This window comes from Notamacropus eugenii, chromosome 2 (genome assembly GCF_028372415.1).
Source record: "Notamacropus eugenii isolate mMacEug1 chromosome 2, mMacEug1.pri_v2, whole genome shotgun sequence".
Lineage (NCBI taxonomy): Eukaryota > Metazoa > Chordata > Mammalia > Diprotodontia > Macropodidae > Notamacropus > Notamacropus eugenii.
Genome location: NC_092873.1, coordinates 3,997,653 through 4,069,741, shown reverse-complemented (window position 1 = coordinate 4,069,741; position 72,089 = coordinate 3,997,653). Strand labels below are relative to the sequence as shown.

The 72,089-nt window shown below is 37.3% G+C and overlaps 2 protein-coding genes and 1 pseudogene across 2 annotated transcripts; all 3 read left to right on the top strand.

Annotated features, from left to right (window-relative positions):
• The first annotated feature begins 25,991 nt into the window (after positions 1 to 25,991).
• Positions 25,992 to 26,930, top strand: LOC140523337 (olfactory receptor 5B2-like). Its single transcript, XM_072638259.1, has one exon. It carries the CDS (start codon positions 25,992 to 25,994, stop codon positions 26,928 to 26,930), a length of 939 nt encoding a protein of 312 aa, XP_072494360.1.
• A 24,422-nt stretch (positions 26,931 to 51,352) lies between these two features.
• Positions 51,353 to 52,286, top strand: LOC140523336 (olfactory receptor 5B2-like; annotated as a pseudogene).
• Positions 52,287 to 63,559: 11,273 nt separating this feature from the next.
• On the top strand, positions 63,560 to 64,498 carry LOC140523335 (olfactory receptor 5B12-like). The gene has a single exon (XM_072638258.1). It carries the CDS (start codon positions 63,560 to 63,562, stop codon positions 64,496 to 64,498), a length of 939 nt encoding a protein of 312 aa, XP_072494359.1.
• The last annotated feature ends 7,591 nt before the right edge of the window (positions 64,499 to 72,089 follow it).

The window sequence follows — 72,089 nt, the reverse complement described above, 5'->3', positions numbered from 1 at the left end:
CAGGTAGGAAAGACTCGGTAGCCCAATACAGGCCTCTAGGCTTGGCAGTTATGAAAGAAAATTTCATGTTTTTCTCTCATCTCCCTTCTTTTTCCCTTCACTAAAAAGTCTTATGTTTGCCTCTTTTATGAGAGATAATTTGCCCCATTCCATTTCTCCCTTTCTCCTCCCAATATATTTCTCTCTTATCGTTTAATTTCATTTTTTAAAGATATGATCCCATCCTATTCAATTCACTCTGTGCTCTCTGTCTTTGTGTGTGTGCGTGCGTGTGTGTATGTGTGTGTGTGCATGTGCATGTGCATGTGTGTGTGTGTAATCCCACCAAGTACCCAGATACTGAAAAGTTTCAAGAGTTACAAATATTGTCTTTCCATGCAGGAATGTAAACAGTTCAACTTTACTAAGTCCTTATGACTTCTCTTTGCTGTTTGCCTTTACATGCTTCTCTTCATTCTTGTGTTTGAAAGTCAAATTTTCTTTTCAGCTCTGGTCTTTTCATCAAGAATGCTTGAAAGTCCTCTACTTCATCGAAAATCCATTTTTTCCTCTGAAATATTATACTCAGTTTTGCTGGGTAGGTGATTCTTGGTTTAAGTCCTAGTTCCTTTGACTTTTGGAATATCATATCCCACGCCCTTCAATCCCTTAATGTGGAAGCTGGTAGATCTTGTGTTATTCTGACTGTATTTCCACAATACTTGAATTGTTTTTTTCTAGCTGCTTGCAATATTTTCTCCTTGACCAGGGAACTCTGGAATTTGTCCACAATGTTCCTAGGAGCTTCTCTTTTTGGATCTCTTTCAGGTGGTGATTGGTGGATTTCTTGAATACTTATTTTGCCCTCTGGTTCTAAAATATCAGGGCACTTTTCCTTGATAATTTCATGAAAGATGATGTCTAGGCTCTTTTTTTGATCATGGCTTTCACGTAGTCCCATAATTTTTAAATTGTCTCTCCTGGATCTATTTTCCAGGTCAGTTGTTTTTCCAATGAAATATTTCACACTATCTTCCATTTTTTCATTCTTTTGGTTTTGTTTTGTGGTTTCTTGGTTTCTCATAAAGTCATTAGCCTCCATCTGTTCCATTCTAATTTTGAAAGAATTATTTTCTTCAGTGAGCTTTTGAACCTCCTTTTCCATTTGGCTAATTCTGCTTTTGAAAGCATTCTTCTCCTCATTGGCTTTTTTGAACCTCTTTTGCCAGTTGAGTTAGCCTATTTTTCAAGGTGTTATTTTCTTCAGCATTTTTTTGGGTCTCCTTTAGCAAGGTGTTGACCTGCTTTTCATGCTTTTCTTGCATGTCTCTCATTTCTCTTCCCACTTTTTCCTCCACCTCTCTAACTTGATTTTCAAAATCCTTTTTGAGCTTTTCCATGGCCTGAGCCCATTGAATATTTCTTTTGGATGTTTGGGATACAGAAGCCTTGACTTCTAAGTCTTTCCCTGATAGTAAGCATTGTTCTTCCTCATCTGAAAGGATGGGAGGAGATATCTGTTCCCCAAGAAAGCAACCTTCTATGGTCTTATTTTTTTCCCCTTTTCTGGGCATTTTCCCAACCAGTTACTTGACTTCTGAGTTTCCTCTCCACACTCACCTCGCCTCCAGATCTGCCCAGCTAGTGCTTGGAGGCTGAGATTCAAAAGCTGCTTCCCAGCCTCAGGGCTTTAGGCGGGGGCAGGGCTGCTATTCAATGTGAGATTAAGTTCAGGTGCTCAGGTAGGGGCAGGGCTGCCACACAAGGCTCCCTCAGGGGGTTTATGTGGAGACCTTCAACAATGGATCAGAGCTCCTGCCAGCTTTCGGAGCCCCTGTCTGCTGCTGCCTCCACTGCTGCCTCCCGAGGAGGCCTGAGATATGGAGACACCCAGCTCCCGTCTCAGCGAGCTGAAAAGACCCTCTCACTGACCTTCAGCACCTGTGGGTGGGGGGACCTGCGCTGATGCTGGAGATTCTGCCCCTGAAGCCTGCTTGAATCTGCTCTTCTCAGTGCCGCAGGACCAAGGCAGGGCTGAGCTCTGCTCCAGTCCAGTGTGTGATGGACCTTTTGTGTCAGTTTTTCAGGTCTCTCTGGAACAGAAATCTCCTCCACTCCATTGTTCTGTGGCTTCTGCTGCTCCAGAATTTGTTGGGAGTTCTTCTTTACAGGTATTTTATGGGCTTTGGGTTTGAAGCTAGCATATGTGTATCTTTCTGCTTCATCATCTTGGCTCCTCCCCCCCTTAACACTTTTTAATATAGCCTCAGACCTTATCCTTCCATAAAAACTTGTCCTTTTTTTTCTTGGGGTTCTTTTTGTCTGTGTTTTCTTTCACAAGATGACTAATATGGAAATGTTTTACCTGATTGCACATGTATAACCTGTATCAAACTGCATTCCTTGAAGAGTAGGAGTGATAGAGAGAAGAAGGGAGAGAATTTAGAACTCAAAGTTTAAAAAAAACAATGTTAAAATTTTTTCAGAAGTAATTGGGAAAAATAAAATACTAAACAAAAAAAGATCTGGTTCTTTTAGAGTTCCACAAGCTGGGTATAAATAAGTAGTGTGAAATGGCAAATGTCTAATATTAATGACTAGGATTTATTGAGGGACACATAGTGTTCAAAATGAGGGAAGTAATAAAAGTAATACATTCGTAAAGCAATTGTGAGCATTTTATTTTGACCTACTTTCTTGAATTAGTTGCCTCAGTGAAATCCATGACCATTTGAAAAAATAAAGGATGAAAATTGAATATTGATCAAATTGAGCTAAGTATGATGCAGATGGATGAGTCCAGGCCATCACTGGGGAGGAAAATTGAAGTTTTGAGGACTGCATCTGGGAGATTTTGCACCCCCTTCTGAGTTTCAACTGCTCCTTAACACAGCCATACACACAGAAGCATTTTTGGAAGTACCAATATTCTTCTGGCAACGTTCTAAGAGTGTGAACCAATAACATTGCAACCTCTAATGAATAAAACCTGTAAGAAACACAGAAATGAATAGAGAGATGAAAGACAAAAGTTCAATCTCTAATATCCCCTTCTATTCATTCTGACATAGGTCACCACTCTTGCTTGGGCCACCATTGCATCTAAGGCAGAATATTAAATTTGCTTAATTCAACTGTGTCTCAATTCTACCTTCAATCTATCCTCTCCATATAATTGCAAGGTATTTCTCAGGAAAATGTTTCATCATATCACTTCCATCTTCAAAGATCTCTAGAGTCATAAAAAACTGCAATGTTGACTACATGATTACATGCTAAAGTTAGAGAAGAAAAGTAATATTGGAGTTTCTGGAGAAACATAAGGTCAAGAAACTCAGAGGCAATGATGCAGAAATACTGAGGGAAAAGATGCATGACAGAACCAAATCTCAAATTTTAAATAGTAAAAATCACCCAAATAATTGGATTTTCATTTGAAAATAGAGAGATTGATCAGTGGCACTGATTTGTTGAACAAAATAGTAAAGTAAATGAACATAATAGCATAGTGTCAGATAGACTCAAAGATCTTGATATCAGGACACTCCCTCTTCGATTAAAAGGTTTTGGAAAAACCAGAAAGCAGTCTGTCAGAAATGTTGTATGGATCAATAATTCATATAGTGTTCCAAGATAAACTTCGATTGGATACGTCTTACACAAAAGAGATCATATGTAAATTAGAGAAGCAGGGAAAAACTTACTTTCAGAACTGTGGAAAGCACAAAAGTTCATAGTGAATGAAGGGATAAAGAGTTTTAATTATGTTAAATCAAAGAAGAGTCATAAACTATTAATAGGGAAATCATTGACATGAAAAATCTTTGTGAGTCTCTCTGATAAAGGTCTCATATATATGTACGTACATACATGTGTACAAATATACATGTACATACATGTGTGTGTATCCATATGGACCTGTACAACAACCAAATTGAAAACCTGACAAGCATACATTACTTATGTATCTGCCTACTGAAAGAGAACCCTTCCCTACGGAATCTAAGTGGAATGACATGGTTGTTCAAACCAGTACCTGACAAATTGCCTCAGTAAAACAATGGATCCATGCCTAAACTAGCCAGGAAAATGAATGTATTATGCAGTATTGGACCTACCAAAGAAGTTTCCACCTCACATAAGAGGAGGCCATGAAAGTGAAGGTTAGTTATACATTCTGCCAACTCCATCACCATATGCAAAGGAGACCCAAGGGAAGTTTCTCAGTGCATACATCTGGGCATACACTGTATGGACCTTGAAGGCAGGGACTCTCATTTGCCTCTTTTTGCATCTGCAGTCTTAATACAGTTCCTGGGGCATAGTAGGAGCGCAATAAATGCTTATTGAATTGAATTTAACAAGTAAAACGTAGGCCCTCCTCCATGATAATGGGGCCTATGTCCTATTTTGACAGCAGCAGATACCTATACAGGGTTTAGGGTGGCTTAACTTCTTGCTCATAGTGAAGCAAAGGTTACCACAATAGCCCTTGGGAAGGGAAACATTTTTTAAGCCTCCCTTTATGTTGGCTATCCTGACTACATTTCTAATAAGAGTTGAATTCTATTTACCTAAGTCTTGACTCAACAATGTACTCCCAATCCAGCTGTAAGATTGATTTTCCTCACCCTCTTACTCCTTATAAGCAGTAGACATTGTGGAGCAATAAAAACAAATACTTGAAATAAATACTATACTCATACTTTCCTGTTAGACAGACTGTCTGGTTTAAGCAGATAGATGGTACAGTGGATAGAGTACTGGGCCTTACATCAGAAAAACTTGTTTTCTTGAATTTAAATCTGGCTTCAGACACTTACTAGCTGTATGAACCTGGGCAATTCACTTAACCCTGTTTGACTCAGTTTCCTCATCTGTAAAATGGACTAGAGAAGGAAATGGTAAATGACTTCCTTTTCTGAGAATACACAAAATGGGATCACAGAGATTTAGACACAACTGAATGGACTCAACAACAAAAAAATATTTTTCCTCACCTACTATTACATTGGTTCATACAACACCCCATAAAGATATATGCACCTACTATGGTAGAGCATTCTGAGCTTGTATTGGTCTGATCAGCCACAGTGGAACACATTAATTTACAAAAGAAGAAAATGAATCTCAGAGTGTTTAGAGGCTTGCCAAAGCCAGTTTCAAATTTTCCTAGTTTTTCTCACATATATTTCCTGCTCTTCACCAAAATAATCAACACCCTGTGCAGACTCTGAATGTGTTAATCCAGAATTATTGCAATAACCTTCTTTCTGTTCCCTATCAGCATCTTTCCAAACTCCAATTCATCCTCCACTCATCTGCCAAAGTGATTTTACTGAACTGATGCTCTCACCATGTCATTCCCCTACTGCAAAGGTTTCCTACAACTCTGAGGATCAAAGGATTTGCCTGAGGACACATAGCCCATAACAGAGGCAGGGTTTAAATATTCCCAGTAGTTTGTTACCTTATTTATACCTCTGTTCTCACCTCAGTGTGGATATTCAACCTTCTCTGTCCCCCCTTTAATCTTCTGATTTTTTTCATAAGAAATACTTATTAATGTCTATGTGTCAAGCACTGTTCTAAGCACTTTACAAACATTGTCTCATTTGATCCTCACAACAAGCCCGGTAAGTTGGTCCTATTATTATTTCCATTTTACAGATGAGGAAACTGAGGAGGAAAGAGACAAAGTGAGTTGCCCAGGGCCACAAACTAATAAATGCCTGAGGTCAGATTTGAATTCAGTTCTCCATAACTTTGTAAGGGCTCGATTCAATGTTCTACCTCTAGGCAGCATATTTTTGTGCAAGTTTTCCATTAACACTTATCCATAGTACATAAGTCCATCCATATACCAGAAGAATGCATCTTGTCCCTTTAACTGTTTAGAGGCACCTCCAGGGCTGTTCCTCCCTCATTTTCCAGGCATGGGTTTTCTTGTTTGTATTGGGTGGGCTCTAAGCCCAGAAAGGATTTTCTGATGAATAAACATATGAAAATCCAGTAATATCTCTAGGTTGGAGGGAAACAATGGACTTGACGCTGGGCTAGGTTTTCTTCCATTCTGTTTCCTCTACCAGCTTTTCTGAATAAGAGAAAAAAGAGCTTTAGAACTGAGAAATGAGACACCATAAACCTTGAGATCCTGTGGTAGTTCATGAAAGTACAAGATCAAAATCAAAGCCATTTGATGCCTTAATGAAGAAGCTGCCAAATCCTGTGTTTCCCTGATAGTATTTACACATTACTCGAATTGTTTCTTTCTAGCTGCTTGCAATATTTTCTCCTTGACCTGGGAATTCTGAAATTTGGCTGCAATATTCCTAGGAGTTTCCTTTCTTGGATCTCTTTCCAGAGGTGATAGAAGGATTCTTTCAATATTTGTTTTACTGCCTGGTTCTAGAATATCAGAGGCAGTTTTCTTTGATAATTTCATGTAAGATCATGTCTAGGATCTTTTTTCTAATCATGGCTTTCAGGCAGTACCATAATTTTTAAATTGTCTCTCCTGGATCTATTTTCCAGGTCAGTTGTTTTTGCAATGAGATGTTTCACAGTATCTTCTATTTTTTCATTCTTTTGGTTTTGTTTTGTAATTTCATGGTTTCTCATAAAGTCATTAGCTTCCATCTGCCTCATTCTAATTTTTAAAGAACAATTTTCTTCAGTGAGCCTTTGAACCTCCTTTTCCATCTGACTGATTATGCTTTTTAAAGCATTCTTCCCCTTATTGGCTTTTTGAACCTCTTTTGCAATTTGAGTTAGCCTATTTTTAAAGTTGTTATTTTCTTCAGCATTTTTTGGGTCTCCTTTAGCAAGCTGTTGACTCTCTTTTCATGATTTTCATGCATTGCTCTCATTTCTCTTCTCAACTTTTCCTCCATCTCTCTTACTTGATTTTCAAAATCCTTTTTAAACTCTTCCATGACCTGAGACCATTGCATATTTGTTTTGGAGGTTTTGGATGCAGAAGCGGTGCCTTTATGTCTTCCTCTGATGGTGAGCATTTTTCTTATTCATCAGAAAGGATGGAAGAAAATGCCTGTTTAACAAGAAAGTAACCCTCCATAGTCTATTTTTCCCTATTTTGAACATTTTACCAGCCAGTTACTTGACTTTTGAGTCCTTTGTCAGGAGTGAGGTATACTCTGGGAATCTGTAAGTTCTTAGTTCCTCCAAGGTGGCACAATCAAGAGAGAATAGTTTACTCCTCTCCTGGCCTGTGCTCTGGTCTGGCAGCTACCAAAGCTTTTCTGCCCAGGATCTTCAAGTAGAATTCCCTTTCCAGAGCCTCCACCAATGCCATTACACCAGCCATCACTCTTCTTTACCCCATGGCCACACTCAGGGCTGAGACCAAGATCAGCAGCTCAGTTCCTCCAGGGGTTTTAAGTGGAGGGTTCCAAAAATGGAAGCTGCTGCCACTGCTACTACCACTGGTGCTGCCTTGGGATGGGGATGGGGAAGGACCCTGCAACTTTATCACCCAGGTAAAAAAGGTTTCTCAATGACCTTTGAAACTGTTTTGGACGTTTGCAGATTGAGGGATCTGAGAACCACAGCTGCTGATATGGATTCCGCCTTCTAGACCTGTTTCAATCACATTCCTGCTGATGCTGGGAGGCCAAGGCCTGGCTGGGCTCTGTGGGCTGTGCTTAGCTTTGTGCCCCATTTGATTGACCTTTCTTTTTGGCCTTCCAGGCTACCTTGGCATGGAAATCTCTTTCATTCTGTCATTTTGTGGCTTCTGCTGCTCTAGAATTTGTTTAGAGTCATTTTTGCAGGTGTTTTATGGGCTGTGGGGGAAGAACTAGAGTATGTGCATCTTTGTAATCCACCATGCTCCTGTATGACATTCTTAAAGGAGGTTCTTGGAGCAGAAGTCCATTTGAAAGAAGAGGCTGCAGGGATAAAAGGTACCTGCAATATGTGAATGCCAGGACTGGAGTAAGCTTCCAGAAAGTTCAGAGTGCTTCATGATAAGGAATGGAAATATACCTCATAGATACAAGATATCCCAATATGTGAACTATTGCAAAAAACGTCCATTGCAAAGGTGAAACAATATATTAACCTTTCTGCTGGCCTTAGAAACTGGAACCTGGTAAAAGGGAATAGAGTTAAATCAGAATTTAGTTCATGAATAATTTCAGATAGTTCATTCTTTGAATGAGTGCAAGACCACCAGTACAGGGGAGAGATTTTCAGAAACCTAAGCAAGGCAAGGAAGACCAACGTCTCATATCCATATAAAAAGGCCATGAAATGAGTCTTACTGTCTCCCAAATTTTCTTCTTTAATCACACCCCACTCTTACTACAATCAGGAATAACGTTCATAATTCCCAAAGTGTAGATTTCAAAGAAAAGAGAGTGAATCACATTTCACCTCCTCATGAATAATCTCCCAGGAATCCCTGGACAATGAGGGAATATCTCTTCCACACATCAGAGATTGGATATTTGCTATACCAAAGGCAAATGCTATGCACCCACCTCTGTAGCTTCCCCATTTCCCATCACCACCATATGTAGATACTGCCTTTGAGGACTGCAAAATTTCCCACTCTCCTCATACCAAAGTTGCAGCTGGTAAGGGATACTTCATGAAATACATAGCAACCTGACACTCAAAATCTGATTATGATTCCCCCTATCATTTCCTTTTTCATAGTATGAATACATTTTGTAATTTACGGAGGCCTTTGTTAAGCTGTTTTCACATGTAATTAGGGGAAGTGAAAAAATAAATTAAAAAAAAATCTGGATCTTTTAGAGTTCTACAAGCTGTATGTGAATGAAGACTGTGACATTGCATATGTATAATGTTAATGAGTAGGATTTATTGAGGGGAATATAATATTCAAAATGAGGGAGGTAAAAAAACTAAACTAGTACTAAAGCAAATTTGAGTATTCTATTAAGACCTGGTCTCTTGAATTACTTGTCTCAGTGAAATCTGTGACCATTGGAAAGAAGTTAGTTTGATAATATATACTAGGAAAAATAAGGAATAAAGACTGAATGTTGATAAAACCATGATATGGAATAGGATGGACAATCTAATGAGCTAACTGTGAAAAATAGTGTAGATGGATAAGACCGGGCCATTACTGATGAATAAAATTAAAGTTTGTCGGATTGCATTTGGGAAATTTTGGAACCCTTTCAGTGATCCAAACTGCTCCCTAACACGCACATAGACACAGAATAATTTTTGCAAGCACCGATATTCTTCTCACAATGTTATATTGTTGTGAACCAACAATATTGCAGTCTCTAATGAATAAAAATTGTAAGAGACACAAAGATAAATAGAGAGATGAAAGACAAAAATCTAATCTGTAATTTCCCTTTCTCTTAATTCTCATATAGGGAACCACTCATGCTTGGAGCACCACTACGTCACAGGTAGAATATTAAAATTGTTTAATTGTGCTCTGTTTCAAGTGGACCTCCAATCTAGCCTCTTCAAATAATTGCCAAATATTTCTCAGGAAAATGTTGCATCATGTCTCTTCTGTCTTCAAAAATCTCTAGTGCCATAAATAAGCTATCAGATGATTACATGCTATAGCCAGAGAAGCATAAGGTCCAGAATCTCAGAGGAAACAATGTAGGAAAAATGAGGAAGAAGATGCTTAGGAGCACCGAATCTCAAATTTTAATAAAAAGTAAAAATCATCCAAATAACTGAGCATTAATCTAAAAAGATAGAGTTATCAGTAGCAGTGATTTGATGAACAAAATAATAATGAACATAGTAGAATAGTGTCAGTGAAACCCAAAGATCTTGGTAGCAGGACACTCCCTCTTTGATTAAAAATTCCTTGAAGAAACAAGAAAGCCATTGAAATTCAATTTATCTCCTGAAGTATTATACTCATTTTTGCTGAGTAGGTGTGCTTGGTTTTAATCCTAGCTCCTTTGACCTCTGGAATATTATATTCCAAGTCCTTTGATCCCTTAGGGTAGAAGCTAAAAATTCGTGTGTTATCCTGAATTTATTTCCATAATACTTAAATTGTTTCTTCAAGTCTGCCTGTATTATTTTCTCCTTGACCTGGAAACTCTGGAATTTGACTACAATATTCCTAGGAGTTCTGTTTTGGGATCTCCTTCAGACACTGATCAGTGTATTCTTTCTATCTCTATTTTGTCTTCTGATTCTATAATATCAGGGCAGTATTACCTGATAATTTCTTGAAAGATGATGTCTAGGTTGTTTTTTTGATCATGACTTTATGATAGTCCACTAATTTTTAAATTATCTCTCCTAGATCTATTTTCCAGGTCAGTTGTTTTTCCAATGTGATACTTCACATTGTCTTCTATTTTTTTCATTCCTTTGGTTTTATTGTACAATTTCTCTATTTCTCATTAAGTCATTAGGTTCCATTTCCTCCTTTCTGATTTTTAAAGAATGATTTTCTTCCGTGATCTTTGGGACCTCTTTTTCCATTTGGTTCATTCTCCTTTTTAAGGCAATCTTCTCCTCACTGGCTTTTTGGACGTTGTTTGCTATTTGGATTAATGTAATTTTAAAAGTGTTATTTTCTGCAGCATTTATGGGGAGTTTCCTATAGCAAAATGTTGACTTGTTTTTCATGATTTTCTTGCATCACTATTATTTCTCTTCCCAATTTTTCCTCTACTTCTCTTATGTGATTTTCAGAATTATTTTTGAGCTCTTCCATAGTGTAAATTCATATTTTTAATAGAGGCATATGATGCAAGAGCTTTGGCTTTGTTGTCTTCTTCTGGCTGTATGTTTTGATCTTTATCATCATAGGAACAAGAAGCTGCTGTATTAGAACGTGTTATGTGGATATCATATAAATGTATCCCATTTAATGGAGATTTCCCAGTGGTTCACAACAGGCAATGGACAAACCCCACAGAAACAATTTCTATCCTGAAACAAGAGGCAGTCCTGAGGCAATTATGGTAAGTGACTTTTCCAGCAAAACACCAGCTAGTAAGTGTCCTGTCTGAGATCAGATTAGAACTCAGTGACTCCTGACCCTAGAACCAGTGATCTATCCACTTTACCACCTAGCTGCCCCTTCTCCTATATTTGCTAGTCATATTATGGTATCTTAAAAAAGAACTGTAATTTGAGTCAGGAAATATTAGGAGCATAGACACTATGGTTTTTGCATAGGATCCTTTTAAAAGATCAAAGCCACAGTTTTTGGAGAAGGAAAATAATAATTTACATATTTCTTACTCAAAGATGAAAGCAAGGGAGTTAGAGGGAAAGTAGAAATTGGATGGGAAGAGTTCCTTAGCAGCTCTCCAAATACATTTACTTTCTGAAAGAAGACTAGACCCCAGACTGGTAATATAAGTCCAGAAGGGATTGCCAAAAAATGGTATTGGCAAAAGGCATTTCCCCAAATAACCCCAAATTCAATTTCCATTTAAGGAAGCTGAGGACCTGTTTGAGTACTTCCTGGGATCCTAGATTCACTTTAAAGTTCATTCATTCCAACCACTTCATTTTTCAGACAAGGAAATGGAAATTTAAGTAGACTAAGTGACTTGTCTAAGATTATGCAAATAGTAAGTCAAAGCCAGCATCTAAGTTTTCCTGATTCTAAGTCCAACATTCTATCCATTACATTCTCTGTCCTGGACCCTTATGTCCTTTACATGGTTATATTTTCTTTGGGATGAAGATGCAACAAAGGCTGTCTTGTGAACAATATATATTTAATGATTATATGCCAAAAGGGAGCTCTTACTGAGAAATTAAGACATGAGATTTAGCATAAAAATATTGGATTTTCCTCCATTTAGAAAAGCCTCCCTTAATCTTTCAATCTCCTAACTATTGTCCTCTCCTGCCATTAATGGCTAAACTCTTCACAAAGACTCTCTATGATAGGTACCTCCTCTTTTTCTACTCTCTCTCACTCTCTTCTTAACCCTTTACAGTCTAGCCTCAGACTTTATCTTTCCATAGAAACTTGCCTTTATTTTTCTTGGATTTTTGTGCTTGTGTTTTCTTTCACAACATGACTAATTTGAAAATGTATTGCATGACTATACATTTATAACCTATATCAAATTTTTTACCTCCTCAAGGAGGGTGATGGAGGGAAGGAGAGAGAGAATTTTAACCTCAAAGATTAAAAAAGTGAATGTTAAAATACCTTTACAAGTAATTGGGAAAAATAAAATACTAAACAGAAAAAAATTATCTCAGTCTTTAAGAGTTCTTCAAGATGGGTATGAATGAATAGGGTGAGATGGCATATATCTAATGTTAATGACTAGGAGTCATTGAGGGATACAATGTTCAAAATGAAAGGGGTAATAAAACTAGAGTATTCTGCCATTACCAAACCAAATATAAGTATTCTATTAAGAACAGATCTCTTGAGTTAGTTTCCTCAGTGAAATCCATGAATATTTGAAATAATTAAGGATGAAGATTGAATACTGATCAAATCATTGTATGAAATAGGATGGACAGTCTAACCACAACAGAGCTAATCATGGAAGAACACTGCAAATGGATGAGTACAGTCCATCACTGGAGAGAAAAATTAAAGTTTGAAGGATGGCATCTGGGAAGTTATGCACCTTTTCAGTGATCCAAGCTGCTCCCTAACACACACATGCACACAGAAGCATTTTGGAAGCAGCAATATCTTTTCTGTCAATGTTCTAAGAGTGTGAACCAATAACATTGCAACCTCTAAAGAATAAAAACTGTAAGAAACACAATGATAAATTGAGACATGAAAGACAAAACTTCAGTCTCTAATATCCCCTTCTCTTCATTCTCACATAGGCCACCACCTTTGCTTGAGCCAACCTTTCATCTCAGGTAGAATATTAAAATTGCTTAATTGAACTCTGTTTGAAGTCTATCTTCAGTCTATCCTCTCCTTGCAATTGCAAAATATTTCTCAGGAAAATATTTCATCATATCACTTCCATCTTCAAAAATCTCTAGAGCCATAAATAAACTATCAGATGATTACATTCTAGTGTTAGAAAGAAAAGTTTTATTGGAATTTTTCTGGAGAAACGTGAGGTCAAGAAGCTCAGAGAAAACAATGAAAAAAATTGAGGAATAAAACGTGTAAATGCACCAAATTTCAAATTAGAATAAGTAAAAATCGTCCAACTAATTGGATTTTCCTTTGAGAATATAGAAAGATTGATCAGTGGCACTGATTTGATAAACAAAACTGTAAAGCAAATGAACATAATGGCATAGTGTCTGATAAACTCAAAGATCTTGGTGTCAGTACACTCCCTCTTTGGTTAAAAATTTCAGGAAAAACCAGAAAGCAGTCTGTTGGAATGTTGTATGGACTAAGAACTTACACAACATTCTCAAATAAAGTTCCATTTGATATATAGCAGAGACAAAAGGTATCATAGGTAAATTAGAGGAGCAATAAAAAACTTACTTTCAGCTCTATGGAGAGCACAAAAGTTCATGATGAAGGAGGGGATGATGGGAATCATGGAAGATCAGATGGACAATTTTAATTAGGTTAGGTCAAAGTGGATTTTTTGCATAAACAATAAAAAGGGAAAAAATCAATACGAAAAAATTTTTGTGAGTCTCTTTGATAAAGGTCATATTTCCCATATGTATGTATAGACACATAAATATATACATATATATAAGTATTTATATATATATGTACATATGTGTATGTATATGGTTCCTGTTCTTATAAACTATATATCATATTGGTTAATATCTATGTGTGTCCCTATCTGTGTATATAAATATATATGTATGTGTTTATATATATACACACACAGATGTGATCTGTCATTTGTTCTTGTAAATGTAAATGAGTTAATACTACAGTTTATTCAGATTTATAAGGCCAAAACTTCTATCTCAACAGAAAAATTGTCAAATGATATGATAAAGTAGGTTTCAAAAAATTAAATACAACTAGCAGTACCCACAGGAAAAATATTCCCAATAATTATAAAAATGGTGTAATGAAGTAAATTGTGATGTACATTATCACTGACAATTAGAAAAATGATGTAAATCAAAGCAAGATTGAAGTTCTGCCTCACACCAATCACATTGGTATAGAAAATAAGAAGAAAACAAGTCATTGTTGGAGGGGCTGCAGGAAAATAGGTGACAGTCTGTGAAAATCACTTTGACTTCAAACCCTTTTTTCAGTCTCTCCCTGGAGTGGTACTTTAGGGTTAAATTTCCCACTTCCTTCCTCCTCATTTCTAATTTTCTTCTTCTCATTTTCATTCCTCATTACAGAATATTACTTTCTTTGATAATGAAAGAGGGAGTAGCAGTCAAGGAAGTGCTGGTGGATTCGAATCTTCTCCAGTTGCCAACCTTCTAGGAGACAGATTTAAAAGGCTTTCAGTGGCAGTGAGAGCTTGCTCCTGATCCCCCAAATCCATGAATCTCAAGTAATGAGTGTCTTGGGAAGAGGAAATTAACCTTAAGGGACTCAAGGATTCTAACCTCTCGGCTGCTGAGCAAATGATAAAACTCTGCCTCAGGTGAGAGAGGGCTTGGAAAGGGAAGACTCATGCTCCAAATCACCACAAATGGCCTGACACTGCTCACTAACCACCAGGAACTATTTGGAAAATAAATGACTCAACAGAAGTGCAGATGTATAGGGAAAGTGAACTTGTTAGCTTTTGAGACGGACACCAACTGGGGAATCCTCACAAACAAGAAGAGTTTGCAGTATTGATAGACACACTAGAATGATTCCCATTATGGAAGATGATTGTATTGCTTTAGGGGGCTTATGGCTTGACTAAGTGGATAACTAATTGATACAGTGGCTACTCAATGGCAGAGTAGGACAACAATTTGCTGTATTAGAACTCCTTACGTGACCATCAAACAAATATACCCAATTAAGGGAGATTTCCCAGTGGCTGCCAACAGGCAGTGGACAACCCCCAGAGAAGCAATTTTTTTCCTAAAACAGAAAGCAGTCACATAGTGACTTCATGATAAGTCAGATAGCTATGACTGCCCTGATGATGGGAATATAACCTGTAACTCTGGATACATTAAAAGCTATGGGGTCCCCATGTGAATGACCTCATATATGCTCCTCTTATATCCATATTATAACCACTATTCATCTGGAAATCTATTTAGGAAAGTTCTTTCACCAATTTACTAGGGGAAGGAACAAATGATGTTTTGTTGATAAACAAGAAAAACAAGAAAAAATAGCTAAGGTGAAGGTTGGGGCTCAAACCAGAAATACCTCTGCTTGTGACAATTCTCAAGAAAGGGGATGAGAGAGAGAGAGAGAGAGAGAGAGAGAGAGAGAGAGAGAGAGAGAGAGAGAGAGAGAGAGAGAGAGAGACTTCAATACAGAAAGGTTATACAGTGGTGGCTTCTAGATTACTGAGTATTTTGGGCACATATACATTGAATTCCTAATACCTTCCCACATTTGAAATATACATGTGTAGAGGGAGGGGAAATAGAGAGAGGTTTGGCAGTATCCAAATAGGAGGAAATAGAGAAGGATGATCCCACTGATCAGGTTGGAAAAGTAGTTTGAACAAGGAGCTCACGAAGAGGAGGACCCATAGTGGGGATGGGAGAGGGAGGCCATGTTTAGAAGGTATTACAATGGAACCTCAAACACTTAGGAGGAAGAGGAAAATTGGAAGACATGCAAGGTTTTCGGGTTTCTGCTCCAACAGATCAAAAGTCTCTTCCCCAACACTGCTTTCTCCAAGAAAGAATACACAGTCCAAACATCTGACCACTATATAATTGTCTCAATAATACAATTGACCCATGCCTAAAATAGCCAAGAAAATGAATGTCTTATACAGAACTGGAACTACCAGAGAAGTTTTTCCCTCAAATAAGAGGAAGCCAAGAAAGTGAAGGCTAATTACACATCCTGCCAACTCCATCACCATGTGCAAAAGAGACCCAAGGGAAGGTCTTCCATCTAGCCATACACTGCATGATACATTGTAAGCTCCTTGAGGTCAGGGACTATCATTTTTCCTCTTTTTCTCTATCCAATCTTCTCACAGTGCCTGGCACATAGTAGGTGCTTAATGTTTATTTAATTGAATTTAATAAGTAGAACATAAGCCCTCCTCTGTGATAGTGGGGCTGGTGTTCTATTTTGACAGCAGCACATACTTATACATGGTACAGGGTTGCCAAACTTCTTCCCATCCTAATATAAAGGATACCACATCCGCCCTTGGGAAAGGAAAAAAAAATTTAAACCTCCCTTCATGCTGGGTATCCTGACTACATTTCTAATAAGAATGAAATTTTATTTACCTAAGTGTTGACTCAAGGATGTACCCTAAATCCAGAAATAAGATTGATCTTCCTCACCCTTTAACCACTAACAAGTTGTAGACATTGTGGAGCGATAAAACAAATACTTGAAATAGATACTGTACTCCAAAGATTATTGTCAGTTCTTTTTCTGCTAGACAGATGTCTGACTTAAGCAGAAAGGTGGTACAGTGAATAGACTACTGAGTCTTACATCAGAAAATCTCATTTTCCTGAATTCAAATCCGGCTTCAGACACTTACTAGCTGTATGACCCTGGGCAAATCATTTAACCCTGTTTGACTCATTTCTGCATCTGAAAAATGAGTTGTGGAAGGAAATGGCAAATCTCTCCAATTTCTTTTCCAGGACAACATTAAATGTGGTCACAGGGACTCGGACACAACTGAAAGGACACAACCACAAAAAAAAATTACTTTTTTCCTTTTCTAGTATTTCATTGGATTGATACAACACCCCTTAAATATATAGAGAGAAGTGATTATTATCTGTATTTTACAGATGAGTACACTGAGGTTTGGAGAAGCTGATTTGCCAAAACTGAACAGTTAGTAAGTGGTTGAATCTGAACTAGAAAGCCATTATTTTGATTTTTAATCCATTATTCTATCCCTTTCTTTTTTGAGTGAGTTTTTCCCATTCACATTCAAAGTTATAGTTACTATTTTTGAATTTTTCTCGTCACCATTGCCCTTCTCAGGCCCGTCTTTTTGTTCTGTACTTATTACTTAATTCTCTCACCTTGCCCTCCTATTCTTTTCCCTATCCACCATCAAATGGGTCATTCCCTTATCTTGTCACCTAGTCCTCTTATTTCTTCATAAGTTAAGAAGACTTTTAGTCACATATACATACATACATACATATATACAATCACATGCATGGATATATATACATATATATTTGCATATGTATATATGAGTAGGTATCGGTATTAAATAGGAGCAGATTTAGTGAAGACTTTTCAGGGGTATGACACTCCTCTCTAGAGTAGAAAAGACCTTAGGCCCAGGTTTCATTTCCACCAGGGTCAGGTTATTTCCATATAAGGCTATACAGTTCATTAGGATCAATGATTAGCTATGGTTCACTAACTCCTCAATATCTAATTTGCATATGCACAGGCAGTCTGCAGCCCTCACTCTGGTCCACCTGATTTGCATAAGTTCTCAATGCCCAATTTGCATGAGTCATCAATGCTTCATTTGCATATGCTTCCAATGCCTAATTTGCATACAATGATGCTTTGTAATGTTCAGGAGGGGGAAATTTGAACCGGGTTTCAAAAGGGATTATTTAGATTTCGCTCCTAGACCATGCTTCTCGACCAATGAGAATAATGGTCAGCGGTGGGAGGGGGATTTCCACATCAGGGTCTATATAAATTGCCATTCTGCTTCTGTAAGGTGCATCTCACTCCAGCTTTACTGGTGAAGGGACTGCCTTCTCACGAGAACCGAATAAAGGAGATTTTTCTGTTTTTACTTTGAAAAGCCTCAGAGCAGTCAATTTGAGTAAGGGGCAGGGGTGTCATGCTATCCCACACAGTATATATATATATATATATATAATATATATATATACACACACATACACACACACATATATACATACACACACATATATACATACATACATTCATATATATGTGTATGTATATCTGTATATGTATGTATATACATATGTGTATATATGTATGCATGTATATATGTATATGTGTATATACATGTATATGTATATATGTGTGTGTACATGTGTGTGTATATATATTTCTTTCTTTAATCCAGATCTGATGAAAGCTATATTATGATGACAGTATTAACATTCTGATAACTTTTTCATAACTAAAAAGTAAACATTTAGATCTTAATGAGTCCCTTATAGTTAGTTAGTCTTTAATGTTTTCCTTATATTACTCCTGGATCTTACATATCAAATTTTCCATTTAGTCCTTGTCTTTTGTCACAAATAGCTGAAAGTTTTTCAGTTCATTAAATGTCTTTTTTTTAATTTAGGATTTTATCCTGAATTTACTTTTATTCTTGGTCACTAGGACAGTTTTTATGTTATTCCAGCAGCTTAAGCCTTTTGAAATCCTGATTTCAGCTCCATAGTATTTAAATTGTTTTTTTTTCTTGTTGTCTCCAATAATTTTTCCTTAAGCTGAAAAATTTCAAACTTGGCTGTGACATTCCTGTAAGTTTTCATTTCTTTCAGGTGGTAAATGGTAGATTTTTTTCCACTGTTTCTACTTTACCCTCTTGTTCTAGAATGTCAGGACAATTCTCTTTAATAATTTCTTGAAATATTTATTCCCGAGTTTTTTTGTTTTAACACGTTTCAGAAAGTTCCAGTTCTCATATTATGCCTCTTCCTTCCGTTCTCCACATCAGTTGTTTTTTTAATGAGATGCTTCAGGTTCACTTCTATTTTTTTTTCATATTTCTTTCCAAGGTTCTTACCTTGCTTTGGTTCCTTCCTTACTTACTTTCTGCCTACCTACTCATTTTTATGGTTCTCTTTATGAGTAGGGTGGGATAGGAAATGAGAGGGAGAAAAAATAAATATTGGTTAATTTTGCTTTAAAGACCCTCAACTCCAATCACTACCCCTTGCCTCTTGGATCAACTATTAACTTTTCTATTTATTCTTGAGTTTAAAGTGCATCACACCAGCCTTAATAAATTAAGACTTAATTTAACAATTTATTTTATATGACTCTTCTTCCTTTAAAATATGGTCCAGCAAAGCGATACTTATGTCTCTTTAACTCAACCTTACACATTTCACCTCTCTATCTATCTCAGGCTCACCCCATGCCTGAGTGTAATCTCTCCTCATCTCTGACTCTTAGATCCTTAGTTCTTTCAGATTTTAGATGAAACATTTTCTTCTCTTAAACTAGGATTTTTCTGATTCTCCTAGATGGTGAGTCTCCTATTGATGAAATTACTTCACATTCATTTTATGTATGTTTGGTATCTATTTGTATGTACTCATATCACATCCCTAATAGAATGTCAACTTTGTAAGAGCAGAAATTGTTTTGTTTCCATCTTTGTCACCCTAGATGGGGCCTAGCACAGTACCTTCCACAAGAGACATTTAGTAGCTACTGTTAAATGTCTATTGCTATTGATTGAATAAAACATTAATTGCTTAATATAGTCACCCACTTATACCATTAAATTCTCCTGTAAGGTGAGACTCAGTCCTTTTGAAATTAGTCCATTCCATTTTAAATCTGTCCATTTGTGAATAAATTTTCATCACAAGAAGATTAAATATATTTCTTAGTTCATTATTCATACGTTTTTCCCCCTCTTTTGCCAAACAAAACAGTCTAATCCCTTTTTAACATGACAGACCTTCCATTACTTGAAAATAGCCATCCTGATACTGTTGAGTTTTCTCTTTCTAGGATGTCTGCCAGATTCCTCCAGCTAAGTTGCATATGCCATAATATACAACCCCAACTTATCTGAGATAAACTCGTTTAAAAAATTTCTGGACTATCCCAGATGGAGTACAGAGACCTGAACACAATTATTTAACTGTAGCCTGACTAGCACAGTAGACAATGGGAGTTATTACCCTTTCATTCTCTTCATTACATCTCTGCAAATGCAGTCTAAATTATGGGAAGTTTTATAGACCAAATGTGATTAAGTATAGAATTTACAAATCTTAGAGCACTATATATACACAAGTTATTAACATTACTACTGGTGCATACAACATAGCACATTAATCACATGTTGTTTGCATCCCATAAATTTTTCCGTATTTTTTTCCAGACAAATTGCTACCTACTCAATTCTCCAATGTAATGCACATGTGGATTTCAGAAAAAAGTCCTATAAAATTACGTATCATCATATTTAGACCAACATTCTACTCTATCAAGATCTAACAATAGCTGCTAATAATATATTTATATAGTTCCTTAAGGTTGCAAAGCACTTTAGAAATATTATTTCCTTTTATCTTTCAACCAATCTCAGTAGACAGAGGCTATCATTATTCACATTTTAGAGATAAGGAAACTGAAGCAACCAGAGATTATGTGATACCAGACTTACACACCTAGTAAGTATTTGAGGTTAGGATGGAATTCAAATCTTCCTGAACCCAAGTCCAGTGCTCTAAGCACTGTACCACCTGAATGTCATCCAAATAGGTAGCTTTGCCAACCATATTTGTTCATCTGATGACTTTGCCATCTAGTCATTGATAAAACTATGAAACAACACAACTCTAAGGAAAACTATCTGAGGCAGACTAGATTTTATTTTCTAAGCGTCATCTCTCCATCAGTGACTTGTCATTGATGTTAGCTATTCGGTCATGCAGTCTACATTTCCCCACATCTTTTAGATTTTGGCAAATATTTTGGGAAAAGAAAGATAAATGAAACTTACAAGATTCCCCAGACCTATCACTATAGTGCAGCTCTATGTACATGTGTCCTTCAGGAATAAATCCACTAAGCAGAGGAAAACAGTACAAGATGAATACATGGGACACAGTCCCATTGACTAGACTTCAGGAAAAACTGAAAGATGAATAGTAATGAAAACATAATAGCTTATATATTTATAGCTTTATAAACACATTTCTCACATTATCCAAGAAAGGGAGGGAGGCAGAAAAGAATCATGATTTTTGAAGAGTGAAAAACTGAGATTCAGACTGTCAATGTGACGTCTCTTAGACTGTATCAATAATTACAGGAACCACATGATTTTTTCTCCATCTAGAATGACATTTGATTCTAGCCCTTCAAAGTATACAGAGAATAGATTACTATCCCTATTTTACAGACAAGTAAAATGAGAAATTTACTCATTGGGAACTGAGAAATTGGGAGAGTTGAGTGACTTGCTAAAATAACTCAGGATGTGGTTAATAAACATGAAAAGCTGAGTCTTCTATATTGCCATGTCCAAGGTGTCCTCTACTTCACCACACTAATAATGAGTTAAAGTAGAAAAGGAAAATGAGAGATTGAACTCTCTGAGCAATCAGGTTTTGTCCTCATGGTTAGAGCAAAGTTTAAGGATTCATTATGTTCAAGAGTTGGCTCTGAAGCTGTGCAGGTTTCCCAAGGGAGAATAAATAGTCCTTAGGAGACTGGACTCCAAGGTCTGTATAAAACCCCAAGTGATTACTGCTTTCAGTCACTGACAACCAAATATGACACTCTTAGGCTTCCCTGGCATGTAGGTTGAACCCCTTAGAGTCACTCATTTATTTATTTGATATTTGTTGCTAATCTTAATACTAACATGACTACATCCTTGACTGACCTCTTCTGGAGCACCATCAGTCTTTTTCTTAACACCAGGTTGGTTCTAAAATATCAAATTCTAGATTTTAGAATGCATAGATGGGCGGGATATGTGTGATATGAGATTGAAGGATGTACTTACAGACAGAGACATCTGGGTCCAACTCCTGTCCCTGACACTTAATACCAATGTGACCATGGGTAACTACTTGAAAACTTTCTGAGATTCAGTGACCTCATTAGGAAAATGGAAGTGAATAATGATTGTAGTACTTTCCCATAAATTAAAGTATGCACAGTACCTATTAAATTTTAAGGGTGAATAGATTCTAGTAATTGTTATCTACAATGCTATAGGTTTTCAACATGAGTTTTCTGTATTGATTCAAGAGTTATTTTCAGGTATCGGAGAATGAGTCAAAACTGTGGCTTTAGTGCAGATAAAACCTTACCAAAAAAAATGAATATTTTTAAAAGACGTACAGAGCACCAGGTTAAAGTAGGGAGGAACATTGATGAGAGGGAGGATGATACAAAATGAGATAGGACATGGTTCTTGACCACAGTGATAAATCACATTTTAGGGAGATTTTCATGCATTAACTCAAAAAACCAAACACAGTACATCTTCGAAGTAAATATCGCAATGGGTTTTACTACTATATGTAAATAAGAAGGTTAGGGCTGAGACTTTAAGTGTCTTCCCCAGAGTCCTACAGCTAATAAGTTTCTGAAATGGGATTCAAAACACCTTCCTGACTCCAAGTCTAGAACCTTATTCATTATTCTTTATTGTCTCAAAGACCTTATAGTTTAGGATATATTCTGCCTTTTTCTCCCAGGGACTGTAATCTTCTCAGAACGCTTTTACATCTGTTGTCATATTTAATCCCTACAGCCTATGTAGTTACTAGAAACTCTCATGTTTAAGCACTTTAGGGAGTGCAAAGTTTTTTCTCATTCAAAATAAAACAAAAGACCCTGTGACATAGTTCACATGGGTAATAGAAAATGAGACAGAAATCAAAAAGATTTAATTGTCACTCAGTCAAAAGGCATTTTTAAGCACGTGCTAGGTGTTGCATTGAATTCTTGGGATACAAAATCGTTCAAATGCTCTATGCTTTCAAAGACCTTATTGCAATATAGACAGTCTGCAAGATTGAAATACTAATTCAGAACACTTACTAACTGTGCGACCCTGGTCAAGTCATCTAGCCTTTGTCAACCTTGGGTTTCTCACCTGTAAAATGAGGGTAAAAAAAAGCATCTTCTTTACAAGGTTGTTGTGAGGATCAAATGAGATATGTAATTTTGTTGTTCAGAGTTTTTTCAGTTGTATCTGTCGTTAGTGACCTCATTTGAGGTTTTCTTGGCAAAGATACTGGAGTAACTTGAGATTTCTTCTCCACTTCATGTTATCAATGAGGAATCTGAGGCAGGCAGGGTTAAATGATATGCCCCGCCTAACATAGCTAGTAGTTATCTGGGACCAGATTTGAACTCAGATAGAGGAATGTTCCTGACTCCAGGACCAACACTCCATATAAAGGACTTTGCAAATTTTCAGTGCTATTAAGTGTTAGCTGTGGTAATTATTAAAGCCAAGAATTAGAAAGCAACATTCATAAAGTAAGGTTGCAGGTGACTTTCAGAATGGTGTGGAACAGGCTGGGGATGAGCTAAAGATAATTAGACTAGCAGAAATACATTTAACAATGGACTGACAGAATACCAGTTCTCCTTAATGAAAGATGTGTTTATTACAGGGGGTCATGGCAAAAGCATGTACTTAGAGCCTATAAGTATGGTAGGGTCTCACTTTCTCATGTTTAAAACATTGATAGCAGTCAGTATAGATAGGCATCTTGCCTTCACCTTGTAGTCTTCAAAAGTTGCCTGTGGCACCAAGAGGTTAAATAACTTGCTCAGGGTCATTAAATCAGCATGATCAGAGGCAGGATTATATTAGTCAGTAATAATTAATGAATCTATCAACTATACACGAAAAGAGCTTTGTCTCATTTGACCCTCACAACAAGTCTGGTAAGAAGATGTCATGATTTTCATTTTACATATGAGGAAACTGAGACATTTCTATACCAAAGTGAAATGCTGTGGACCCAGCTCTCGAGCTGTCCCATCTCCTCCAAATGTAGATGTTGCCTTGGAGGCAGAATCCCCTTACCAAAGTTGCAGTTGGTAGTGGATACTTTCATGTAATAAATCACATCAGGATACTCAAAAACCTGAAAATGGTTCCCCTAAATTACCACTTTTATGCTACAGACATTGAAACATCACATATTTTCTGATTTGGCAAGGACTTTGCTAATAAATGCAGAAATTAAAGTCCTTTGGGCAAATAGTCATCTCTCATTTTAAAACTTGAACTCAAACAGGAGCCTCTGATTTAAATTGTTGTGTTGTATACCCCTAATTTAATGGCCACTCCTCCCTTCCTACTTTGAGATTCTGCAATTTTATCTTAAGGAATGTGTCTTTCCAATGTCGAAGTTGTATCTTATAGGCAGCTACGTGGCACAGTGAATGGAGCACAGGCCCAGAGTCAGGAGGACCAGAATTCAAATCTGGCCTCAGACACTTGACCCTGTGATCCTAAGCAAGTCACTCAACCCTGATTGCCTCTCAGAGAAATTGCAATTTAACAAATATGTCAGGCTCCTTCATTTTCTAAACCCTATTCCAATGCCTTTTTAAGATGTGGAGAGAAATATAGGTTCCCTAAAATAAGGGTAGTGAAAGGCAACCTCTGGTAGGACCTTCCCACCTTAAGTCTTCTAGAGCAGCCTGTGAATGAAGTGACCATCGTTCTGATATGCTAACACTAGCATAGCTTTGTGTAGAAAGGCTCACTACTGGAAGTCTGACTGTGAAGGGATGATTTGCTTTAGTTTTGGGAATTCATGAATAGGACTAAAAGAAAAAAAATGGCTCTCAGTCTTCCGGATGACCCATTTTGTATTTCATAGTGGTGATGGTAGGGTACTGACAAGTTTGCCAGATGGTTCTAAGAAGCAACAAATGAGAAATCAGTCCATAAGATAACAGATGTATGAAAAGGATCTAAAAGGCTATTTAGTCAGCCCTCTTATTGAACAGTCAAAGAAATTACTGAAAAGCATAGTGATTAACACAAAGACAGACAAGGAGTAAGCATAGGAGGTAAATCTGGAACCAGGTCTTGTGGCACTAGATCCAGTTCTCTCTTCACTGTGCCATGCTTCCTCTTCCTTTTCATTGATTTTCATAGCTATTAATACTAGATCTGAACATGCCATTTCCATACTCAGAGTTTTCAGTGCTTCTCTACTGTCTCCAGGACAGAATACACATTCCTCAGTGTGCCATTCAATGACTTCACTAATCTGGCCACCATGTGCCATTCATTTAAAAGTCATGTTACTCCCATTCACACGTTCAACATTATGGTCAACCTGAGCTAGCAGACTTTTCCTCATTCAGGATAGTCCAGGCATACATGGATCTTGATATCAAAAACACCCTTCCTCCTCACCTCCATGATTTTTCAAATTAGAGCTTTTGTGTAAAGCCTTTCTGAGGCTAGTCTAATTGGCTTGTTTGTTTCTGTGCCTTTGTGTATGTATACATGTGAGTATATCTCTGTTAATACCCAAAACCAGTTGGTTTGTATTGATATACACAAATATGTGTAGAAACATATATGTTTAAGAATATGTGTGCATTTATAGATCTGTGTTTGTACACATACCCAATTGGTGTATGCATATAATATATACATAATCACATAAAGATAAAGAGAAACATATAGGTAAGCATATATTGGTATACACTACATTCCTATAAGTATATGAATATAGTAATACACATATTTTTATATAATATACCTATGTATTTATTTGTATCTTTTTGTGTATATATGTATGTGAATACATGTGTAGATATATGCACACATTTATATATGTGTTATATTAAGGTTATAAACACTTTAAAAATATCACTTTTTAACCTGAGCAAACCTGTGGAGGAAACGCAATTATTATTCCTGTTTCACAGTTAAGGAAATTGAGGTAGACACAGTTTAAGTGACATGTCCAAGGACATAGAGACAAGTGTCTCAGGACATCGTGAGAGAAGGCCTAGTCCTCCAGCTTCTCTGGTACCTAACTACAGCTACTGAAAAATGATAGGTAAGGATCCCCTTCCCCAAGGGAAGTTGTGATCATCTCATCTGCAGGTTATAAATATTCAGCAAGGCATCATTGAGATGCTTCCAGAAGCTCCCTATCACAGCTCCTGCTACTAGAGAAGTCTTTGACAATGATTACTTGCAGGGAGGTAATTCTAATGGTTTTTCTCTTTTACAGGTCAATGATCTAGCTCCTAAATGACATCTATGGAGAACACAACACGTGTGACAGAGTTCATCCTTTTGGGATTAACAGATGCCCCAGAGCTTCAGGTGCCATTCTTCATTCTGTTCACCCTCATCTACCTCATGACTGTGGTGGGGAACCTGGGGATGGTAACCTTAATCTCCTGGGATTCCCACCTCCACACTCCCATGTACTTTTTCCTCAGTAACCTCTCCCTGGTGCATTTTGGTTACTCCTCAGTTATTACACCCAAAGTCATGGCTGGATTTATCACAGGCAACAAGGGCATCTCTTACAATGGATGTGCTACACAAATGTTCTTTTTTTGTAGCCTTGCACCCATTGAAAATTATCTCCTGGCTGCTATGGCCTATGATCGCCAAGCAGCGATGTGTAGACCCTTCCATTACAACACCACCATGACATGGAATGTGTGTGCTGCTCTGGCAGTTGCTTCCTGTGTCTGTGGCTTTGTGGATTCTACTGTCCACACATTTTTCACCTTCAGCCTGTCCTTTTGTAGGTCCAATGTGATCCATCACTTCTTCTGTGATATTCCTGTCTTTCTGTCTCTCTCCTGCTCTGATACCCACACCACTCAATTGCTGGTCTTTCTGTTAGGAGGATTCAGTGCCTTTTGTGCCATCCTACTCATCTTGAAGTCCTACCTGTTCATCTTTATAGCCATCCTGAGGATGCACTCTGCCAAGGGTCGGCAGAAAGCCATCTCTACCTGTGGCTCCCACCTGTCTGCAGTCTGCCTATTGTATGGGACAGACTGTTTCATTTACTTAAAACCCAGTTCCAGTAATTCCATGGACACAAATAAATTTGTGTCAGTGTTCTACACCATGACCATTCCCATGCTGAACCCTCTGGTCTATAGTTTGAGGAACAAAGATGTCAAGAATGCTTTCAGGAAAGCTACCTGGGGGCAAAGACTTTCTTAGATGTGCACATTTTTAAGGGACAAAACTTAAACTTATCTCAACTTTTTTCTCAATATTGTAGACCCTATTTTTGGAAATGTCACAAAATTCAGAAGTGTTCTCTCCTACTTTTTTTCTTTACTTTCTTTCTTTTATTTTTCCTGAGGCAATTAGGTTAAGTTACTTGCCCAGAAAAAAACTAGTTAGTAAGTGTAGTAAGTAGAGATCAGATTTGAACTCAGGGCCTCTTGACCCCAGAACCAGTGATCTATCCAGTTTGCCACCTAGCTGCCCCTTCTTCTACATTTGCTAGGCATAATATGGTATCATAAAAAAGAACTGGAATTGGAGAAAGGAAATATTAGGAGTATAGACACCATGGCTTTTGCATAGGGTCCTTTTAAAAGATCAAAGTCAGAGCTTCTGGAGAAGGAAAATAGTCATTTTCATATTTCTTACCTGAGCATGAAAGTAAGAAAGATAGAGGAAAAGCACAAATTGGATGGAAAGCGTTGCTCAGCAGCCTTCCAAGTACATTTACCTTCTGGAAGAACACTAGAACACATATTGGGACTACAAATACAGAAGGGATTCCCAGTAAATGGTATAGGCAAAAGGTATTTTCCCAGGAAAAACCCTAAATTCAATTTCCATTTATGGAAGCTGAGGATCTCTTTGAGTCCTTTTGTGGGATCATAGATTCACTTTCAAGTTCATTCTTTCCAACCACCTCATTTTCCAGACAAGGAAATGGAAGTAGACTAAGTGACTTGCCCAAAATTATGATGCAAGTAAATCAAACCCAGTATCTGAACCTAAGTTTTCCTAAGTATAATATTCTATCCACTGCATCTTCTGCCTAGGGCCATTGTATCATCTTCATGGTTATATTTTCTTTGATATGAAGGGAAAACAAAGGTTATTGTGTGCCCAATATGTATTCAATGATTATATGCAAAAGGGGAGCCATTTCTGTGAAATCTTCATATGAGATTTAACACAAGAATATTGAATTTTCCTCCTTTTACAAAATCCTACCTTAATTCTCTTATCTCTCTAACTACTGTCTTCCCCTAACTTTGGCGCCTAAACTCTTCAAAAAGGGTATCTATTATGGGTGCCTCCTCTTTTTTCTATTCTCACTCCCTTCTTAATTCTTTTCAATCTGTCCTCAGAGGTTATACTTCCATAGAAACTTGTCTTCATTTGGGGCAGGGATTGTTTGTGTTTTCTTTCACAGGTAATGAGCAATGTGGAAATGTTTTGCATGACTGCACATATACAATCTATATAAAATTGCTTGCTTTCTCAAGGAGGGTGATGGAGGGAAGGAGGGAGAGAATTTCTTACACAATGTTTTAAAAAAGAATGCTACAATTGTTTTATATGTAATTGGAAAAATAAAATACTAAACACAAAAAAATGATCTGCGTCTTTTAGAGCTCTACAAGCTGGGTATGAATGAGTAGTGTGAGATGACACATGTCTAATGTTAATGACTGGAATTTATTGAGTGGTACATAATGTTCAAAAGGAGGGAAGTAGCAAAATTAAGGTATTCTACCATTAGCAAAGCAAATGTGAGTGTTCTTTAAGACCTGCTGTCTTGAATTAGTTGCTTCAGTAAAATCCATGACATTTGAAAAAATATAGGATGAAGACTGAATATTGATCAAATCATTATAAGGAATATGATTGACAGTCTATTGAAGTAACTATGGAGAAACAATGGAGAGGGATGAATCTAGGCCATAGAATGGATTCAAGCTGCTCCCTAACTCACACGTACACATAGAAGCATTTGGGAAGTGCCAATATTCTTCTAGCAATGCGAAAACAACAACATTACAACCTTTGATGAGTTAAAAACTGTAAGAAACACAAAGATAAATAGAGAGGTGAAAGACAAAAGTACAGTCTCTAATATCCTCTTCTCTTCATTCTCACATAGGCCACCACTCTTGCTTAGGCCACCATTACATCTCAGGCAGAATATTAAAATTACCTAATTGAACTCTGTCTCAGTTCTACCTCGAATCTATCCTTTCCATGTAATTGCAAAGTATTTCTCAGGAAAATGTTTCCTCATATCACTTGCATCTTCAAAAATCTCTAGAGCTACAAATAAACTATGACATGATCACATTCTAGAGTTAGAAAAGTCATGTTGGAATTTTTCTGGAGAAACAAAAGGTCAAGAAGCTAAGAACAAACAATGTAAAAAATTGAGAAAAATGAATGATGCATAGCAGCACCAAGTCTCAAATGTTAATAAGTAAAAATGATTCAAATAATTAGGTTTTCATTTGAAAATATAGAGAGATTGATTAGCGGCATGGATTTGATAAGCAAAATAGTAAAGCAAATGAGCATAGAATCCCGTCACATAAACCCAAAAATCTTAGTATCAAGACACTCCCTCTGAGTAAAACCTTCTAGAAAAACCAGAAAACAGTGTGTCAGAAATGTTGCATGGATCAATAACTTACACAGTATCTGAAATAAACTTCCATTTGATACATGGCTTTCACAAAAGAGATCATATGTAAATTAGAGAAACGAGGAAAAGCTTTCAACTTTATGGAGAGCACAAAAATTCATGAAGAAGGAAGGGATAAAGGGGATCGTGAAGGATCAAATGGACAATTTTAATTATATTAAATCAAAGAATTTTTGCACAAAAAATAAAAAGGGAAAGATAAAATAATCTTTCTGAGTCTCTCAGATTAAAGCTTCATTTCCCAAATGCATGCACACACACACACACACATACACACACACACACACACACACACACACACGTGTGTATAGATTTTGTTCTTATACACTATATATCCGTACCATTAAATACATATGTATGCATGCATGTGTGTATATATACATACATGTGTATGTATCATACATATGTCTCTTGTTCTTATAAATCTAAATGGGTTAATACTATAACTGATTCAGATTTATAAGGCCAAAACCTCTATGTCAATAGAAAAATTGCCAAATATGACAGAGCAGTTTTCAAAAAGTTAAATACAAGCTAGCAGTACCTAGAGTAAAAATGCTGTCAATAATTGGGAAAATGATGTAATGAAGAAATTATGATGTAAATTATCACCAACAATTAGTCAAATGATGTTAATTAAAGTAAGACTGAAGTTTTTCTGCCTCACATCAATCAGATTGGTAAAGATAATACGAAGAAAACCAGACAATGTTGGAGGGGATGCAGGAAAATAGGTGACAGTCTATGAAAATCACTTTGACTTCAAACTTTTTTTCAGCCTCTTACTGGAATTATACTTTAGGGTTAAATTTCCCACTTTCTTTCTCCTCATTTCTACTTTTCTGCTTGTCGTTCTTCATTCCTGGTTAAGTGAATTAGAAAATACTTTTTCTTTACTGGTCCTTTAAGTAACAAGGCAATATCCCAATGGTAACATACGGTTCCTTGTTTGAAACAATATGTTTGCTTGAGCCCCATAAAAGGCTCAGAGTTTTCAACTGGAGCATAGTTTGCACCTCCAAGTTCCTTCCCTCCAGTCCCACCATATGATTCTCACTGATGGAAGAGAGTCCCACCCAGAGACTCTCTGCCCAGACATCTTCTCTGCCACCCTCATGAATAGGAGTCATGCTTTTAAAAGATAACCTGGGGGGGGGGAGCGGGTTGTTACTCTATTTGATTTTCCTTAAAAGGCAATCCGGGGGCCGCTATTGGAGATCCAATGTACTTGACAGAATGCTTTTTTTCTTTTTTTTTAGAATGAATGAGGGAGGAAGAGGAAAGGAAGTGCCAGCACATCTGAATCTTCTCCAGTTGCGAAGCTTTCAGAGACAAGTTAAAAAGGTTTTCAGTAGCAGAGAGAGCTCATTTCTGACCCTCAAATCCATGGATCTCAAGTAATGCATGGCTTGAGAAAAGGAAATTAACCTCAAGGGACCCAAGGATCCTAATATCATGGCTGCTGACAAATGATAAAACTCCACCTCAGAAGGAGGAGGGCTTGGGTAGGAAAGAGTCATGCTTCAGAACAGCACAAATGCCCTGGTACTGCTCACTAACCACCAGGAACTACTTGGAAAATGAATGACTCTCAACAGAAGTGCAGATGTATAGTGAAAGTGAACTTGCTAGCTTTTAAGACAGGCATTAACTAAATCCTGGGGAATCCCTAGAAGCAAGAAGAGTTAGCAACATTGATAGACACACTAGAATGATTCTCATTATGGAAGATAATGACATTGCTTTATGGGGCTTATGGCTTGACTCTTTTACCCAGGAAACCTGAGGGTCTTCCCTCCCAGTTTGATTTTTTTTTTTTTTATTGAAGAGGCCATCCCTTGAGTTAACTAAATAAAGAAGCCTACTTATTCATTGAATAGATGTATATCACTCAAAGTGAGAATGTGATAAGACCTTAGCCTGAAAGGCCAGGATCTCCCATTGCATCCTGGGCCATCTCCAGTTGTCCTGATGGCCACTGGACTCAGATGGCTCAGTAGAAGAAGGTGAGGTTGCACAGCCCTCCCACACTCAAATCAAAGTCAAGTGCAAGTCATGTCACCATCTTGATGTTATGGTCCTCTTTGAGAACAAATGGCAAACACAAGAATAACAAGTGGATAACTAATTAATGCAGTGGCTAATCAGTGGGCAGAGTAGGACAACAACTTGCGGTATTAGAACGGGTTATAAGGCCATCAAACAAATGTATCCCATTTAAGGGAGATTTCGCAGTGACTCCCAAAAGACAGTGGACAACACCCACAGAAACAATTTCTATCCCAAAAAAGAAGGCAGTCATGCAGTGACTTTACGTTAAGACAAATGGCTATGACTCTCCTGAGATAAGGAGGACACCAAAAGTTGCAGAGTTCCCCTATGAATGACCTCATATATGCTCCTCTTATATCCACATTACAACCACTGTCCATCTGGGAATCTATCTATGAGGCTTCTTTCATCAATTTACCATGGTTGAGAACCAGTGATGTTTTGTTAATAAACAAGAGAACCAAACAGAAAATAGTTGAGGTAAGAGGTGGGCTTCATAAGAGAGATAACTCTGCTTATGAGAAGTGGGAGAGTGGGGGAAAGGGATATGAGAGAGAGAGAGAGAGAGGGAGGGAGGGAGATTTCAATACAGACAGGTAATATAGTGCTGGTTTCTAGATTACTGAGTATCCTGGGGACACATATATTAGACTGTTAGCACCTTCCTATAGTCAAAATATGGAGATGTGGAGGTAGGGGAAATAGGGAGCGGTTTGACAGTATCCAAATAGGAGGAACCAGAGGAGAATGATTCCACAGATCAGGCAAGGAAAAGCGTTTGAACCAGAAGCTCATGGCAAGAATGATTCACAGTAGGGGCCAGGGAGAGGGAAGTCATGTTTAGAAGGTATCACAAGGGAACTTCAAACACCTAGGAGGAAGAGGAAGAATGGAAAAGATACTAGGTTTGCAGGGATCTGCTCCAATGGATCAAAACTCTATTCCCCAACACTGCTGTCTCCAGCTTTCTCCGAGGTAGGAAAAGAATACTCAGCCCAGATATCTGGCCATATCTCACAATAATCAAACCAGAAAACCCAGAATGGGGCAGGTTATGATCTCCAGGTAAAAGTTCTATCCCAAGGAATCACAGGTCACATGCCTCATTAAGTATCAAATGGACAAATCAGGAAACTAGTCATTTTGGGGCGTATGGAAGATATTGGAGGAGCAAGAGAAGTCCTTTTAGTCACTTCAACCCAGGTTCCACTTTGTAGGTTACCCAGATGATTGCTACCATGGTAGGAGGACTACTCCAGCCCATCAAATATACTATAATGGCAACTCCCATGGAAAAAGAATGTATCCTAGCCATAGACCTGTGGGTTTGCCTTGCTGGAACAGAATAACATGCCATCTTGCTGTGATCATCCACTCGCGATAGTCTTCTCCTACTAACCCTAGAGTAGGTAGTAGTTTATGACCCCTTGGTTGCTTTCCTCATACAGGGTAGTCTCACTCAAGCAATACATAATTCTAGAAATTGAAAGAGGGTAAGATTACTGCTCTCATACAAAAAACTATTGAGTGTTGAAGTTATTCTGTGCTTTTTGATTAGTTGTTTTTCAGTAATGTCCAACTGTTTGTCACCCTTTTTAGGGGACTTTTTGGTAAAGATATTGGAGGGGTTTTCCACTTCCTTCTCCATCTCAATTTACTAATGAGGAAACTGAGGCAAATAGGGTTAAGTGACTTTCCCTGGATCACAGAGCTAGTAAGTTTTGGAGGTAGGTTTGAACTCAGGAAGATGAATCCCCCTGACTTCCAACCTGATAGACCACCTAACTATTCCCACTGAGTCACCTAGTTGCCTTCACTATACCACCTAACTGCTCTGACATCTACCTTGGACTATCTCACAATTCAATAACATAGTATTGCCAGTAAAGAAGGCAGATACTTTGTAGTTAGGCATTTATAAACTATTGGAGGATAAATGCAGTTGTCGAGAATTTCCTCTCTTTCAGAGGTGACTGTGATTGAAACTCAACTAGCCACACAAAGAATTGAGTGCTTTTATAGTTCTGGCTAGTTCTTTCTATCTATTTCCCTCACAGAGGATAATCAAGTCCAGGATGCTTTCATTGGAAGGGAATAGAGAACATCCTAGGCAGCTAGGTGATGCATTGGATACAGTGTTGGACCTGGAATCAGAAAAATATTTTCCTGAATTCAAATCTGGTCTCAGACACTTACTAACTGTGTGACCCTGAAAAAAATCACAACTCTTTTTGCCTCAGTTTTCTCATTTGTAAAGTGATCTGAAGAAGGAAATGGCAAACCGCTCCAGTTTCTTTGCCAAGAAAACCTCAAATGGGCACATAAAGAGAAGAACATAACCAAAAAGTGACTGATCAAAGGTGATAGCTTTATTGTACTGCCAAAGGATTTATCAATAACCCTACCCATCTGCCACCATTACAAAGAATGAGAGTGGTGAAGCTCCAACCATTCTGACAGTCCAGTCCTCCACTTCATCAGTCATATTGCTGTATTGTAAGATGATGAAAAACTGGTCACTACTCTGACTTCACCAAGGAACCAAATAAAACAAGAACCAGCATATGATACAATGAATGCTGTAACAGATCAAACTCCTGGGGGTCCAAAGTTCAAAAGTTCAGAGAGACATGGCTTCGAAGGTTAGAAATAAACCCTTGGCCCACAATTAAGTAAGAGACTCAGGTCTTGATTGGGCTATTTGGCTAGTGGTGAATGTCTCAAATTTAGAAATTATGATGAGTCCACTCTACATGTCTCAACATCCTGCATAGAGTGGGGGAAAACCACAGCAAGCTGCACTGGAAGCTACCCAGTAGTTTGTCCAACAGTTTCTTCCATTTGGATCTATGTTCCCACCAATACCATAGAACTCCACATAACAACTTCTCCAATAGCCCTAGCTTATGGTAAAAGGATTCAGCTGGGACCTGGAGAACCCTCAGGTTCTAGATCCACATAATTATAGGGGTAATTGCCAATTATATTTCTTTTGAGGAACATTTATTAGCCTATTCCTGGGTCCTGACTGAGACAGAAAAACTGATTGGGAACATTCCTATCATATTGAGACCTGGGCCCCTATGCTCCATTAGGTTCTGACCCAGAAAAAGTTTTTTAAAAACAGGTGGAGAGCTAGAGGCATCACTTGTAAAATGTACCCAGAGGGATTAGTAAGCTTTATAAGTTGGTGATCAAGTCATCCTGAATATATACCTAAAATCAACACATTGACTATGACCCTAATGATTTAGTGCCCTCATGTGTCCAACTTCCCAGATGATTCAGAGCTGTAGTCGATGATTTAAATTCTCACATTAAAAATGGTTAGGTCCAGTGGAATAGAGAAGTTAATAGAGAAGGAACATAGTGGCATCATGAACACATCAAAGTGATGTTCATATCACTCATATCAATAGTTGTCCCAATGGATGATCAATACTCCTCAGTCTCAAATTGGGCACTCAAAAGAAGATATTTACTTATGTTGACTCAAGCTTTAGGCATTGGTGTAGCCATCATATCTTGTCTAAGTACCAAAATTCTAATTGAAAATCAAATCCAACTCAATATGCAGTAGAGTTTATAGAGAGGGATCCCTCTGGGCCTACAGGCCCCGTATGGGTAACACATTTAACAACCAAATTGAAAACCTGATAAGTATATGTTACTTATGTATCTGTTTACTGAAAGGCAACTTATCCCTGAGAAATCCAAATGGAATGACATGGTTGTTGAAGCCAGTACCTGACAAATTTCCTCAGTAGTAAAATGTCTAAATCATCCATGAAAATGAACATACAGGACTAAACCTATCAGAGAAGTTTCCATCTCACATAAGAGGAAGACAAAAAAGTGAAGGCTAGTTTCACATCCTGCCAACTCTATCACCATGGGCAAAGGAGACCCAAGGGAAGGTCCTTAGTGCATACGTCTAGCCATACACCATATGGTCCTTGAGGGCAGGGACTCTCATTTGCCTCCCTTTGTATCTCTAATTTTAGCACAGTGCTTGGCACATAGTACGAGTTTAATGTTTATTGAATTGAATTGAACATAGGCCCTCCTCCATGATACTTGAGCCTATGCCCTATTTTGAAAGCAGCAGATACCTATACATGGTTTAGGGTGGCCAAACTTCCTGCCCATACATCAGCCCTTGAGAGAGGATTTAAAAAAAAAACAACTTCCTTCATGTTGGCTATCCTGATTGCATTCCTAATTGGAATGGAATTCTATTTACCTAAGTCTTGACTCAAAAATGTACTCCAAATCCAGATATAAGATTGATTTTCCTCACCTCTTACCACTCAGAAGCAGTAGATTTTGTGAAGTTATATAGCAAATACTTGAAATAAATACTATACTACAAAGACTATTGTCAGTTTCTTTTCTGTTAGACAGACTGTTTGACTTAAGCAGATAGGTGGTACAGTGGATAGAGTTATAGGCCTTAAATCAGAAAAAAACTCATTTTCCTGGATTCAAATCTACTGTCAAACAATTAATAGCTTTATGACCCTGGACAAGTCACTTAACCCTGTTTGACTCAATTTGCTCATCTCATAAAATGAAATGGTGAAGAAAATGGCAAATCACTTCAGTTTCTTTTCCAAGAGAACATAAATGTGGTCACAGAGACTTGAACACAACTGAAAGGATAGAACAGTAACCAAAAAAAATATTTTTTCCTTATCTAGTATTATATTGGATTTACACACCTCTTAAAGGTACATGTGATTATTATCTGTATTTTACAGATGGGTAAACTGAGGTTTGGAAAAGCTGACTGATTTGCCAAAGTTGAACAATTAGTAAGTGGTTGAATCTGAATACAAAAGCCAGTATTCTGATTTTTAATCCATTCTTCTACCCTTTTCTTTTTATGAGTGAGTTCATCCAACTTATATTCAAACCTATAACTATTATTTTTGAATTTTCCTCCACAACATTGTTCATCTCAGCCTCTCTTTTTATCCTATACTTAATACCTTATTCTGTGCCCTTACCCTCTTGTTCTGTATTCTATCTACTGTCATAAGAATTGTTGTCTAGTCATCTTATTTCTTTATAATTTTAGAAGACCTTTAGCCATATAAACACACATATATAAAAATGTGTGTATGTGTGTGTACAGATATGTATATGTTTTATATATATATATATATATATATATATATAAATGTATGTATATAGTGTTCCTTCTTCAATTCAGAACTGGTGAAAGTTAGGTTATGATGACAGTATTAAGATACTGATAACATTTTCATATCTAAGAAGTTAACATGTTGATCTTAATGAGTTCCTTATAATTAGTCATTAATGTTTTTCTTATAATTCTTCTGGATCTTACACATAAATTTTTCCATTTATTCCAGGTCTTTTTGACACAAATAGTTGAAAGTTTTTCAGGTCATTAATTGTCCTTTTTCTTTTTCTTTTTCAGGATTATACTGATCTGTGCTGGGTAAGTTATTCTTGGTCACAAGGCAAGTTCTTTCTCCTTCAAATTACAGTGTCCAAGACCTACATTCTTTTAGAGTACAAGCAGCTAAACCTTGTGAAATCTTAATTCTGTCTCCACAATACTTAAATTGTTTTCTTGATGTTTCCAATATTTTTTCCTTAACCTGGAAGTTTTGAAACTTGGCTGTGACATTGCTGTAAGTTTTCCTATTGGGATTTCTTTAAGGTGATGAAGAGTAGATTCTTTTTTTCTATTTCTACTTTGCCCCCTTGTTCTAGAACTTGAGAACAATTTTCCCTAATAATTTCTTGAAATACTGTGTCCAGAGTTTTTTTATATCATAAGTTTCAGAGAGTCTACAATCTTATATTATCTCTCCTCTTTCGGTTTAGTTGTTTTTCTAATGAGATGTTTCAGATTATATTACATTTTTGCATATTTTTCAAGGTTTTTGCCTTCCATTTGTTTCTTCCTTCCTACCTACCTATCTACTCATTTTATGGTTCCATTTGTGAGTGCAGTGGGATAGGAAATGAGAGGAAGAAAAAAATATATTTGTTAATTTTTCTTGAAAAACCCTCAACTCCAATGTTTACTCCTTGCCTCTTGGATCAACTATAAATTTTTCTATTTACTCTTGTATTTAAAACCCATCACAATGAAGCTCCAGTCTCACCTAAACAATATATTTTATGACTCTTCTTCCTCTAAACTATGATCCAGCAAAGTGGAACTTACATTTCTTTCACACAGACTTACAGCTTTCACCTCCCTGTCTGAATAGACCCTAGTTCTTTCTAATCTTAGATGAAGCATTATTGCCTCCTAAATGAGACCTTTTCTGATTTCCCTTGATGATGAGGTCTCCTATTGATGAAATTACTTTCCATTTACTTTATGTTTATTTGGTATCTAACTGTATGTGTTCATATCATGTCCCTAATGGAATGTCAACATTGTGAGAGCAGAAATTGTTTTGTTTTCATCTTTCTCATCCTAGATTAGGTCTGGAACACTACCAGGTACAAGAGACATTTAACAGCTACTGTTACATATTCACTGTTTATTGATTGAATGAATCCATGATTGCTTAATGTAGTCATCCATTGTTATCATTAAATTCTCTTGTGAGGTAGAACTCAATACTTCAGAAAGCAGTCCATTCCACTTTTAAATAGGTCCATTTGTGACTAATTTTCATCACATTAAGCTTAAATCTATTTCTTTTTTCATTTTTCCTAGTTTTCCCCCTGTTTGGCCAAACAAAACAGTCTAATCCCTTTTTAATAGGACAGACCTTCCAGTACTTGAAGATAGCCATCATGATCCTATTGAATTTTCTCTTTCGAGGATATATATGCCAGATTCCTCCAACCAATTTGCATATGCCATAATATGCAGCCCCAGTTTATCTGGGATAATCTCTTTTGGACAATTTATAACCTATCCTAGGTTAAGTACCAAGACCAGAACACAACTGTCTGACTGCAGCCTGACCAGGGCAGTAAACAATGGCAATTATTATCCCTTTCAATCTCTTCATTATATCACTGTAAAGAAAATTTAAATTAATAGCAAGTTTTATAGACCAAGTGCTATTAAGAACATAATTTACAAATCTTAGAGTACCATATACACACCAGTTATTAATATTATTATTGGAAGATAAACCACAGCATGTTACAAATATTTCCATATTTTGTTTCCAGACAAACTGCTACCTATTCAAATCTCCTCTGCCATGTCTTGTGGATCTCATTTTTTAAAAAAAGAGTAATTCTTTAAGTTTGCAAAGCACTGTACAAATATTATCTCCTTTTCTTTTTAGAATAAAGATATGGGGTGGGGAAGGGGGAGATGGGGAGAAAATTTGGAACTCAAAATTCTGTGGAAATGGTGTTGAAAACTAAACATTAATAAATAAACATTTAAAATAAAAAAACACCAGCAGTGGAAGCAGAATCAACAGTTTCATTCATTGAAAGTCACTGCAGATTTTTTTTAAAAAACCAATGTTGGCACTTAAAAATATAATAATAGTAATAATGCTTCATTCTTATGTAGACTCCATTATTATAGGAATATCAAAGAAATTAATAGCAATTGATTATTTCTTACTAAATATTCAATTAGTTTATCTCCACTAAAGAACTAAACACTTTCTATGATAAACGAAGCAATATGATACAAATCCAATATTGTGCTTTCTAATAGAAATATTCCAAGCAAAAGAAGGCAAATTTATTTTCTTGGTGTAGCTGAAGTTTGATTAAGTGTATATAAAATATTAATGTGTGGCATTTTATTGTACACTTCATATTGTTAAATTTTATTCATTATAATGTACGTGTAACATGGTTGAGTTATGGTTAATGTAGATTATTGTTTTGAAATTTCTGACTTCTCTATTTGTGACAATACAAAAAGTAGCTGTATTCCTGATTTTTTCATAGACAACTTAGAATTTCCTATCTATGTATGGCATGTACAACAACCTAAATAACACATAAAAATTTATTCCAGTAAGGTGAATAACTAGTATTCAGAATTTTGATATGATATAGATACGCACTATTCATCAACATGCTACTCCACTGTCTCATCATGGAATGCAGATGCCTTTGGATTCTCAAAGATAATGCCAATGTAACACATAACCTGGTGAATCTTACCAGGGTGAAAAGATGTCTATTACGAGCTGAGAGAATAAACTTCAGGATCAGCCAAATTAATTTTGAAAGGATTTATCCCAGGAGTTGATCATTGGGTGGTCCCACCAATCCATGACTGCCTACTAAAGCAGATGTATTGAACATATGTTCTATAGGCTGCACATAGCCCATGTAACTCCCAGGTACATTCCACCTCAGTTTCAAAAGTAATTCCTGTAAGATTTTAATGAGTTTGCCTATTAATAAAAAGAAAACTTTCATGTTAAAAAAAAAGAATAGTCTCAGTAGACATAAGCTGGTATTATTCATATTTGGAAGATAAGGAAACTGAGGCACCCAGAGATTAAGTGATACCCAGATTCACACAGCTAGCAATTTTTTGAGGTTGATTTAGAATTCAGATATTCCTGAATCCAAAGAGAGTGTTCTAAGCACAGTACCACCTGAATGCCATTCAATTAGGTAGCTTTGTCTGCCATATTTGTTCATCTGACACAACCCAAGCCTGTAATTAAGCTCTATCCATTAGCCCACTACTTTCTCTAAGATCATGCCTTGCAAGATAAGCAGGGTCAGATGAGACAAGATTCTTCTGAGTGCCTGAATCCAAGTCATCAATAAAACTCTGAAACAACACAACTGCAAGGAAAACTATCTGGGGAAATCTGGGTTTTATTTTCTAAGTGTCATCTCTCCATCAGTGACTTGACCTTGAAGTTAGATATTCAATCAGGACTGAACTAAATTTACTATTCTGTCATGCAACCTACATTTCCCCCCATCTTTTAGACTTTGGCAAATATTTTGGAAAAAGAAAGATAAATGAAACTTACAAGATTGCCCAGAACTATCACTACACTGCAGCTCTATGTACATGTGTCCATCAGGAATAAATCCACTAAGCAGAGGAAAACAGTATAAAATGAATATTTGGGACACAGTCCCACTTGCTAGACTTCAGGGAAGACTGAAAGAGTAATAGTAATAAAGACGTGATAGCACATATAGTTATAGCTTTACAAAGCAGTTTTCTCACATTTTCCATGGAAAGTGGGTAGGAAGAACAGAATCATCACTTTTTTGTCAGAAGCTGAGATTCAGACAGGTAATGCGACGTCTCTAAGATTGTATCAATAATTAGAGATGGCACATGATCTTTTCCACACCTACTATTACATTGGATTCTATCCCTTCAAAGTATATGTAGAAGAGATTATTATCCCTATTTTACAGGTAAGTAAAATAAGAAATTTGGTCATTGAGAACTGAAAAATTGAGAGTTGAGTGACTTGCTAAAAATCAGTAGGGATGTGGTCAAATAAATATTAAAAGCTAGGTCTTCTGAATGACCACGTCCAAGGTGCTCTCTACTTCACCCCATTAATAATAACATAAAGTAGAAATAGAAAATGAACTCCCTGAGCAAACAAGTTTGTCCCAAGCATTTAGAGCAAAGTTTAATGACTCATTATATTCATGAGTTGCGTCTGAATCTGAGCAGTGTCCCCAAGAGAGAATAAATAACAGTCCTTAGGAGACTGGCCTCCAAGGCCTGTATAAAAAACCCTACTGATCACTGTCTTCTGCCATTGACAACCAAATTTGACTCTTTTAGGGTTCCCTAGCATGTAGGCAGAATCCCTCAGAGTCACTCATTCATTTATCTGATATTTCCTGTTCATCCTAATACTCCCATGACTAGATCCTTGACTGACTTCTTCTGGAGCACCATCAGTCTATTTCTGAACATCAGGTAGGTTCTGAGACATCAAATTCTCAATCACAGTATGCATAGATGGGAGGAGTATGTGTGATACTGAACGGAGGGATGTACTTACAGAGATACCTGGGTCAAGCTCCTCCCCCGACACTTAATAGCAAGTACTTAAAAAATTTCTGAGATTCAGTGGCCTCATTAGTAAAATGGAAGCCAATAATGACTGCAGTATTTTCACATAAAATAATGTATGCAAAGTCCTTTGTAAACTCTAAAGGGCATATAAATTCTAATAACTGTTAACTAAAAGGCTGCAGCTTTTCAACCTGTGTTTTCTCTATGGATTCAAAGGTTATTTTCATGTATCTGAGAATGAGTCAGAGCTGTGACTTTCATACAGATGGAACCTTAGCAAAAATGAATATATTTAAAATACATGAAGAGCACCAGGTTAGTGTAGGGGAGGAACATAGATGAGAGAGAGGATGATACAAAATTAGATATGACATGGTTCTTGACCACATTGATCAATTATATTTTAGAGAATTTTTCACACATTAACTCAAAAAAAAAAAAAAAACATGACAAATCTTTGAAGTAAATATCATAATGAGTATTACCACTGTTTTGTAAATGAGAAGATTAGGTCTGAGACTTCAAGTGACTTCCTCAGGGTCCTACAGTTCATAAATGTCTGAGGTGGGATTCAAGCCCAGGTCTTCCTGACTCCAAGTCTAGACCTCTATCCATTACTCCTAAGATATTTTCTGATCTAGAATATTATCTGTCCTTTTCTCCCGGTGACCGTATGATCCTGAAAACGTTTTTCATTTGTTGTGATATTTAAGCCCCATAACCTGCAGAGTTAGTTGAAACTCTCATATCTAAGCACCTTAGGGGATACACAGTTTTTTTTCTAATCCAAAATAAAAGAAATAAACCAAAAACCTCATGACATAGTTCATGTGGGTAATAATATGTCAATTTCAAAATATGAGGCAGAAGAATCCATAAGATCTAATTGTCACTCAATCAACTGGTACTTATTATGTCTGTGCTAGGAACCACACTGAATTCTGGGGATACAAAAAGATTCAAATACTCTATGCATTCAAAGACCTCATTGCTCAATAGAGGAGAAAACCTTCAAGGAATACTGCTTCAGAACACTTACTAAGTATTTGACCCTGGTAAAGTCACATAGCCTTTATCAGCTTTGGATTATTCATCTGTAAAATGAGGGTTAAAAAAAGCTTCTCCCTTACAAAGTTGTTGTGACGACGAAAGGAAATATGTAATCTTGTTCTTCAGGTTTTTTGTGTCCATTGTTAATTAGCCTATTTGAGGTCTTCTTGGCAAAGATACTGGAGTGGCTCTCCATTCCCTTTCCCAGCTCATTTTACAGATGAGGAAACTTAGGCAAACAGGATGAAATCACATACCTACAATCACACAGTTAGTAATTGTCTGAAACTACATTTGAACACAGGAAGATGAGTCTTCCTTACTCCATGCCACCCACTCCATGTAAAGGGCTTTGCAAATTTTCCCTGCTATTAAGTGTTAGTTGTTTTAATTATTAAAATGTTTAATTATTATAAATCACTGGATAATATTTTATAAATATTAATTGTTGTTCAAATTATTAAACATTCAGATGCTAAAGTTATAGGTGACTAGCCTGGGGATGAGCTAAAGGTACCTATATTAGCAAAAATATATAAAACTGTAGAGTGAAAAGGTACAGTTCTCCTTAACAAGAGATGTTTTTATGGCCAGGATTCTGCCTACATGTAGGATATGAGCTCAGATTCTCATGTTAAAAATACTGATAGTAATCAATGCAGATAGTCACCTTCACTTCACCTAGTAGTCTTCAAAAGTTGCCTGAAGCCACTGAGAGGTTAAGTAACTTGGTCAGTATCATTAAACCTACATAATCATAGGCAGGACTACATTAATAATAATCAATGAATCCATCTACTATACAGTGAGAGAATTTTCTAGTATGGGTCCCATCAGTAAATACAAAGGAAATATTTTAAAAACTATTCAGTACCCAATCCAATAAATATTGATTAAGCATCTGCTATGTACTAAGTACTGTGGTAAGTGCTTGGGGTACAATTAATAAAAAGAACAGCCACTGAAGGAGCTTAGCCATCCAGTTTTCCCATCAGTTGAGATATGGCTAAACAAGCTATGATGTATGATTGAAATGGAGTAATATTGTGCGATAACAAATGACAAGCAGGATGATTTCAGAAAAATCTGGAAATACTTACATGGACTAATGCATAATGAAGTGAACAGAACCAGGAGAACTCTGTTCACAGCAACAGCAATATTGTTCAATGAAAAATGGTGTATGACAGCTATTATCAAGAATACAATAATCCAAGACTATCCCAAAGGTCTAATGACAAAACAAATTATCTCCCTCTAAAGAACTGATATTATATGAATAGAGACTGGAACATGTTTATTTCCCTTTCTTATTTTCTTTTATTCATCTTCTTGTACAAAATGTCTAATATCGAAATATTTTACATAATTGCACATGTATCACCTATATCATATTGCTTCCTCTCTCAGGGAGGAAGGAGGAGAGGGAGGGAATACAGAATTTGGAACTCAAAATCTTTAAATAAAGATGTAAAATAGTAACAGCTAACATGTGAAAAGGAGAGATCAATGAAATAGCTAGAAATTCCACATATCACATTAAATGTATATAAAGATTAATGCTTAATAAATCTATGGAAAATGTTTAAAAGAGGGGAGAATGATACACAAAGGAGACAAGAAAGTGAAATGGGGAGACCAGGGGATACCTGGCATATGGGTCATCTTTTTCCATAGACATGAAAACAGGCAAGTCCAGTATCTGCCCCATATAAGGAAAGACTTGACCAAAAGTCTCGAACACTGCCCTTCAGTCCTCAAATCAGAGGGGACAGGAAGCTGACAGACATAGTGTCAATTAAGTCTTGAGTTGGGAGCTTGAAGGTATAGAAGTGATGAACTTCTTCTGGGAGGGGCAGTCTATTTGGAGTGTGTTTGTATGTTTGAAACCAGCAATTCCATATCCACTTAAAGAAAAGTGGGGAAGTCCCAAAAATTAACTTTTAATTTGATTTTGAAATATTAAAATTGTCCTTAATTCATCATTTTTAAAGATTAAGATAGAAGTTGATGATGAGTACATATCATATGCATATATGTATATACATATATATGTGCATATGCAGATGTTGTGTTAATCTCTTTCTTGTATGCCTGTGAAACAGATAGTCTACCAGAGTCATGGCAGGCAACTGAATCACTTCCATTTGAATTGTCTTAGGAAGATTCTGAAAATCACCTGACAGGATAAGTTATCAGACACTGAGGTCCTTTCTAAGCTAAACTCCCAAGCATTCAAACTCTACCACAAGGAGCACAACAGTAATGGGCTGGCCATATGGTTCAAATGCCAACTGTGGTTGCAAAAAGAATATATTATGGAGAACTCACACAGGGCTAGTGCTCACAAAATGGTCAGAAGAAGTGATACATAGCATTCTCAAAGTCTCTCTTAAGAACTTTGGAATTGATTGTGTGGCACAGGACCACTTAGTATGGTGTACTCCCATCAGAGAAGGTGCTGTACTCTATGACCACAGTAGAATTGAGGTAGCCCAAAGGAAACATGAGATGGGAAAATTTAGAGAATATACCCCGAAATATTCACAAGGACCATTTGTGTCCAACCTATGGTAGAGCATTCTGAGTTTGCATTGCTATGATCAGCCACAGCTGGACACACTCCACAAGTAATCTCTGGCAGAGTGGTTCCCCTATGTGACTACTATTCCATTAACAGGTCTTACATGTATCTAATCTTCCAGCCAATGGGGTATATTTGTTGGAGGATGTAGCCCAAGTTTAAGTGAAAAACACCTTTTAAGATTCAAATTTATTTATTTTTTAATTTTCAACAGCATTTCCACAAGATTTTGAGTTCCATTTTTTTCTCCCTGTCTTTCCCTTCCCCCCGCCCTGAGATGGCATGCATTCTCATTACCTCTTATCTCTGTCTACCTTCCCTTTTATCATTTCTACCCTCTTATCCTCTTCCCCTTTACTTTTTGAAGAGAAAGATAGATTTCTATACCCCATTGCCTGTATATCTTATTTCCCAGTTGCACATGAAAACAGTTTTTTAACACCTTTTAAAACCCTGAGTTCCAAATTTTCTCCCTTCCTCCTTCTGCACCCAACCCCACTGAAAATGCAAGCAATTGAATAAAAATCATATATGTGTAGTTATGCAAAACACCTCTCTAATAGTTATGTTGCAAAAGACCAACTATATTTCCCTCCATCCTATCCCATTCCTCCTCAATTATTCCATTTTCTCCCTTGATCCTCTTTTCTAAAGTGTCTGCTTCTGACTACCCACTCCCCACACTGCCTTCCCTTCTATCATTCTACCCCATATCCTTTTCTTCCTCTTCCTTCCTACTTACCTATAGGGTAAGTTTCCCAATTGAGAGTGTATGTCATTCCCTCCTTATGCCAAATCCGATGAGAACAAGGTTCACTCATATCTTCTTACCAGTCCCTTCTTCCCCTCTTTGTGAAACCTTTTTCTTTCCCCATTTTATATCTCCCTTTCTCCTTCTCCCAATATATTCCTCTCTAACCCCTTAATTTTTATTTTTAGATGTCATCCCTTCATATTCAACTCAGTCTGTGCCCTCTATCTATATAAGTATCTCTTTATCATATCTCTCTCTCTCTCTTTCTCTATCTATCTATCTATCTATCTATCTATCTATCTATCTATCTATCTATCTGTCTATCATCTATTTCCACCATAATATGCTGAGAAAGTTCTCATGAAATATCATCTTTCTGTGGAGCAATGTAAACAGTTCAACTTTAATAAATTTCTTATGATATCTCTTTCCTGTTTACCTTTTCATTCTTCTCTTGATTCTTGTATTTGAAAGTCATATTTTTCATTCACCTCTGGTCTTTTCATTAAGAATGCTCGAAAGTCCTCTATTTCACTGAGTATTCATTTTTCCCCTGAAGGCTTATAATAAATTTTTCTGGGTAAGTGATTCCTGGTTTTAATCCTGACTCCTCTGTCCTCTGCAGTATCATATTCCAAAATCTTCAATCCTTTAATGGAGAAGTTTCTAGAATTTGTGTTACGCTGATTATGTTTCTGCAATTGTTTCTTTCTGGCTACTTGAAATATTTTCTCCTTTAGCTTTGAACTTTGAAATTTGGCTACAATAATCATGGGAGTTTTCCTTTTAGGATCTCTTTCCAGAGACAATCAGTGGATTCTTTCCATTTTACCCTCTGGTTCTAGAATAGCAGGGCAGTTTCCCTTGATATTTTCTTAAAAGATGATGTCTAGGCTCCTTTTTAGATGATGGCTTTCAGGTGGTCGAATAATTTTGAAATTCTCTCTCCTGGATCTATTTTCCAGGTCAGTTGTTTTTCCAATGAGATATTTCACATTGTCTTCTATTTCTTTTTCATTCATTTGGTTCTGTTTCATAAATTTCTTGATTGTTCAAAAAGTCACTAACTTCCATTTGCTTTATTCCCATTTTGAAGGAATTTCTTTTCTTCAGTGAGCATTTGGACCTCCTTTTCTATTTGGTCCCATTCAGCTTTATAAGACATTCTTCTCATTGGCTTTTACTAATTCTTTTGCCATTTGAGTTAGTCTGTTTTTTAAGGTGTTATTTTCTTCAGTATTTTGGAGGGTCTTCTTTAGTTTTCTGTTGTCTCCAACAGCTTGCTGTTGACTAGATTTCATATCTTTCTTGAATCAGTCTCATTTTTATCCCAATTTTTCCTCCACTTCTTTTACTTGATATTCAAAATCCTTTTTGAGCTTCTTCTTGGCCTGCAGTCAATTTATCTTTCTCTTGGAGGCTTTTGATGTAGGAGCATTGACTTTGCTGTCTTCCTGTTATTGTATCTCTTGATCTTGCTTGTCACCAAGGTATCATTCTATAGTCTGTGTTCTTTTATGATGTATACTCATTTTCCAAGCCAAACAACTGATTTTCTAACTCTTTATCAATGTAGGACTCTCCTTCTAGTTGGGGTAGAGGTTGGGTGGATGTGGGACTACTGTCCCAGTCTTCTGGGATTTTTTATCAACTGATCAATTTCCCACCCTCTGTGGCCCCAGAGGTCTGGAAGCATCTTCTGCCACTGCTGCTGTCACTGTTGCTGCTCCTGCTGCCATTGTCTGCAGACAATACTGTCACCACCCCTGTTACCCAAGGGCTGGTCCTGGTCAGATGGTGCTCTCCTCTTTCACCTAGATCTAGTAGCATTTTTGCATTGACCTTTATGGCACCTGTATGTTAAGAAGTCTGCAAACTGACACAGCTGCCAACTATTCAGTCCCCTGAGGTCTGCTCAGCCCAGCCTGAACTTGTATGGCCCGTGCCAGACTGTGCTCTGCTCCCTGCCCTATGCGATAGACCCTTCCTAATGACTTTCCAGGTTTTCTTGGGGTGGGGATGTGTTTCACTGACATCCTATTGGTTCTATACCTCAAGGATTTGTTTAGAGTCATACTTTTGCAAGTATTTGGAGGGATTTGGCAGAGGGTTCAGGAAAGTCCCTGCTTTTACTCTGCTATTTTTATTCCTATGAAAAATACTTTATTACTCCTTTTATACTTTTTCCTATTTCATGAAATTTCTTTGTTTTGAACTAATTTTAATCCCTAAGTTAAAAAGTTAAGTACATTGGCAGAGGTGTATGAGTGATGATTTTGAGTGGATGTAGATTCATAGAGTACGTGGACTGAGGGATTGTCTAGGGGACCATCTTTGAATAAGAACAGATAAGATTATTGTAGTTAGCCCCAAATTATATCTAAATAATTGCCTGCCAGTTACCCAGGTAAATAATCAATAGCATTTATTGAATATCTCTGTATTGGTATAATGCTGACTGCTAGGAATATAAATGCTAGCAAAACAAAGACAGTCTGACTTCAGAAATTTTGTAATCTAATGGTGGATTCCAACACTGAAAGCATAAAAGAATATTGATAGAAGAAGGGTGAATGTACTTATCATGAGGACTTGGAAGAGAAATTCTAGAGTGCAGCATAGAGATGAGAAGTGACTGGTCTGTATGACCTTCTCAAAGGAGGTTCTTGGAGTAGAAATCCATTTGGAAGAAGAGGCTGAAGGACTAGAAGGTCCTGAAATATGTGAATTCCAGGGCTGAAAAGAGTTTCCAGAAATTCAAGAGTGCTGCATGATGGGGAATGGAAATACATTTCATAGATACAAAATAACCCAATGTATGAACTATTGCATAAAACTTTCACTGGAAAGGTGAATCAATTTAGTACCCTTTGTGCTGGCCTTAGAAACTGGAACCTGGTACAAGAGAATAGAGCTAAATCATAATTTAGATCAAAAATAAATTCAAACAGTTCATTCTTGGAACGAACATATGACCACCAGTACAGGGGAGAGTTTTTCAGAAGCCTAAGCAAGGAATGGATGATCAAGTCCTCATCTCCTTGTAAACAGTCCATGAAATGAGATTGACTCTCTCCCAAGTTTTCTTTTTTTTAAATTGCACCCCACTCTTACCACAACCAGGAACACTGCTCAAAATTTCCAAAGTGTAGATTTCAGAGAAAAGACAGTGAATCACATTTCATCTCCTCATGAATAACCACCCAGGAACCTCTGCACAATAAGGGAATTGCTGTCACACATGTCAGAGACGGAATATTTGCCATACCAAAGGGAAATGTTATGCACCCACCTCTGGAGCTGTCCCATCTCCTATCACCACCAAATATAGACACTGCCTTGGAAGACTGCAAAATCCCCCACTGTCCTCTTATCAAAGATTCAGTTGGTAGAGGATACTTTTATGTCATAAATCACACTATGACACTCAAAATCTTAACATGGGTCCCTTGTTCTTTCCGCTTTCATATCATGTGTGTATTTTCTAATTTGGCAGGGCCTTTGTAATGAATTAATTGAAGTACCTTGGACAAACAGGGCATCTCTCATTTTAAAACTAGGACTCACACAGAGGGTCCTCCTTTAAACTGTTGTACCGTATACCCCAAATTTAATGACCTCTCTATTCCCTCCCTACTTTGAGATTCTGAAATTCTATCTTAAGGAAAGTTTCTTTGCAATGTAAAAGTTATAATTAAGAGGCAGCTAGGTGGTGAAGTGAATGGAGCAAAGGACCAGAGTAGGGAGGATCTGAGTTCAAATCTGGCCTCAGGCACTTGACCCTGTAACTCTATGCAGGTCACTTAACCCTGATTGCCTTGCAGAAAAAAGTTGTAATTTATGAAATATGGCAGGTTTCTTGCATTTTCCACTAAAACCCTATTCCAATGCCTCATTATGGTGTAGAGAGAACTATAGATTCCCTAAAACAAGAGTAGTGAAGTGTGACCTCCAGCAGGGCCTCCCTAACTGAAAAACCCTTTAGAACAGCCTGTGGATGGAGTGACCATTATTCTGATATCCTAAGACTAGCCTATGTGTAGAGAAGCTCACTACAGGAAGTCTGACTTCCAAGTGGATTTGCTTTAGTCGTGGCAATTCATGAAAAGATAAAAAAGATTAAAAATGGCTCTCAGTCTTTTGATGATATAGTGGTGATGACAGGGTATTGCCAAGTTTGTGAGATGGTGCTAAGTAACAATGAACGAGAAATCAGTACATAAGATAATAGATTTCTGGAAAAGATCTAAAAGCCTATTGAGTCCAACCCCTTTTTGCACAGTGCAGGAAATTGTGATTAACCCAAGATCAGACAGGAGTATTAAATATGGAAGCAAGATCTAAAACCAGGTCCTGCGGCATCAGATCCAGTTCTCTCTTTACTGTGTCATGCTTCCTCTTTCTTTTCATTGATTTTTGCAATTATGAAACGTAGATCATCTGAACAGGCCACTCGCATGCTCAAAGGTTTTCAGTGCTTCTGTACTGTCTTTGGGACAGTAGAGTGTGACATTCAAAGATCCCCCAAATGTAGTCCCCTTGTGCCATTCTTTTTTGTATGTCACGTTACCCCCCTTCATACGTTCAACATTATGGTCAACCTGGGCGAGTAGACTTTTCTTCATTCAGGACACTTCACACAAACATGAAACTTGATATCAAAAACATCCTCCTTACTCACCATGGCCATTGTTCAAGTTGGAGTTCTTCTATAGGGACTTTCCTGAGGTCAATCCAATTGGTTTGTTAGTTTCTGGACCTTTGTGCATGTATTCATGTGTGTATTTGTGTTAATACCAAAACCCAATTGGTTTGTGCTTATGTACACATATATGTCCATATATGTCTAAGAATAAATGTGCATCTATATGTGTGTTTGGATGAATACTCAATTGGTTTGTGCATATTTTGTGTAAAAACACACCTATAAATAAATGCATAGATAGGATGTATAGCTAAGCCAATAGAGAGGCATGTATTATATAACTATATTTATATGAATACTGTAATACACATATATTACATATAATGTATGTATGAACATATTTGCATTTTTGTTTATGTGTATGAACACATATTTATGTGTGTGTAATATGAAGATTATAAAGACTTTACAAATACACCATTTCAACCTTAGCAACCCTGTGGATTACATACAATTATTATCCCTGTTTCACAGCAAAGGAAATTAAAGCAGACAGAGTTTAAGTGACATGTCCAAGATCACACAGGTACAAGTGTCTCAGGACTTCCTGAGAGAAGTCTGAGTCTTCTATCCCCACTGGCACCTAGCTGCAGCTACTGAAAAATGGTAAGTGAAGGCCCCTTTCCCCAAAGAAACTTGGGATCATCCAATCTGTTGAACCCAAATATTCAGCATGGAATCATTATGTTACTTCCAAACCCACCCTATCACCACCCCTGCTACTAGAAAAGTCTTTGACAATGATTAATTGCAAGGAGTTAGTTCTAATGATTTTTCTGTTTTACAGGTCAATGACCTAGCTCCCAAATGACATCTATGGGGAACATGACACGTATGAAAGAGTTCATCCTTTTGGGATTAACAGATGACCCAGAGCTTCAGGTGCCATTCTTCATTCTGTTCACCCTCATCTACCTTATCACCATGGTGGGGAACCTGGGGATGGTTGATCTCCTGGGACACCCACCTCCACACGCCCATGTACTTTTTCCTCAGTAATCTCTCTCTGGTAGATTTTGGTTACTCCTCAGTTATTACACCCAAAGTCATGGCTGGATTTCTCACAAGGAATAAGGTCATCTCTTACAATGGATGTGCTACACAAATGTTCTTTTTTGTAGTCTTTGCATCCACTGAAAATTATCTCCTGGCTGCTATGGCCTATGATCGCCAAGCAGCTGTGTGTAGGCCCCTCTATTACACCACCACCATGACATCAAATGTTTGTGCGGCTCTGGCAGTTGGTTCCTATATCTGTGGCTTTCTGTATTCTGCCATCAATACATTTTTCACTTTCAGTCTGTCCTTTTGTAGGTCCAATGTGATCCACCACTTCTTCTGTGATATTCCTGTCCTCCTAGCTCTCTCCTGTTCTGATACCCACACCACTCAATGGGTAGTCTTTTTATTTGGAGGGCTCAGTGCTTTCTGTGCCATCCTAGTCATCTTAAAGTCCTACCTGTTCATCTTTATAACCATCCTGAGGATGCACTCTGCTGAGGGTCAGCAAAAAGCCTTCTCTACCTGTGCCTCTCATCTGTCAGTAGTCTGTCTCTTGTACGGGACAGCCAGTTTCGTTTACTTCAAACCCAGCTCCAGAAATTCCTTGGACACAAACAAAGTCATGTCAGTATTCTACACCATGGTCATTCCCATGCTGAACCCTCTGGTCTATAGCTTGAGGAACAAAGATGTCAAGAGTGCTTTCAGGAAAGCTACCTGGAGGCAAAGATTTTCTTAGGTTTGTACTTTATTAAGTGACAAAACAGTATCTCAACTTTTTTTTCTCATTTTCAGATATGTCCTAAAGTGTAAAATTTCTCTCTCCTACTTTTTTCTTTTCTTTCTTTTTTTCCTGAAGCAGTTAGGATAAATGATTTGCCAAGAGTCACATCAGTTAGTAAGTGTGATATCAGAGATTAGATTTGAACTCAGGCTCTCCTGACCCCAGAGCCAGTGGTCTATTCACTTTGCTCCCTAGCAGCCCCTAATTCTACATTTGCTAGGCATAATATAATATAGTAAAAATAACTGGAATTAGAGTTAGGTAATACTAAGATTATATATACTATAGTTTTTTGCCTAGGATCATTTTCAAAGATCAAAGTCACAGCTGTTGGAGAAGAAAAATGATCATTTTCATATTTCTTACCTGAGAATGAAAGGAAGGGAGTTAGAGAGAAGTACAAGTTGCATGGGAAGACTTGCTCAGCAGCCCACCAAGTAATTTTTCCTTCTTGAAAAACACTAGACCACAGAATGGGACTACAAATCCAGAAGGGATTACCAATAAAAGATACCAAGAAGAGGAATTTCTCTAGGACAACCCAAAATTCAATTTCCATTTAGGGAAGATGACGATTTCTTTGAGTCTTTTTGTGGGATCATAGATTCTCTTTAAGTTAAATTTCATTTAAATTTAAATTTCATTAATTCCAATCCCCTCCTTTTCTAGAAAAGAAAATGGAAATTTTAGTAAACTAAGTGACTTATCCAAGATTATGCTACAAATAAATCAAAACAAGTATCTGAACCCAAGTTTTCCTAATTTGAAGTCCAATATTGTATCCACTGCATCCTCTGTCTAGGACCCTTGTGTTCTTTACATGGTTACATCTTCTTTGGTATGAAGATAAAACAAAGTTCAATACATATTCAATGATTACGTGCAAAAGGTGAGCCATTTCTGTGAAATCTACATGTGTTATTTAGCATGAGAATATTGAATTTTCATTCTTTTACAAAAGCCTCCCTTAATCCCTTTATCTCCCTAACTATTGTCCTCTCCTGCCTTTTGTAGGGAAACTCTTCAAAAAGGCTATCTATGATATTTACCTCCTCTTTTTCTACTCCTACTCTCCTCTTAATCCTTTACAATCTAGCCTCAGACCTTATTCTTCCATAAAAAACTTGTCTTAATTTTTCTTTGGGTTCTTTTCGTTTGTATTTTCTTTCACATCATGACTAATAAGGAGATGTTTACATGACTGCACAAGTGTAACTTATATCAAACTGCACGCCTTCTCAAGTAGGGGTTGATAGAGGGAAGAAGGGAGAGAATTTTGAACTCAAAATTTAAAAAAAAAACGAATGTTAAAATTGTTTTACACGTAATTGGGAAAAATAAAATACTAAACAGAAAACATGATCTGAGTCTCTTTCTACAATCTGGGTATGAATGAATATTTGGAGATGGCATATGTCTAATGTTAATGACTAGGGTTTGTTTGAGGAATGCATATTGTTCAAAATGAGTGAAGTAATGAAAGTAAAGTATTCTGCTATTAGCAAAGCAAATATGAGTATCTGATTAAGACCTGATCTGTTGAATTAGTTGCCTCAGTTAAATCCATGACCATTTGCACAAATAAAGGATGAAGACCAAATATTGATCAAATCATTATATAGAATAGGATGGACAGTCCATTGAGCTAGCTATGGAAAAACAGTGACGATGGATGAGTCCAGGGGATCACTGGAGAGGAAAATTAAAGTTTGTAGGATTGCATCTGGGAAATTATGCAACCTTTTCTGCAATGCCACTTGTCCCCTAACACAGACATATACGCAGAAGCATTGTTGGAAGCACCAATATTCTTTGAGCAAGGCTATATGGGTGAGAACCAGCAACATTGCAACCTCTAATGAGTAAAAACTGTAAGCAATACAAAGACAAATAGAGAGATGAAGGAAAAAATTTCAATCTGTAATATCTCCTTCTACTCATTCTCACATAGGCCACAACTCTTGGTTGAGCCACCATTACATCTCAGGCAGAATATTAAAATTGCCTAATTGAACTTTGTCTGAATTCTACCTTCAGTCTGTCTTCACCATATAATTACAAAATATTTCTCCTGAAAATGTTTCATGATATCACTTCAATCTTCAAAAATCTCTAGAGCCATAAATAAACTACATTGATTACTATATGATTACATTCTAGAGTTAGAAGAGTAATGTTGGAATTGTCTGGAGAAACATAAGGTCAATAAGCTCAGAGGCAATAATGCAGAAATATGGAGGGAAAAGAGGCACAACAGCATCAGATCTCAAATTTTCATCAGTAAGCATCATCCAAATAATGGGATTTTCATTTGCAAATATAGAGAGATTGATCAGTGGCACTGATTTGATGAATGAAATAGTAATTCAGATGAATGTGATAGCATAGTGTCAAAAAAACCCAAATATCTTTCGTACACTCCCTCTTCGATTAAAAACTTCTGGAAAAAGCAGAAAGCAGTCTGTCAGAAATGTATGGACCAACAAAACTCTTGGAGACAAACTCCCTTTTGATACATGTCTTAGATAAAAGAGATCATATGTAAATTGGAGGAGCAAGGAAAAACTTATTTTCAACACTATGGAAAGCATAAAAGTTCATGAGAAAGGAAGGAATAAAGGGGATCATGGAAGATCAAAAGAATAATTTTAATTATGTTAAATCAAAGAGAATTCATAAACAATAAAAAGAGAATTAATCAACATGAAAAATCTTTGTGAGTCTAATAAAAATCTAAAGATCTCATGCATATAGACATATATGTATATGCATATAAATACATACACATATGCATATACACACACATATACGTGTATATGTATATGTGAGCCTGTATAGCAACCAAATTGAAAACTTGATAAATATATGTTACTTATCTGACTACTGAAAGGGAAACCTTCCCCAAGGAATCCAAGTGGAATGACACGGTTTTTCAAGCCAGTACCTGACAAGTTGCATCAGTAATACAATTGATCCATGCCTAAACTAGCCATGAAAATGAATGTATTATGCAGTACTGGACCTACCCTAGAAGTTTTCACCTCACATAAGAGGAAGCCAAGAACGTGAAGGCTAGTTACACATCCTGCCAACTCCATCACCATGTGCAAAGGAGACCCAAGAGAAGGTCCTCATTGCATACATCTGGCCATACACTATATGCTCCTTGAGGACGGGGACTCTCTTTCGCCTCTTTTTGTGTACCCAATCTTAGCACAGTGCCTGGCACATAGTAGGAGCTTAATAAATGTCCATTGAATTAAATTTAAGAAGCAGAACATAGGCCCTCCTCCAAGATACTGGGGCCTGTATTCTATTATGATAGCAGCAGATATCCCTATACAGGGCATAACGTGGTCAAACTTCTTGTCCATAGTGATGCAAAAGCTACCACATCAGCCCTTGGGAAGGGAAAATATTTTTTAAACCTCCCTTTATGTTGGCTATCCTGACTACATTTCTAATAAGAGTCGAATTCTACTCACCTAAGTCTTGACTCAACAGTGTACCCCCAATCCAGATGTAAGATTGATTTTCTTCACCCTCTTACTCCTCACAAGTGGTAGAGATTGTGGAGCAATAAAAACAAATACTTGAAATAAATACTATAGTCCAAAAAATATTGTCGGATTCTTTCCTGTTAGAGAGACTGTCTGGCTTAAGCAGGGAGGTGGTAGAGTGAATAGAGTACTGAGCCTTACATCAGAAAATCTCATTTTCTTGAATTCAAATATGACTTCAGACACTTAACTAGCTGTATGACCCTGAGCAACTCATTTACTGTTTGACTCAGTTTCCCCATCTGCAAAATGAGTTGGAGAAGGAAATAGCAAGTAACTTTTCCAAGAATATTCAAAATGGAATCACAGAGACTCAGACACAACAGAATGGACTCAACAACAAAGAAAAATTATTTTTCCTTATCTAGTATTACCTTGGGTTCATACAACACCCCTTTAAAGATGTATGGAGAAGTGATAATTATCTGTACTTTGCAGATGAGTAAAATGAGGTTTGGAGAAGCTGACGGATTTGCCAAGTTAGTAAGTGATTGAATCTGAACTAGAAAGTCAGTATTCTGATGTTTAATCCATTCTTCTATCCCTTTCTCTTTTATGAGTGAATTTATCCTATCCACATTCAAAATTAAATCTGCTACTTTGGAATTTCCCTTCATCCCATTTTTACAATCTATTGCCCTCAGCCTCTCTTTTTATCTCACACTTATTATTAAGCATAGAAATGTATGTATATCTCTTGTTCCTTCTTTAACCAAGAACTGATGAAAATCAGGTTATGATAACAGTATAAGATACTGATAACATTTCCATATCTAAGAAGTAAACAGTTTGATCTAAGAACTAAACAGTTTGATCTTAATGAGTCCCTTATAAGTAGCCTTTTATTTTTTCCTTATGTTTCCACTGGACCTTACATATAAAATTTTCCATTTAGTCATTGTCTTTTTGTCACTCAGGTCCTCCTGACTCCTGCACTGGTTCTCTGTCCACTGCACCACCTAGCTGCCCATATAATATTCAGCCCCAGTGCAGGAATCAGGAGGACCTGAGTTCAAATCTCACCTCAGACACTCAGACACTAGTTGTGTGACCTTGGGCAAGTCACTTAACCACAATTGCCTCATCCTGGGTCATCTCCAGTAATCCTGATGAACATCTGGTCACTGGATTCAGATGGCTCTCGAGGAGTAGTGCGGCTGGTGACCTGCATAGCCCTCCTTCACTTAAAAAAACAAAGTCAAGTGAAAGTCATGTCATCTTTTCTCTGATGGCATGGTCTTCCTCGGCAATGAAGGATGAACACACAAGTATTTGAGATTGGGTTACACCTCAGCTCTTCCTGAATCCAAGTCCAGTGCTCTAAGCACATTACCACCTGAATGCCATTCAAATAGGAAGCTTTGCTGCCCTATTTGTTCATCTGACAACTTTTTCATCTAGGCCTACATCCAAGTCATTGATAAAACTATGAAACAACACAACTCCAAGGAAAACTCTCTGGGTCAATATAGGTTTTCTTTTCTAAGTATCATCACTACATCAATGACTTGCCTTTGAAATTAGATATTCTACCAGGTCTGAATTAACTTTATTATCCTATCATGCAGCCTACATTGCCCCTCCCCATCTTTTAGACTTTGGTAAATTTTTTGATAAAAAAAGATAAATGAAACTTACAAGGTTGCCCAGACCTATCACTATACTGTAGCTCTACATACATGTGTCCTTCAGGAATAAATCCACTAAGCAGAGGAAAACAGTACAAGATGAATACATGGGACACACTCCCAATGGCTAGACTTCAGGCAAGACTGAAAGAGGAATAGTAATGAAAACATAATAGCTCGTGTATTTATAGTTTTAGAAAGCACTTTTCTCACATTATCCATGGAAGGCAGGGAGAGAGAATAGAATCATCTTATTTTGCAGAACCGAAAACTGTGACTTCCCTAAGATTGTATCAATAATTAGTGTCCCTAATTTTTCACATCTAATATTATATTTAATTCTAGCCCTTCAAGGTATACAGAGAAGAGGTCATTATCCCTGTTTTACAGGGAAGCAAACTGAAAAATTTGCTCGTTGGGAACTGAGAAACTGGGAGAGTTGACTAACTTGCTACAATCAGTAAGGAAATGACCAAATAAATATTAAGAGCTGAGGCTTCTGAACTACCAAATCCGAGATGCTCTCTACTTCACCACACTGATAATGAGTTAGAGTGAAAATGGAAAAGAAGAAAAGGAACTCCCTAAGCAATCAAGTTTGGTCCTATGGTTAGAGCAAAGTTTAAGGACTCATTATTTTCATGAGTTGCTTCAAAAGCTATGCAGTGTCCCCAAGGGAGAATAAGAGTCCTTAGGAGATTAGCCACCAGAGTCTGTATAAAGCCCATACTGATCACTGTCTTCAGCCACTGACAAACAAATATGATTCTTTGTGGGTTCGTTGGCATGTAGGCAGAACCTCTCAGAGTCACTCATTCATTCATCTGATATTTGCTATTCATCCTAACACTCATATGACTAGAGCCTTGATTGACCTTCCCTTCTGGAGCAGCATCGGTCTTTTTCTTAATATCAGGTTGGTTCTCAGATATCACATTCTAGATTCCAGAATGCAAAGAAAGGAGAAGTATTTGTGACATTGGATTGAGGGATGTACTTACAGATAAGGATGCCAGCTGCCCCTGGCACTTAGTAGCAATGTGACCATAGGCAAGTACTTGAAAACTTTCTGAGACCTAGTGTCCTCATTGGGAAAATGGAAGCTAATAATGACAATAGTACTTTCCCATAAAATAAAGTACGCAAAGTACTTGGCAAACTCTAAAGGGTGTATAAATTCTCATAAATGTTGTCTACAATGCTACAGGTTTTTAATCTGAGTTTTCTGTAATAAATCAAAAGCATCCAAGAATGAGTCAGAGCTGTGGCTTTTACACAGATACATCTTTAGCCAAAAAAAAAAAGAATATTTTTAAAAATACATAAGGAGCACTAGGTTAATGTAGGGAAGGAACACTGATGAGAGGGAGAATAATACAAAATTATATACGACATGGTTCTTGACCACAGTAATAAATCACATTTTAAGGAGATTTTTCATGCATTAGCTCAAAAAAACAAACACTGCAAATCTTTGAAGTAAATGCCATAATTAATATTGCCACTATTCTGTAAATGAGAAGATTAGGGTTGAGGCTTTCAGGGTCCTACAGCTATTAAGTGTCTGAAGTGGGATTCAAACCCAGGTCTTCCTGACTCCAAATCTAGACCTTTATCCATGACTCCTTACTATCTCAAAGACCTTATGTTGTAGACTATTTTCTGTCCTTTTCTTCCAGTGACTGTACGTCCCTCAGAACCCTTTACATCTGTTGTCATATTTAAACCTCATAGCTTATAGAGTTAATTGAAACTCTCATGTCTAAACACTTTAGATATTTCAAAGTTTTCTCTCATCCAAAAGAACACAAACACAAAACCTCGGGACATAGTTCACGTGGGTAACAAAACCTCCATTTCAGAATGAGAAAGAAATCGATAAGAAATAATTGTCACTCAGTCAATTGGTATTTATTATGCATGTGATAGGTACTACACTGAATTCTGGGTATACAAAAACATTCAAATGCTCTATGTTTTCAAGGACCTCATTGCTCAATAAAGGAGACAACCTGCAAGATTCAAATACTGCTTCAGAACATTTACTAACTGTGACCCTTGGAAAGTAACCTAGTTTTTCAGTCTTGGGTTGCTCATCTGTAAACTGAAGGTTAAAAAAGCATCTCCTTTACAAAGTTCATGGGAGGATTAAATGAGATATGTTATTTTGTTGTTCACACTTTTTTAGTTGTGTCCATTCTTTGAGACTTCATTTGAGGTTTTATTGGCAAAGACACTGGACTAACTTGCAATTTCTTCTCTACCTCATTTTACCAATGAGAAAACTGAGGCAAGAAGGGTTAAATGATTTGTCCAGACTAGTAATTATCTGGGGTCAGATGTCAGCTCAGCTAGAGGAGGCTTCCTGACTCTAGGACCACCATTCTACATAATGGGCTTTGCAAATTTTCAGTGCTATTATTGTTAGCTGTTGTAATTATTAAAACCAAGAGTCATAGAGCAAAATTCATGAGGTAAAGTTGTAGGTGACTTTCAGAATCACATGGCATAGGCTAGGGATGAGCTAAAGGGAATGAGACTAGTAGAAATATATTTTACAAGAGAGAGACAGAGTACCAGTTCTCCTTAATGAAAGATGTGTTTATGGCAGAGTCATGGCAGAAGCATGTACTGAGAGCCTACATGTATGATGGGTCTCAGATTCTCACGTTTAAAAGACTGACAGTAATCAATGTTGATAGGCACCTTCCCTTCACCTTGTAGTCCTCAAAAGTTGCCTGTGGCAACAAGAGGTTAAGTAACTTTCTCAGGGACATTAAACTTGCATGATCAGAGGCAGGACTATGTTAATTAATAATAATTAATGGATCTGTCAACTATACACTAAAAGAACATGGTCTCATTTGATCTTCATGATTATTTCCATTTTACATATGAGGAAACTGAGGGGGAAATAGACAAAGTGACTTGCCTAGGGTCACATAACTAGTAAATGTCTGAGGCTAGATTTGAACTCAGGTGTCTGTAACTTTGTCAGGGCTCTATACAGTATGCTATGTAACTGCCTCTAGGCAGCAGATTTTCGTGGAAGCTTTCCAGTAAATCCTATAGTGCACAGGTCCATCCAACATACTGGAAGAATGTGTCTTGTCATTTTAATTGTTAAGAGGCACCTCCAGGGTTATCCCTCCCTCACTTTCCAGTTCTAGATTTTTTTGTTTGTACTAGGTGGGCTCTAAGCCTAAACAGGATTTTCTGATAATTAAACATATGAAAATCCAGTAATGTTTCTAGGTTGGAGGGAAACAAAGATCTTGACCTTGGGGTAGGTTTCCCTCTGTTCTGTTTCCTCCACCAGCTTTTTCAATAAGAGAAAAAAACGTTTTAGAACTGAAAAATGAGACACTACATGCATGAAGATCCTATGGCAGTTCATGCAAGTAAAAACCTAAATCAAAATCCAACTGAGCATAGTTTAGCATGCCAAAAATTAGCAGCAAATTCAACTGATCTATTGTAATTAAATTCTAAGAAGACCCATGACAGAGACATAGATCTCAGTGAGTAGGAGATATAGTTTTAAAAAGCAGAATTAAACTATAAATTCTAACTAGTTGCCTGAAAGGTACTTTGACCCATGTGCCAAAGACATGGGCCCAGGGAAAAGGCTCTCCTTCTGGAAAGGAAAGTCAGTTTTGTCCAATGGTATTGTTGATGTCAGATTCAAGAGAGTGGTCTGAGTGTGAAAGAATTCACTTAGCCATTCTCTGTAGCCAAGGGGAGCTTGATTACATGAAAGTATATGGAATATTTTAGCAGGCAGCTAATGAAAAGGCCCTCATATTGGGGAAGAAAGATCACGCTTCTGTAGAGGGAAAGCTATAAAGCCAGTAGATGTTTAGGATGATGAGGTACTTTTAGGGTTTTGTAGTGGTTAAAGACAGAATTAGAAAGAGTTTTATGACACAGGATGAAGGAGATGGTTGATGGAATAAGAAGGACAGGGGTTCACAGGATAAGGGAGACAAAAACAATTCTTTTGGTACAAGAAGTTTTGTGGTATTTCAAGATAAGGGTAAAAGGACTTTAGGAAATACTTAAGAGCTACAGAATGTGCCCCAAACCCTCTCAGGAAGGACTTCACAAAGTATTGGAAAAGCATCCCTAAATATTCTTTCTAACCCTTAGGGTACCATTTGTATCCCTATCTCAATGAAAGAAGCAGAACAAGTTTTTAAGGAAGAAGAGCTTCAAAATATTTTCTTTTTTCTAAACAAAGTTTCTTAATGTTATCGCTACTTCTGCTATTGTTTTTTCCCTTCCTCCTATTCTTAAGACTTGGTGCACTGGGGCTTGCACTTTCTAAAAGAGAGATAGTAGAGAATTCATTGGAGATTTTAGTTCAAAGAGATAACTTTCTGGTCTCTCGGTAACAAATGGAAGTGACCATAAGAGCTGATGGAGCAGCCATGAGACTAATAGGGAGTAAAGAAATGAAGTGCCCAGGAAGTAACATATGTCAGGCAAAGCAAGTGAGAAGGAGGTCCAGCAGGAGCAGTATTAATGACATCAACTCTTGCAGCATTAGAGACAACGGGAAGTCTGACTGTCACATAATCATTTGCTTTCATTGTGGCAATTCATGAATGGGACCAAAAGAAAAAAAAATGACTCTCTGCCTTCTGCGTAGGCCTCTTTGGATTTCATAGTGGAGAAGACAGGGTACTCCCAAGCTTTCCAGATAGTTCTAAGAAGCATCAAATGAGAAATAAGACCGTAGGATCATAGATTTCTGGAAAGGACCTAAAAGGTTGTTGAGTCCACCCCCTTTTGCAGTGGAGGAAAATGATGAAAGGGACAGTAAGTGATTAACCCAAGGTCACTCAGGAAGTAAGCATGGAGGCAAGATCTGAAACTGGGTCTTGAGGCACCAGATCCAGATCTCTCTTTACTCTGTCATGCTTATTCTTTCTTTTGATTGATTTCCAAAGCTATGAAATTTAGATCATCTGAACACAGAAGTCCTATGTTCAAAGGTTTCAGTGATTCTCTACTGTCTCCAGGACAGAATACAAATTCCTCAGTGTGCCATTCAAAGATCTCCCAAATCTAGCTCCCATGTGACATTCTTTTGCTATGTCATGTTACTCTCTTCACATATTCAACATTATGGTCAAGGTGAGCTAGCAAACTTTTCCTCACTCAGGACAGGCCAGGAAAACCTGGAATTTGATATCAAAATATTACCTCCAGAATCATTCTTCAAAATAGAGCTTTTGTGTAAGACATTTCATGAGGTTAATCCAATTGGTTTCTTAGTTTTTGTGCCTTTGTGTGCACATACGTGTGTATGTGTGTTCATGCCCCAAACTCATTGGTTTGTGTTTATATACAAATGTATGTGAATGCATGCATAAGAATATGCATGCATTCACATGGATGTGTTTCTACCCAAACTCAATTGGTCTGTGCATGTAATTTGTATATGTAAACATAGTTAAAAATAGATAGTATATGTAAATAAGCATATGTAGTCTTATATAATATACCTATATATGTCAATATTGTAACACGCATATTTTATATATAATATACGTATGTACATGTTCCTAATTTTATGTGTGTGTGTATGTGTATACATGCATAAAGATATATACACACATATGTATGTCTATGCAATGTGAAGATTATAAACACTTTACAAATATTCCATTTTTGCTCCAGCAACTCTGTGGAGTAGATGGAATTATTAGCCCTATTTCACAGCTAAGGAAATTGAGGCAGAAAGAAAATTTAAGTGACATGTCTAAGGTCAGACAGATGTAAGTGTCTCAGGATTTCCTTTATCCCCACTGTAGCTACAGCTACAGAAAAATGGTAGGCAAGGACCCTTTCCCCCAAAGGAATTTGTGATCATCTCATCTGCTGCTCCTAAATATTCAGCATGACATCATTGAGATGCTTCTAGACCCTCCCAATCACCACCTCTGCTACTAGAGGAGTCTTTGAAGATGATTAATTACAGGGAGTTTATTCTAATTTTTTTTTCTGTTTTACAAGTCAGTGATCTAGCTCCCAAATGACATCTATGGGGAAGAGGACACGCGTGAAAGAGTTCATCCTTTTGGGATTAGCAGATGCCCCAGAGCTTCAGGTGCCATTTTTCATTCTGTTCACCCTCATCTACCTCATCACCATGGTGGGGAACCTGGGGATGGTAGCCTTGATCTCCTGGGATTCTCATCTCCACACTCCCATGTACTTTTTCCTCAGTAACCTCTCCCTGGTGGATTTTGGTTACTCCTCAGTTATTACACCCAAAGTCATGACTGGATTTCTCACAGGGAATAAGGTCATCTCTTACAATGGATGTGCTACACAAGTGTTCTTTTTTGTGGCGTTTGCATGCATTGAAAATTATCTCCTCGCTGCTACGGCCTATGATCACCAGGCGGCTGTGTGTAGACCCCTGCATTACAACACCACCAAGCCATCAAATGTTTGTGCTGCTCTGGAAGTTGGTTCCTATGTCTGTGGCTTTCTGGATTCTATGACCCACACATATTTCACCTTCAACCTGTCCTTTTGTAGGTCCAATGTGATCCATCACTTCTTCTGTGATATTCCTATCCTTTTGTCTCTCTCCTACTCTGATACCCACACCACTCAATGGGTGGTCTTTTTATTTGGAGGGTTCAGTGCCTTCTGTGCCATCCTACTCATCTTGAAGTCCTACCTGTTCATCTTTATAACCATCCTGAGGATAAACTCTGCTGAGAGTCAGAAGAAAGGATTTTCTACCTGTGCCTCTCATCTGGCCGTAGTCTGTCTATTGTATGGGACAGCCAGTTTCATTTATTTCATACCCAACTCCAGTCACTCCATGAACAGAGACAAAGTTGTGTCAGTGTTCTACACTATGGCCATTCCCATGCTAAACCCTCTGGTCTATAGCTTGAGGAACAAAGACGTAAAGAGTGATTTCAGGAAAGCTACTTGGGGGCAAAGATTTTCTTAGCTTTGTACTTTTTTAAGCAATAAAATACTATCTCAACTTTTTTTTCTCAATGTTGCAGACCCTATTTTCAGATATCTCTTAAAGTTCATAAGTGCTCTCTCCCAATTTTTCTTTTCTTCCCTTGTTTTCCTTAGGCAGTCAGGATAAGTGACTTACCCAGTCACAACAGCTAAGAAGTATATTCTCTGAGGTCAGATTTGAATTCAGGCTCTCCTGATCCCAGAGCCATTGCTCTATCCACTTTGCCCCATAGCTGCCCCTTCTCCTACATTTGCTAGGCATAACGTGGTATGGTAAAACAGGACTGGAATTGAAGTCAGGAAATATTAGTGTTGTGAACACTATGGATTTTGCGTAGGGTCGTTTTCAAAGATCAAAGCCACAGTTGTTGGAATATAAAAATAATCATTTTCATATTTCTTACCTGTGGATGAAACCAAGGGAGTTAGAGGTAAAGTGCAGGTAGGATGGAAAGAGTTGCTCAGCAACCCGTCAAGTAATTTTTCCTTCTGGAAGAAGACTAGACCACAGATTGAGACTACAAAAGCAGAAAGATTGCCAATAAATGATATCGGCAAAAGGAATTTCCCCAGGACAGACCTAAATTCAATTTCCCTTTATGGAAGTTGAGGATCTCTTTGAGACCTTTTGTGGGATCATAGATTCACTTTAAAGTTCATTGATTCCATACACCTCATTTTCCAGACAAGGAAATGGAAATTTAAGTAGACTAAGTGACTTGTCCTAGATTATGCCATAAATAAGTCAAATTCAGCATCTGAACCTAAGTTTTCCTGATTCTAAGTCTAATATTATATCCACTGCATCCTCTATCTAGGACTCTTGTGTCCTCTCCATGGTTATATTTTCATTAGTATGAAGATGAAACAATTGCTATCCTGTGCCCAATACATATTCAATGATTGCATGCAAAAGGGGAGCCATTTCTGTGAAATCTACAAGTGAGATTTAAAATAAGAATATTGAATTTTCCTCCTTCTACAAAACCCTCCCTTAGTTCTTGTATCTCCCTAACTATTGTTAGCTCCTAATTTTTGTATGTAAATTCTTCAAAAATGTTGTCTATGATGAGTACCTCCTTGTTTTCTATTCCCACTTCCTTCTCATCTCTTTATAATCTAACCTCAGACATTATCCTTCAATAGAAACTCCTTTTTACTTCTTTGGGTTTCTTTTTGTTTGTGTTTTCTTTCACAACATGACTAATATGGAAATGTTTTGCTTGACTGTACACGTATAACCTATACCACATTGCTTGCATTCTCAAGGAAGGTGATGGAGGGAATGAGGGAGAGAATTTCGTAGCCAAACTTTAAAAAAAAATGGATGTTAAAGTTGTTTTATATGTAATTGGATAAAATAAAATTCTAAACAGTGAAAAAATGATCTGGGTCTTTTAGAGTTCTACTAGCTGGGTATGAATGAATAGTGTGAGATGGCATGTCTAATGTTAATGACTAGGATTTACTGAGGGACAAATAATGTTCAAAAGGAGGGTAGTAATAAAATTAAAGTATTCTGCCATTAGCAAAGAAAATGTGAGCATTTTTCTGAGACCTGAACTCTTGAATTAGTTGCCTCAGTGAAATCCATGACCTTGTGAAAAAATATAGGATGAAGACTTAATTTTGATCAAATCATTGTATGAAATAGGGTGGGCAATCCATTGAGCTAACCAAGGGAAAACAGAGCAGATGGATGAGTCGAGGACATCACTGGAGAGGAAAATTAAAGTTTATAGGACTGCTTTTGGGATATTTTGAAACTGTTTCAGTGATTCAAGTTGCTCCCTAACACACAGAAACATTTTTGGAAGCACCAATATTCTGGCAATACTATATAGTAGTGAACCAACAACATTGCAATCTCTAATGAATAAAAACTGTAAGAGACACAAAGATAAAAAGAAAGATGAAAGTCAAAACTTCAATCTCTAATATTCCCTTCTTTTCATTCTCATATAGGCCATCGCTCTTGCTTGGATCACCATTACATCTCGGGAAGAATACTAAAATTGCCTATTTGAACTCTGTCCCAATTCTACCTCGAATCTATCCTCTCCATATAATTGCAAAATATTTCTCAGGAAAATGTTTCATCATATCACTTCCATCTTCAAAAATCTCTGGAGCCATAAATAAACTATCAGATGATTACATTCTATTATTGCAAATGTAATATTGGAATTTTTCGGGAGAAATATAAGATCAAGAAGCTGAGAGGAAATAATGTAGAAAAATTGAGCAAAAGGATGCGTAACAGCAGCAAATTTCAAATATTAATAAGTAAAAATCATCCAAATAGTTGTTTTTCATTTGAATATACAGAGAGATTGATCAGTGGCACTGATTTGATGAACAAAATATTAAGGCAAATGAACATAATGGCATAGTGTCAAATAAACCCAAAGATTTTCGTACCAGGACACACTCTCTTTGATTAAAAACTTCTGGAAAAAACAGAAAGCAATCTGTCAGAAATGTTGTATGGATCAATAACTTACAAAATCTTCCAAAAAAAATCCATTTGATACATGACTTGGACAAAAGAAATCATATGGAAATTAGAGAAGCAAGAAAAAACTTACTTTCAGCTCTATGGAGAGCATAAAATGTCATGATGGAGGAAGGGATAAGCGGTATCTTGGAAGATCAAATGGACAATTTTAATTATGTTAAATCAAAAAAGATTTTTTTTGCATAAACAATAAAAGGGGTAATAATTAACTTGAAAAAATCTTTTTGAGTCTCTGATAAATGTCTCATGTATGAAATGCATGTACACACAAATATATACATATATGTATCCATACATATATGTATAATTTCCATGTATATGTGTATGTGTATATAGTTTTTGTTTTTATACACTATATGTATATAGAGCTAAATTCATATGTGTGTGAATTTATATGTATATATATGCATACACAGATATCGTATTTCACTTGTTATAATGGGTTAATACTGTGATTCAGATTTATATGGCCAAAACCTCTATATCAATAGAAAAATTGTTCAAGGACACAATAACACAGTTTTTCAAAAATTAAATACTGGCTAGCAGTATCCAGGGGGAAAATGCTCCCAATAATTAGAAAAATGATGTAATGAAGTAAATTATGATGTAAATTATCACCAACAATTAGACATATGATGTAAATCAAAGCAAGAATGAAGTTCTGAATTACATCAATCAGACTGACAAAGATGATAAAAAGAAAACTAGCCAGTGTTGAAGGGGCAGCAAGATAATAGGTGACAGACTGTGAAAATCACTTTGACTTCAATCCCTTTTTTCAGCCTTTGCTGGAATGGTACTTTAGGGCTACCTTCCTCCTCATTTCTACTTTTCTATTTGTCATTCTTCACTCCTCATTAAGAAAATTACAAAATAGTTTCCTTTACTGGTCCTGTAGGTAACAAGGTAGTATCCCACTGGCATCATAGGGCTCCTTCTTTTTGAAATTATATTTGTGTGAACCCCTTAAGAGTCTCAGATCTTTCAAATGGAGCATGCTTTGCACCTCTCATCTCCTTCCCTCTAGTGCCACCATGTGATTCCCAAATCTGGAACAGAGACCCACCCAGAGACTCTCTGCCAGCCCCTTTTCTGTGCCATGCTTTTGAGTAAGAGTAATGCTTTAAAGGACAACCTGAGTGAGGGGTCGCTGTATCTGATCTTCCTTCAAAGGGAATCTGGGGGCTGCTGATGGGGATTCAATGTATATTACAGAATATTATATTTTTTTGAGAATGAGAGGAGGAGGAAAGGAAGTTCCAGCAGATAGGAATCCTTTCCCATTGCCAGCCTTCTAGCAGACAACTTTAAAAGGTTTTCAGTGGCAGAAAGAGCTTGTTTTGGACCCCCCAAAATCTATGAATCTCAAATAACGAGTGTCTTGGGAAAAGGAAATTAACCTCAAGGGAACCAAGGATTCTACATCCTGGCTGCTAAATAAATGATAAAACTTTGCCTCAGGAGAGGAAGGGCTTAGAATGGGAAGACTCTGTGCTCCAAAAGATCAAAAAGAGCCTCACTCTACTCATTAACCACTACAAACTATTTGGAAAATGAATGACTCTCAATAGAAGTGCAAATGTATAGGGAAAGTGAATTTGCTCTCATTGGAGACAGGCACCAGCTAAATCCTGGGGAATGCCTAGAAGCAAGAAGAGTTAGCATCATTGATAGACACACCACAATGATTCCCATTATGGAAGATGATTGGATTACTTTAAGGAGCTTATGACTTGACTCTTTTATCCAGGAACCCTGAGGGTCTTCCCTTCTCGGTTTGAGTTTTTTTTTTTTTCATTAAACTGTCTATCCCTTGAGTAACTACTTAACGAAGTCTATTTATTCATTGAACGGATGTATATCACTCAAAGTGAGAATGTGATGACATCTTAGGCTGAAAGGGCCAGGGTCTCTCTTTGCATCCTGAGCCCTCTCCAGCTTTCCTGATGAATATCAGGCCACTGGAATCAGATGGCTCAGGAGAAGAAAGTGAGGTTGCACAGCCCTCCTTCACTCAAATGAAAGTCAAGTCATCATGTTACTGTGATGGTTCTCTTCCAGAATGAAGAAACACAAGAACAACAAGTGGATAACTAATTAATACAGTGGCTACTCAAAGGGAAGAGTAGGGCAACAAACTGCTGGATTAAAATGGCTATGTGGCCATCAAACAAATATGTCCCATTTCAGGGAGATTTCCCAGTGACTCCCAATAGACAGTGGACAATCCCCACAAAAACAATTTTTATCCCAAAAAAGAAGGCAGTCATGCAGTGACTTTAGGTTAAGCAAAATGGCTATGACTCCCCTGAGGTGAACATAACTCGGAATAAGGTGGAAATTAAAAGCTACAGAGTCCCCCTATGAATGATCTCATATATGTTCCTCTTACATCCACATTACAAACACTGTCCATCTGGGCATCTATCTATGAAATTTCTTTCACCAATTTACTGTGGTAGAGAACCAGTGATGTTTTGTTAATAAACAAGAGAACCAAACAGAAAATAGTTAAGGTAAGGGGTGGGCTTCATATGAGAGACAACTATGCTTGTGAGAAGTGGGGGAGTGGGGAAAAGGGATCTGAGAGAGAGAGACAGATTTCAATACAGAAAGGTGATATGGTGCTGGTTTCTAGATTACTGAGTATCCTGGGGACATATAAATCAGATTGCTAATACCTTCCCATAGTAGAAATATGGAGATGTGGAGGTAGCAGAAATAGAGATAAGTTGGCATTATCCAAATAGGAGAAACTAGAGGAAGATGATTCCACAGATCAGGCAGGAAAAATAGTTTAAACCATGAAAAGGATGACTCACAATGGGGCGCTGGTGGAGAGAAGTCGTGTTTAAAATATATCAAAAGGGAATTTCCAGTTCCTAGAAGGAAGAGGAAGATTGGAAGACAAGCTAGGTTGGCAGGTTTCTACTCCAATAGTTTAAAACTCCCATCCCCAACACAGCTTTCTCCACCTTTAGCAAAGGTAGGGAAAGAATACACTGCCTTGACATCTGGCCACTATACTGATCTGACATTAATCAAATGAGGATAACCAGAATGGAGACTATTGGAGGCTAAATCCAGTTGCAGACAATTTCCTCATGGTCAGAGGTGACTGTGATTGAAACTCTAGTAGCCACACAATGAATTGCATGCTGTTATAGTTCTGGCTAGTTCCCTTTTTCTATTTCCCTCACAGAGGATGACCAAGTTCAGGTTGCTTTCATTGGGAGGGAACAGAGACCATTTTGGGAAGCTAGGTGTTGCAGTAAATAGATTGTTGGGCCTGGAATCAGGAAGACATTTTCCTAAATTCAAATCTGGTCTCAGACACTTATTAACTGAAGGACCCTGAGAAAAATCACTTAGCCCTCTTTACCTCAGTTTCCTCATCTGTAAAGTGATCTCGAGAAGGAAATGGCAAAGCACAAAAGTTTCTTTGCCAAGGAAACCTCGAATGGGTACACGGAGAGCAGGATACAACCAAAAAATGACAGCCCAAAGACTACAACTTTATTGTACTGCCAAAGGACTTATCAATGGCCCTATCCATGTGCCAACATCGTGTAAAATGAGAATGGTGGAGCTCCAACCGTTCTGACAGTCCAATCCTCCACTTCATTAGTGGAGGATGATGTCAAAGTGGTTACTACACTGACGTCCCCCAAGGAATCAATTAGAACAAGAACCAGCATATGATAAACAAATACTGTAACAGATCAAGCTGCTGGGGGTCCAAGGTTCAAGGACTCAGAGGGACATCCTTTAGCAGGTTAGAAATAAACCCCTGGACCTACTTGAACTTCCCTGAGCCAAAATGGTGGAGTGATCTGTAAATGCTCTCTCCTCCTTCCCTTGTTGACATTGAAAGAACCATAAAATATGTCCCCAGAAAAATTGTAGAACAATGGGATCAGCAGAAGGGGCAAACAGTCTCTTAACACATGAATCTAGGAAAATCAGTAAGGAGGATTCCTCTTGCTGTGGCTGAAGAAGATCAGTGCAGGACAAAAACTGTCCCAGACAGCCCCACCTCCTCAAACAGGGAGGATATGAAAAGCCTCAGGGGGGTGAAGCTCTTCAACTACCAACACCAGGACACCAGGCATGTCTCAGCACCCCAGGGGAATTGGGAAGATACTAGAGCAGCTAGAATCTCCAATCACTGAGCTTACCTATGCTCTAGCTCAGCAAAGGCGACCTTTTGTGGCCAGACCATCCCCTCTCCTGCACTTAACAAGCTAGCTCCAGGGTAAATCTGGGGAAACCCAGAAAGACTTAATCTGGCCTATGATTTCTCACACGAATCAGCTCACCACCAGGTAAACTGCAACACTTTAGCTTCTAGGTGAAAGAACCAGAGGCCACAAGACACAAAGCCTCAAGTTCAAGGCATAAGAACTATGGGACAGAGCTCCTCGTGCCCCAGAAGCAGAGAGCTACTTTAAAATCCAGGAAAAGGATGATTATCATCATGATGAGCAAGAAGAAAAGCAGGAAAGAAAAGACCATAGAATCCTTCTGTGAGGACAAGGACCAAAACACAAATACCAAAGAGGTCAGCATTGAGACTGTGCTGCCATCTAAAACTTCAGAAGGGACTATGAAGTGGTCAAATAAATAAATAAAGTCAGATCTAAGTAAATGGAAAAACATCAGTTGCTCATGGGTAGGACAAGCCACTATAATAAAAATGACAATTCTACCTAAATTCATTTACTTATTCAGTGTCATACCAATCAAACTATCAGATAATTATTTTCTAGAGGTAGAAAAAAATAAAATCAAAATTCATCTGAAAGAAAAAAAATGTCCAGAATATCAAGGGAATTAGGGAAAAGAAATGCTAAAGAAGGTGACTTCGCTCTATCAGTTCTCAAATTGCAGTATAAAGCAACCATTATCAAAAGCACTTGATACTGGCTAGGAAACAGAAAGGTAGACCAGTGGAATATGCTAGGTACTCAAGACACAGTAGGCAATGAATATAGCAATGTACTGTTTGATAAACCCAAGGAGCCCATCTTCTAGGATAAGAACTCACGGT

Coding starts and splice junctions, on each gene's coding strand:
- LOC140523337 (XM_072638259.1), top strand. CDS start 25,992: ATGACATCTATGGAGAACACAACACGTGTGACAGAGTTCATCCTTTTG.
- LOC140523335 (XM_072638258.1), top strand. CDS start 63,560: ATGACATCTATGGGGAAGAGGACACGCGTGAAAGAGTTCATCCTTTTG.